This window comes from Epinephelus lanceolatus, chromosome 20, assembly GCF_041903045.1.
Source record: "Epinephelus lanceolatus isolate andai-2023 chromosome 20, ASM4190304v1, whole genome shotgun sequence".
In the NCBI taxonomy this organism is placed as follows: domain Eukaryota; kingdom Metazoa; phylum Chordata; class Actinopteri; order Perciformes; family Serranidae; genus Epinephelus; species Epinephelus lanceolatus.
The window spans coordinates 15,137,755-15,209,843 of record NC_135753.1 but is presented as its reverse complement, the minus strand read 5'-3'; the positions used below and the strand labels follow the sequence as shown (position 1 = coordinate 15,209,843).

The window sequence follows — 72,089 nt, the reverse complement described above, 5'->3', positions numbered from 1 at the left end:
ATTTCTTATATGCTCAAAATAGTTGTGTGCATAACATACTCCTCATCCAAGCACAGACAAGTAATATACAGAGTAATAATATGATTTTATTATTAAAATAATAATAAAAGTCTGAATGAAAAATGAATGAAAAAATCAAACACCTGCTTTTAGTAAAGGTCAGTGCTGCGAAGAAAAGAAGAACGCAATGAAACAATAAAACTAAACAGACATAAAAGCCAGGGCCTTTACACTATTACGTGCATTATCACGTTAAATAATTTCTTTCCTACACTGTAACAACAAAAATGTTTGTGTCTAATAAATCAGCATGCACATATTGTTAAGTAAGAAAGCCTAATTGATTGTGTATGTTACACAACAACCCACAATATACAACTAATTATCTTTCTGTGCAGAAATGCAAAACATTACACTTGCATTTCCTCTCATCCTCCCTCATTATATTTGTATTATTCAGACAAATATGCCTTAAATTCCAGTTTGTATACACGCAATAAACATGCATAATTACAGAGCTTAAAAACTGAGACTAAACAGCTACCAAAATGCATGGCAGTGTCCTGTGACTGGTATTTGTTCAAAGGTCAAACTGTAGCATCGAATGATAGCAGAGAAATGTTTGGGTTTTAATATCACCATATATTAAAATTCATTAGATCCATTTGATCTGATATCTGATCCCATGCAAATTGAATATTTGTTCATTCTCAAACTGACAAATAAATAGCAGTCAGAGAACATCTAATCTAAATCCGTGTTTTCTCCTGGTTACAAAGCTCTTAATACCCCTCTAATGCAATATGCATACTGTAGCAATGCACAGCTTAAAACCTGCTTCTCCGGGAGCTAAAACTCCAGCATCGAACAGTATGGAGCGCCTGGGCAGAATGCTGAATTACATTCACTTTTTCCTGGAGCTAAAACACAGAGAAGCAAAGCTGAACAAAAATCTTACAAGCCAGCCATCAACGTACTTTTAGTTTTTAGAAGAAAAACTCTCACTCTTTCTGCCCCTGTATGTTTGTCTGGGTGCCAAGAGGATTACTCAGCTAACACTGGAATCATCATTTCCTTTCTGGTGTATTAAAAGCAACAGTATGACTCAGGCTAAGAGGGTTAATACCTTGAGTGTTAGCAGGAACAGCTCTGTGTATGTAAACATTATTCAAATTCAGGTTCAACAGATTGCTGTGCAACGCTTACATGGTTTACTTGGAGGGTTTCAAATCTCTTAAAGGGGAACTACGCCAGTTTTTAAAATTCATGTTATTGCTATGGTTTAAGACAGTCCAAATATACTCTCTCCCCAAACCCCAATACTAGAGTGCTAAAACTCAAATTTGTGATGTCATCAAGTATGATGTGTTGAGGTGCTCCATAGACAATGAATTGGGGAAAATGTTACAGATGACACTGAAAGCACCGAGAGTACTTTTAGTGTTTCATAACACTACAATAGAATAAAGCTTATTTGGGTATAAAGGCCTTGACACACCAACAGTTGGCTGCCAGTCAATGTCGAGCTGTCAATGAACATCTGTCGTCCTAGTTTTTGAGGTGTGCTCTGCTCTGTTTGCACCAGTCAGACCTTGTCGGCTGTTATTTAGCTGATTCAGCATGTTGAATCAGCAGCTAAGCCAGTCTGTGAGTGAAATCATTTTGATTGGCAGTTCAGCTCAACGCACGAGAAAAGAATCAGAAATGAGGAAAGCAAACAAATGACTAAATTCATGAGGGCTTGAGAACAAAACAAACTTGTTATACGGTATTGGGTACAAATTTTCTAGCCATTGAGCTCTTTAGCAGAAACATTTTGTAACTGTTTGTGTTACATTTGCTAGGGTACAGAAAATATCCTTTGTTCTTTTAATATCGAGTAGTGTTGTTAACGCGCTTACTGGCTAACTAGCGTCTTGAGTCCGTCTTGTCAGTCCTCTAGTTTCCCAGGCACAGAATGTACGTGCTAGCTGGCCATTGGCTGTAGTCTTTGTGGTGTGTTCAAGTGCAACTTTTTGGCCGAGACACAGGCAACTTGAGGCGATGCAACAGTCAGTCTTTATCGCCACTAGTTCTTTGAGGTCAGTTTGGTGTGTCTTGACCTTAAAAAAGAAAATACACATTTTGTAGGTTTACAAAACTAGGCTATCATTGATTGTCTATGGAAGAGCTCGAGACTTTATACTTGATGATGTTGACGAAGTTTTAGACTTATTCTCTGGTTCATGAATATTGATTGAACTTTCCTAGGGCATGGAAATAATATATTGACATTGCTAATTTAGGTGGTGATCCCCTTTAATGTTACTTATGTTGTAAAATAAAATATATTAATGTATATTCTACCACTGTAAACAATTGTTGCCAAGACAATCTTACACTGTGTTTTAAATTTCACTTTACTGCCAATTTTGTTAGCAGACTGGTCAATAAGCCCTGACCCCTTAGTTATTGTTGCTATGTCTATTTTAGCATGATACAAACAAAGTTTATATTGCTAACAGTGGAAGATATACTACTCAAAATTATTATTTTTTTAAGCAATGGCTCGCAGTTACACCCAGAAGTAAACAAAAGCCTCTCAGCACAGGAACTGCCCATTGGTCCGACAGCCCATTGTTCTGACCATATTAAACCCATTGTTCCGAAGTCCGTTCCGAAATCATCATGATGCCCTGTGGTTAAGGTCTGGTTAGGTTTAGGCACAAAAACCACTTGGTTAGGGTCAGGAAAAGATCATGGTGTGGGTTAAAATGAAAAGGAAAGTGGCAAACACATAAGCTGTGAGCCTGCTCCGCCTCAAGCCTTTCCCAGCTGACCCAGAGCCGGTCGCGGCGCACCATCAAGGCAGAAATACGCCCACCGGGAGCCATTCAGCACAGCGGACCGTCGGACTAATGGGATGTCGGACCAATGGGCTGTTGGACCAATGACATGGACCCTCTCAGCACAAGCTAACGACCACCGATTTCAGTTGGCTAATATGATCACTGTGGCTACCAGACTTAATAAGCTGCAGCTAGCTAGCGTAAGCTAATGTAGGCAGTAAGTTGTTGGTCGAAAACTCTGTTTTAAGTTTCTTTTTAATGGTCCCATGCACTTGATTGCTGCAGTCATGATAATGTGCTAAAATTCTATAGCTGCATTTCTCACGAAAAAAGTTAGCAGCGTCCAGCTGATGATTCATGTGACATGGAAATGTTTTGCTCTTGTTTTGCCCCAAATATTTTAAAGAATTATTATAAATACAAATGTAACTAAAAAGTGATTTGTACAAACAAAACTATTAGATATGCTTGTAAAAGCAGCACACTGGTTTAAATGTATGCTTTTGCTCATATTGTTGATGCTTATTGCCTTTTACAGGAGAAAAGGATTTGAGAATGCAGGATAACTGATGAGTTTGGCAAAAGCAGCACTATCGAATGCAAGTTTGGCTGGAGTTGCTGTAATTTTATCTTCCTCAAACCAAATAAAGAGCGGCTATTTGCAGTCAACCTTAGCAAGAGCAACTACGCACACAGTTTAATTGATTCTTTACAAATTAGCAGTTTTGATTTTTGTTTTGTGGAAGCTAAAATAGACACCACCTGCACACCTGCGAGAGACTGACTACTGCTCTTTTACAGGCCCATGCACACTGCTTCAGCATCTAGAGACAGACCTTGTTAGACCTTACAAAGCGAATTGTCGGTAAATTGAATATTTGCATTCATTTACATGACTGGTATTTATACTGACAACTTTAAAATTCAATTCTGTGTCACTTTAAGATGTTTTGCAAAGCTAAATGGTTGGTAACGTCAAGCTTATTGCTGCCCTTTACCGGACATGCAGTCAGCACATCAACATTGCTTATTGCTTCAGTTAGTCTTCCATTGAAGGATGGTAGTCCTGTATTCAATAGGAACTGCCTGTATTTGTTATCGCCCTGTGTCATCTTTAGATTGCTGTGAGGAAGTGAGACATGGCATATGCTTCTGTCTCTTGTCATCATGAAATAACCAGAGGCAGTGCAACTATTGCAATTATTCAATTTATTCTGATGATACTGATGTGCCCTGCACTTTTATTCTTTGTAATCTATGATGCAATAGTTATACAAGGTGCATCAATAAAACATTACACAAACGTAAAAGCCAACAAGCTGTGTGACATATGAATATGCTGATGGGTTGATTTAAATTTTTTAAATGATTTGAAACTTAACTAAAGACACTCTCTTTCTGCAATCAGACACATCATCAGACTGACAGAATTAGGTGAAATAGATTTAAGGTGGCACTTGGCAACCCCAAAGAGACTGGCTCTAGTCTAAACTTGTGGAGAGAGACTGAGACATAGATAAGTTCAACTCAGCTTATTATGAAACGCAGACCAAAGAGGCCATGCACAGATCAAAAGGAAAGTTAGAAGAGGTAGAGATTTGCAAAGCCAATCCCCACCACCCTGTTAGCTTCAGATACACTGCTTGATAAGGTCTTTGGATCGATACCCTGATGGACATGGTGACAGAGGCAGTGTGGTTATGTGCTCCCAACCACCGGGATCTTTTCATGTATTGTGTTGCGACAGGATTGGCTCATCACATTAGACCTTGACTGACCCGTGAGCATCTCAGGGGAACAGTGTTTCCTGGAAGTAGTGCGCGCTTCTTAAAATCAAGATTTCAAAGTGGGGAAGATAAGTAGGTACATTAGCTGAGGTACAATTTTGAGGCATTTTCAAATTTCCATTTTGTGCCAACCTAACTGCCAGAATAAATGTTGGCATTGTATGTTTCTGCAAACCCCTGACATGTTACATTTGTACATTTCATATGAGGTGGTTATGCTGAAACTTTTTGTTTCTTTACATTTCAATTTTCAGTGTAATGTAGTGACAATAATGATAAATGAGTGGTTAGTTTTAGGCACAAAAACGTTCGGTCATGGTATGAAAAGATCATGTTTTGGCTTAAAGTACTAGCTTTTGTTGCCACAGTCTCGGCTGGAAATGTCCTGATATATCATTAAAAATTGCCCTCTTTCATTGCTACAAAAACCACTTGGCTATTATTAGGAAAAGATCATGTTTTGTCTTGAAGTAGAAGTACCTGCTTTTGCTACCAATCCTTGCTGGAAAAGAAAAACTGGGCCTGGGATAACATTTCCATCAAAATTGAGATGACTGTTAAATTGTCCAAATATGTAGAAATCTTTGCTAATTTCAGAGACTTCCATTATCTTGCTACAAGCTAGCTTGCACTTCTGCCAGTGTTCAACAAACCATCTGCCTGGCATCGCACATCCACTGTAGCAACAGCAGCTGCTTTTAAAAACACGGGGGCCCCTTCCAGTATACAATGATATTATCAAACAGTTTGGGAAGGCCTTTATTTCAACATGACAATAACCCCACGTAAATATGCAGATTAATAAAGAAATTGTTTTCCCAGTTTGGCGTAGAAGAACTTTACTGACCTGAACAGAGCCCTGTACTTTGGGATGAGCTGGAACGTATTGCAAGCCGGGCCTTATCACTCACATTAGTGGCCGACCTCACTAATGCTCTGAATGTTAGTAAATCCCTGCAGCCAGCCTCCAACATCTTGTGGAAAGCCTTCCTGGAGGAATGTAGGGTGTTAAGCCAGCGTATCACAAAAGGGTGTAAAGGGCAATGTCTGCATACTTTTGGCCATGCAGTGTTTGCAGTATTTATGAAAGAGGACATTCTGCAAAATTAGCTATTTAACTTTTGATACTTAAATAGATTTTACTGATAATCTGAATTAAAGTAAGATTTTGAATGCAGGACTTATGCATTGTCTTGTTTTTAGGCCATGATGTTTCTACTTTTACTTGAAAGAGTAGGCCAAAATATACTGACTTTTTGTCTGTAGTATGGGTGAAGCTTCAGAAAACCCTTTATCCTACTCATCCCATAATGCATCTTGACAGCATCCACACCCCTAGTTTGTCTCCTGATATAAATTTGAAGTCTCCAAGTCCAAGCTACAATAAGATACTGGGATGATTTGTAGATTTATTTCTTTACATTCAAAATTGTTGGAGTGCCCCTTTAATTTGCATACATTTTTCACCACAGAGATTTTAAAGTACATTACACTGATGAGTGGAGAGTTCTTTTATCCTAAGAACCCATCTACTGTTTTTTGTTAGCACCTTTTGAACTGCATACATAACATCATGCAGTCTTTACAAAATCACAGTAAATGAAAAAGGTTTCCTCTCTTCACCTTCCTCTAAAAACTGAAATCATACTGCTGCAGAAAATGTATTGAGCTGAACTGCAGGAGATTTGCTGTTGTTTTCCTCGGCAGTCTAATGGAGATTCTGCTGTTACTGACACCGTCAAGAAAAGAGAGTCCCCCTCCTTCTTCCCCCTCACGGACTCCCTCTGTTCTTATCAGCGGGAGGGAAATTGAAAGTTTCAATTGGGTTTATCGTATCAATTGTCCAGACTGACATTCAGGGGTTAGGACTGGCAGCGTTGTCATGGTCAAGGAAAAATTAACTCTAACTAAAGTTGTAGGGAGCTCTTTACGGAGATGCAATGTCAAAGTGTGAGACGTGATGAGACCATAACATGTCAGTCTATAACGCAATAATGTGAGGGAAGTTATTTATTATAATTTAATTATCTCATATTGCAGAATCTATCTTTGAAGAGTGTACTTATTACAAGTAGGTCTAATTAAGTGAGTAGGACCTTAACAAGTCAGCCCAGTTAGCCAATTCATCTGTCCGTCTTATTGCTAATCCTCTTCAGGGTTGCAGGGGGGCTGGTGTCTCTCCCAGCATGCATTGTGCAGGAGACAGGATACACCATGGACAGGGTGCCAGTCTATCAAAGGGAGAACACACAGACAACTCAGAGTTGAACAGAGGGCCTTCTTGCTGTGAGGCAAACACTGAGCCACTGTTTTATCCCTTAAGGCATTATATCCCTTTGTGTCTTTTACCTCTTCATTTTGTTGTTCCAGTGAAAACTGCATATTGTTTCATTTGTTTCCATGAAAATATGAACACATGCTGGTTTCAAAACTCTCAGATAAATGGCTGTGGCTTTACACATGTGCATATGGCAGGAGCTAGAGTCTATAGCTATGGTGGCAGCTCTGTGAGGCTGTACTAGAGTACAATGGTGCTTTGAACCAAATAATAATGTGAGCATGCCAACATGCACGTTAGTGTTAACATGCTGATGTTTAGCTGATTTACCGTGTTCACCATCTTAGTTTACAAGATTGCTGACATTTCCTAATAAGTACTAAAAACAAAGTACAGTTAAAGCTAATGGAAATGTCATTTGTTTTGGTATCTGGTCATGAATCAAAATGTTAACCCGATGATGGCGCTAGATTAAAGGAAAGGGGATCACCGAAGTTATTAAAATGAATCCAGAAGGGAGCATAAAAGCCTGTACCTAATGTTGGGCCAATCCATCTGTAAGGACAATGAATATCTGTACCAAATTTTCTGGCGAACCATCCAGTAGTTCTTGAGACATTTCATTAAAAGCCAAATAAGTCAACCTGTTGTGGGAACAACTTGAAAAATGAGGGGATCACCAAAGTCACTAGGATTCATCCTCCAGGGATCATGGATATGTGTTCCAAATTTTATGGCAATCCATCCAATAGTTGTTTAGATAATTTACTAAATTACAAATGTCAACTTTATTGTGGCACATCAGCAAAAGTCAGAGGATCACCAAAGTTATTCAAATTTATCCAATGAATGTCTTTGCCAATTTCATTAATGGTTGTCTAGATATTTTACTAAAAATCGCAAATGTCAACCATGGTGGCACATTACAAAAAGTCAGGGGATCACCACAGTGATGAGAATACATCATCTGGGGACAATAAATATCTTCCAAATCTTGTGCCAATCGCTCTTGTTGATGTTGATATATTTCACAGGATAAGTAAAGACTTTGACCTGCAGGTGGTTCAAGATAAAAAGCTGGATATCACCAGTGTTATTAAAATGAACCCTCAGGGGACCATGATTGTTTGTGTTAAATTTTATGGCAATCCATCCAATACTAAAAGCTGGATGGATTGGATCACTAAAAGCTGAACATTTCAACCTGCTTTTTGCACAAGATGAAAATGATGAACACCAAAGTCAGTGGGATTCATCCTCTGGGGATCATGAATATCTACAAATTTTTATGGCCATCAATTCCAATAATTATCAAGATAAGAAAAGTTAAATATATAAACCTGCTACTAGCACAAGATGACTGGGGATCTGTGGATCATGGATATCTGTACCAGATTTTATCGTAATCCATTCAATAGTTGTTGAGATATTTCATTTTGGACCAAAGTGGTGGACCGACCAACAGACTAAAGGCTCTAAAGATTATAGATCTTATTGCCTTTCAGAGACAAATCCTGGAGCTGCCTCCTTTAGCAATTAACTATAATTCACTGGAGACTGAGTCTGTGCTTAACATTTGTTTGAGCTATCACACCCAAATTAGCTTCTGCAATAACAGTGCTGATAGATCTGAACCACAAGGTTTAATCCGTCCGTTTTATCCCATGAGTCAAAAAGATCCCCTTTTGGAATTAGATAATTCTGTCATATCATTTTTTTATGTTTGTGGTAGGACATCCGTAGAGTCACAGAGGAAGGTGCAGACAGGTCCGCCATGAGGGGGTGTCAAAGGGTATAGATGTCTCCATGGTCCATGAAAAGGTCAATGGTTGACTCTTGAATGGATCAAGTACAGCAATTTACTTACTGACTTCAGTCACTGACAATACAAGTTATATGTATTTACATGATAAATAAATGTAATTTTGTAATTAAAACACATTCCAGCATGCCATCTGATGCTCCCACTCCCTGCAGGTACCGTGAAATAGTGCGGTCCATCTGACATCAGGTGCGTGAAGTAAAGAGCTCACAAGTGCCGCTATAAACATGTGAGGCTGACTGCTGCCTGATTAGCTGAGTCAGCGTGCCTCACCAAACATCAGGGATTCCTAAAGGAAAAGTCAGGGTACAGAGAGAACAAGAAAATGAAAGGAGCAGCGAGGCAATGGAAACATGCTTGGCAAAAAATTGGTAAGAAGCGCCAGGTATGACAGGCAGAGCTGAGGGTGAGAAGTAAGGGGTAATTTTTAGAGTCATTTTTAGCAAATAAAACCTGCTGCATTGGGTTCAGTTTTAAAGCTACAGTGAAGACACAGGAATCATATTAAACGAGAGGACCTACGGCATTCATTGGCGCTAACCATGTTGTGCTATCTTGTCGGACCGAATAATGCCAAATAATGCTCCAAAGTTACGCTACATTGCCATTTTTCATAATAGTGTATTTAAATATTTCTGCATACTGGGGTCCCTGAGCAGACTCGGAATTGCATGACTTGGGCATGACTGAAAAACTGAGAGTTGACAACCATGTATTCTTTACACTATTTCAGTTCTACACACAGTTTGACCAATATGTGATTAAAATAGCCTCCAGATTGAATAAATAAATAAAATATGATTGATTTGATCTTATAATTTAATACCTTGCAGTTAATTCCTTAATCAGTGTGTGTTTGTTTTTTTTCTCTGATCATTAATTGAAGGGCAGGACACACATGTGACTACCTCTGCTTTTAAAAACAAGAAAACAAGGTCTTGACAGTAGATAGAAGAACAAGTAGATACAAAATACACATGGAAATATGAACAATTGGCTTATTGGCTTTAATCCCCCACCCCCCTGTTGAGTGTAGACGAGGGGACCACTTTCTAAAATGCCGTCCCCCTGCCTGTAATTTCTAACGGCTGGCGTGGGTGCAGCTTACCAAGGTTGCACTTCAAAGCAGCCAATGATGAAAAAGCATGCTAAACATCAGCAATTTCTACAGTTCATGTTGGTTTTGTTGACTTTTGTAAGATGTCGATTGCTGCAGAATTCTTATGACTCTACCTTTAAGTTAAGTCCTCTGCTCTTGTAATTATACCTGGGCTCCAATTCACATTTATCCACAGTTCCAACTGCACATTGAAGTGAAATACAATAACATAACCTGCTCCCACCTCCCACCTCCCCCTCCACTACCTTGTGTCAAGATGTCTTTTGTCAGTGACTTCTCTTCCAACAGCGTTCATAGAGCTGCAGGTAATTGTACAGAAGTTTATTATTCTCATCAACTTGTGAGCTAAAGAACATCAGTGAGGTTATTGTAAGGACATAAAGATGACTTTCTATTATGTGTCGAAGACGATTATTCACATTCAGTCCACCACCTACTGTAGAGACATATTACTCTTGACAGAAACTGTGCTGCTTGTTTTTTTGTTTTTCAAGTAAAAGGCACATCTCCATGAAACACATGCGGTAATTGGTTTTAAAAATAGCTCCTAGTGTTAATTGAATTTGTAAAAGGTTTCCTGACAGTTTGATTAAGGTTTTGCTTATTTTTGATGCTTTCAAGATTCAAGATCCTTTTAAGGACTTTTCCCTCCTAAGCTCCCGTCATGGATGTTCATCCTCACCTGACAGGTGGAGGCTGTGCCGCTATCGGCCACTATCAGAGGCCACTTCCGCTTTGATGTAACATTATTTTTACAGCAACTTAAATTATTAGTATTTAATATTAATATTATTATTGATAATAATGATAATAATAATATAACCTATATATTAAGATATTAGTAATATGTCCCTACAGTAGGTGGTGGACTGAATTTGAATAATCTTCTTAAAATAATATATATATGTAAAATTGTTATAAGTACTACTTTCTATTTTTTTTTTTTTGTTTTGTTTTAGATTTCACCATTTTAAAAGCCAATCGATTTCACAATGTTTCCTCACAATTTATTTAGTAAACAATTTACAGCATTTGTCAAAATGGAAGCAACAGCTGATCTGTGGGTGTTTAGAGGTGTAAATATTTGACAACAGCGCTTCGATTCAATTTCCTGTTCCCCTCAGAAGAGATGCGGTGCATCATAAAATCTGACATGCAGCCCATGATTCAATTTGAAATGATTTATTCCGATGCTTACGAAGTACAACAGCTCTAAAAATGTAAAAAGCAACAAATGCCCGAGGGAAAAGAGGTCTGTGATGGAAAGATTAGTGGGGCTTCAAACAGAGAAACAAATACAAGTGTTTCACTAATGATAACATTTAAACGTGCAAATTAGCAGCTCACATAAAGTCACATCTCCTATGATTTACATTTATATATAACAAATGATTAGGCGTGTGGATTGATGTTGTGTTTTCTCTTTCGATCTCCTGCTTTAAGGTTCACTTTGAAGTATCTTCAAAATATTCAGTGCCAACGTAGGTTTTTTTTTTTCCTGCTGCACTATAGTCATGTGTCAGCCACTAAAACCAGGTGCTTTTTATATCTGCAAAATCAGGAGGAAATGATACTCTGGAGCAACCCTGCTGTTTGAACAGAAAAGAAGCATACCAAAAATAGATAGGACATGAGACAGCAAAATGCAGCCCTGTGACACCAGGCCACACAGTGGCTTTTATAAGACTTTCCTGCACCTCTATGAGTGTTCCCAGCACTCTGTCATCAGTCATTTGTAAATTAAAACGTGGGAAGTTTTACATAATCTCCTGTTAGTTTCAGAGCATAAAACACAGACAACAGTTCTGCAAGCTTCACCATTTTCCTTGAAAAACACAGGATGGAGTGACAGTGCAGCCTTCCAGCCAGAGAGAAACACACAAGTGTCCAATAAATCCCCCCAAACTATTATAAAATATTAGCTAATCTCTTTACAATTCAGAATGACATGGATGGGGATTTTTTAACAGGTGCATTACTGCTGAAGTGCCTTGGGGGCAGAGATTAGCTACTGCGCCAACGCATGACTGCAGGACTGAATGAATAATGCCACGAGCTGAGTATTACTGTGACTGGCTACTGTGAGGACTGTTTCTGCTGCAATCTGAATGTCAATATTTAAGCTCATACTGTATATCCCCACGACTGACATTTGTTCACCCTGCAGATATTTTTACAGCTTATAAAAATAATGCCACAGTCTGTAGTAATTTGTAAACTCATCTATTATTTATCATAGACCAGCCAGGGCGACAAACTTCCCTGGTGCACCAACATATCAACACATTAACTGCAAGCACATTTGGGGCTAATATTGTTTTTTTAATGCACAGTGTGTGATGAAATGCTGTCTTCTCATGGCAGGATTGGTTGGAGAAGCAACTCCAATATATCACCTACTCACCCTCCAAGATTAGGTGCAAAAATCAGGGTGGCAAAAGTTAACAAGACATGCTGTTCGCGCCACTTGTCAGCTTGTGTCAAGATGCCCCTTGGCAAGCACTTTAATATCCTCAGATGAGCTGCTTGTGGCTGTTTATAGTTTGCAGGCGTCCTTCCCTCTGTACCTGGCTTTGGCTCAGTAATGTTCTTTGCTTATGTAGTTAAATGAAAACAGTTTCTTAAAGTCAATCTGAAATTTTAATGTTTTTATGAAAACACAATAGCATCATTGGTGTTTGGCTTGATTGTAATTACCAAAGAGAAGAAATTTGAAGTTTTATTTATTTTTCTGCTGTGTTAGTGCCACCTGCATTAGTACTCTCCAGGCTGGTAATTAATAGGTGCAATATGTGGGTGCTAAAATAGTTTGTCACCTTAAAGTCCAATGGTCACATTATCAGTTAATCATCAGGAAGCTTATCTATGTTCCCCAGCTTAATATTTCATTAATATGACACATTTAGGAGACATTTCAAAGGGTGTTGTCATGTTCTTAACAGTATTTTTTATTTATTTTTTTATTTATATTTTATTTTTATTTATATTTCTTAACAGTATCTTGGTCATATGTTCAATGTATGTTTCCTTGTGTCAGGGGCCGCCAACCTTCACTATCAAAGGAGCCATTGTTGGCCAAAAAAGAAAAAAGAAAATCTGTCCGGTGCCGCAAAACATATTTGAGGCTCATAATAAAGGTAACAGCATTTGAAGTCGAATTCAGCCCATCAATATCACTAAAAGATCTAAATGAGCATTTATTAATATGTTTTAGCAAAAAGTGGCTATTCAGCACTGGGCTATTTTTGATTATTTGGTACTTCGCAGTGTTGCCAATGAAAGCAAACAAATTTGTCCACGTGCTATTAAATTCTCTGCCTAAATTTTGCCTCGTGTTACCCGCGCAAATATGGCTGCGGGAATATTTTGCAGCCTGCAAATATTCACCCTTAAAAGCTGTGCTTATGGTTGTGGTAACTAACTGTGGAAGTCAGCTTACAGTGGTGTTAGCACTAACTTGGTTTATAGTAAAGTAGGTACAACTGACAGCTAGAATCAAATGTAGGCTATTTTTTTGCAGAACACTGAGGATCCTTGGTCTGAACTAGAGGTCGACCAATTGTGGATTTTCTAAGGCTGATATAATAACAATAGTTTGAAACAGAAATGAGCTGATAGCCGATTACTTGGCTTAAAAACAGGAAGTGGCAGGATGCACTTAGTCATGGATTGACAGACTTGCTCTAGTGCTAATAGCACTACAGCGCTGGACCAGCTCTCTCAGTTGAGCCAAAAACTTCATGTAAATTCATGTTAAAATGAAGAACAGTGCCCTTGGCTGCTGTCATACAGCAGAGAGGACCTGCTTTCAAGATTCAAGATCCTTTTAAGGATCTGGAACTTTACCCACTTGCTCATTCTGACTCAACTTTTCCCTCCTAAGCTCCCGTCATGGATGTTCATCCTCACCTGACAGGTGGAGGCTGTGCCGCTATCGGCCACTATCAGAGGCCACTTCCGCCAATGACAGTTGTTTGTAAAATGTCCTGTTGCCGCCAATTTATCAGCCAGGCCATTAATTTGGTTGACCTCTAGTCTGAACCATTGTGAAAAATGAGGCAACACTACTCTTTTTCTCATGGCAGCGCATTACTGCTTTACTCCTCCCATTGTTTTACTTTCCACAATAAAAGCTCAACTTATACAACTCAACAAAATAGCTTACACAAGTAACACATCCTGTATGTATTTTTTGTGGTCCTATGGCTTTGCTCATATTTGTCCAAGCCCTCTCCTTGTTTATTTTGTCATTGCACAGCGCTAACACGTTGAGCTCTGGCTACCCACGGACAAAACTATGAGTGTTGTGATGTTCTGATTCTCGTTTAAGTCAGGAGACTCTCGAACCTGATAGGCGTTTGTGACACAGCCTCGAGTGAATTTTTTTGCTCAAGTTGAAACATTTCAACCTGAGTGGATTTCATGGCGCCCGGCACAAATTTGCGTCATTTGCTTCATCTTTGTATTGACTTTGTATACAATCGTACCACATGACAAATTAGCTTTGCCACGCTTTTACAATGTTAGTTTGTTTAGACCATGCGGACATGGGGATGACCCTAATGAAAGCATGGAGATTGACGGTGTTAGCGGAATTGATAGTTTCTGACTCCTTTCTTTGTTCAATATGATGAACACACAGCATTCAATGGGCGGGAGCTGCCCTGTAACTAAAGAGATGGTGGAAGATACTGAGAAATCACACCTTAATTTTGACTCCTTCAGTTCAATTAATATCATGACATTTATGATGGTAACATACTAATCTTCTTCTCTGCTATGCATGGAAGTTTTAGTCTACATTCATCATGTTGGGAAATTTGAAATCATGGCATACGCTTTATCTAATGTGTCCAAACCTGACAGCAAAAAATAACAGGCAGTGGGGGTCTGTGCTAAATTTTGGGCTAATAGTTTCTACTTTCCAAGTGAAATGTAAACTTCAGAGCCTAATGCATCCTCCCAAATGTCAAATGTCGGTGCTTTGAATGTGCACCTGGCAAAAAACAGGGTAAGAGTCTTGTACCAACTTTAGCAACCCGGTCTCATTGTGAAGTCATTGAAATCTGGCACTAGGGCAATAACTTGTGGCGTCAGACACAGATAAGAAAAGCCGTCGGCATGATACATGACCAGTTGCCGTTATACTTTAACGGCACCTGGCAGTTTCGGGGGGAAACGCAGTGGGACAAGAACCAAAGTTAAGCCAATAAATGTCCAAGTGGGGCAGCCAGTAGGGATGGTTGATGGGTCCAACAAACACCGACTTACAAACAGGAGAGTGGAGTTCGCGTCCCGTAAAATTATTTAAAAAAAAACGACGTAGTGTGTCTGTTTTGAAAGAGACAGTATGTAAACAGTAAATTTCCTGTGAAAACAGAAGTATATTTTGAAAGAAGACAATGCATGTAACAGGCTGAAGTTGACACGGTGTCCCAGACCATCAACAACCAACACACCCAGGGTACCTTGCACGTCGTATGTGGATGTGGAAAGTCCATAAACAAACGTCGATATGTGATGATGTTGGAGTAACAATGGGTTGACTTTAGCAGGTCTTAGTAGCGTCTCTTAGCAACGGCAGGTCTCAGATATCAGTCAGCTGCCATGGAAACACCCAAATGGAGGGTTAAAGACGCTGTTTCCACAAATATGTAAAAAATAATTTTATCCTCTATTGAAAATGGAAAACTAAATGGTTCATATTTCCTCAAACAAAGTGAGCACTAAAATTTCTGATTAACCATAAGGACCCATGTTGCACTTTTTGTCACTACAGTTGCTACTACTTGTTTAAAAATACACAATCTGTCCAAACCTCTAGCACAACATGATGCCCTTTTCCTGGTAATGGATCTGAGAAGCGACGCACTCTTGTAGAAAGACCTTAATGAACAGAGTCTTAACTGCTCCACCCAATCATTGCTGCAGTATGGAACAGCTGTCTACCAGCAATACCAGCACAAATCACTCATTAATCACCTGTTTGTCTTAAATACTGCAGCAGAGAGGTGGCCAAAAAGGTGCCAGCAATTTTATGCTTTCATTAGCAGCTCACAGCGATGATTACCTGGAGGGCAGTTGAAGGTGAAATTCAAGTTTTGTACAATTCAGAGATTATTAACTCCCTAACCTGTGCAGAAAAAGCTGTGCAGGAGTGGCAGCAGCTTCGTGATAGATGTATTTTTTTGGTAAGATAGAGATAAGGAGCCACTGCTGCGACAGAGATGAGATCACAAAGGAGCTGAGATGTTGACATCGTCCCTGTTGTCCTTATATAACGCGTTCCTGTCGCAGGTCTTAGACTTACCACTTTTGTTCGTGTCCCCAGAGGTGGCTGCTTTCCCACCAACTCAAGGTAGAGGACATTGTCGGGACACGGCAGCTTATACATGTTAATGTTCCCTTTTTCCTATTCCACTCCTGTTAGATTGATGGCTCAGCAGCGGTTCTCATTGATCAATCAGACACAATCTGCGTCTCAAATGAACCCAGGCCAGGGGGATTGTGCATTCTTCCAGGGGAACCACATCCCTAAGGGTATGACAGTGTGCTGCACTGGATCGATTGTTTTCAACTTATTTGTGTAAATACTTTGTAACCTTGCCGATTTATCATCTGCATTTCTTTGCCACTGTGGGAGAAAACTACAATAGATATCAAGCCGGCCTGCTGACACGGGCCTAGGCTTGTAATTTTCATCTCTGCGGTCAAGTCAAGAAAGGGATTATAGGAATGATGAGAATTAATTATGCATTTCATCAGCATGATGGATACCGCACGTTCAACTCAAAACTATATTTCCCCCGAGAACAGAGAGGAGTCTGCTCCTTCCTTGTGTAACTCCTTTGAGAGATGCTGTCAGTTCTCACTCTCAGAAGATGAAACTGCTGACATGAAATAAAAAAAAACAGTGATATGACTTTCTTACCACAGCAGCTAATGGAGGTGTTTTACTTCCTGTCAACTTATCAGTGTAGAGACAAATCTGAAGAAAACTGGATGATAATTGTTGGTGGAAGATACTGAGAAATCCCACCTCAGTTTTGACACCTTCAGTTCAAATAATATCCTGACATTTATGATGGTAACATGGGGGGAAACGCTGCCAAGCAACAATGTAAGTGTGCAAAAAGTCCAAGTAGGGCAGGCGGGAGGGGTGGTTGACGGGTCCAACAATCACTGATTTTCACCCGGGAGGCCTGTGTTTGCTTCCCGTATGAGTGTAAAGCCAAATCTCGTTATATTTTTCTGAACCTATTCATGTGCTTTTGTTGCCTAACCTCTCCACGTAGGTGTGTTGGCTAAATGTAACCATGTGGATTTATTGTTGAAGGAAAAAAACATTAATTCGCAGTGTTGGCTTCACTTTTGAGATGCTGTCATGTTGTCCATCTTCATTTACAGCCCATGGTCAGACACAGCCCTTTTCATCCCCAGGTCATCTAATAGAGAAACTTTCTCATGCCCCTCAGCGTCTGACATTGACTCCAAATGCAAACTCCAAATGAGTTTTTAAGAGACGCATCGCGCTCTCAGCTACCTTCAGTCTGGTTTGCAGTGCAGCTTTAACTGCATGCAGTGTATAGCATTAATGTTATTGCTCATTAAGTTGCAAAATGGGAGGAGCTTTCAGTTCTAAGAGTACTTTCTGCACATCAAATTTTGATTTCACTTTCATTTTCTTAAGTTTCTATTTTTAACAATATTCTCAATATTACACTACATTCATAATGAGAAGTCTCTTGAATAATTACACAGTCCTTTAGGTCAACACATTTTCACTCTCACCTCGTCACATATGGACGCTTAGTCATGGACTTCCCATATCTACATACAATGTGGAAGGTACCTTGGGTCCGTTTGTCGTTAAAGTTCTTGGACAGCTTGTTAGATGCTTTGGGTGATTTCAAAATACACTTCCATTTTCACAGGAAATGCACAGTTTTCAGACAGTCTCTTTCAAAATAAACGTATTACGTTGGTACAACAATGCAAATTGATTTTTTTTTCCCCTTCAACAATATAGCATGTGGTTACGTATAGCCAACACTCTCATGTGGTTGGGTTTAGGTAACACGCATGTGGTTAGGTTTAGGTAACACACGCATGCGATTAGGGTTAGAAAGAAATAACAGGGCTTGGCTTTACATTTATCCACAAAGCGAAACCTCTGGGGTGAAAGTTGGCAGTTGTTGGACCCACCCACCACCACTACCACCCACCCTACTCTGACTTTTCGCCCCCTGAACTTATGCTGTTGTCTGGCTGCATTTCCCCTTGATGCTGTGGGGCGCTGGCACACAATAATGGCGACCACTTACGAATCACGCCAACGTGAAAGGACAGCATTTTTCGTCTGTGCCTGATGCTGGAAGTCACTGCCCAAGCTCCAGTATTCAACAACTTTGGAATGAGACTGGGTTGTTTAGGTTTATATAGTGGCTGCCAGTTTTACTTATTGTAACTTACTTTCTGAGAAAATGTTTAGTTACTTAACTTTTTCCTGAAATAAAGTAAACTTAAGTCTGCCTGTCGGGTATGGCAGATGGCTCTATGAACTCAATACAAATGATCCTCGGCTGCCATTGTTATAGAAAGGACGCACAAATTACAGCAAATTCAATTGCATTGTTGTTGCAATTGGGAACAAACACTCCTCACTGTTTCTGAATCCTTTTTCTTTTTATCTAAAATGCACCTTGGTATTTGTAGTTCACCTCTCACCTCTTTCTCTTGACTTTCTATCAAGAAAGCAGATATTTTCTAATGCAAGTGTTGATCTTTTGTTCAAATAATTCATTCAGAAGAGTTTTTATGTCCGTCCAAACTGCAGGAATGCTCCAAAAATATTTCCAAAGCAGGGGAGGTGGAAATAGCTTTTCTCAGTTTTGCAACTTATCATTTGATTTCAAATGTTGCCTAATCTGTTGAGGTCATGTTTGCCAGGCAATCAGAAAGAAGTATTTTACATGGTCAAAATGGTTTTTTAATGTGATTTGCTTAAGTCATTTTAGCACTTCTAAAACCTGCTGGGTGTCTTAACTACAAACAATGCTTTATATTTGATCTTACTGCTGCATATAAAACATTTATCTGTAAAGTAACAACTGTGAGATAAATATAGTGTAGGCATAAAGTTGCATAAGTTAGATATAAATACCTCCTAACTGTTTTTTAAGTACTTGATCAAATGCACTTAGCTACATCCCACCTTAAGCTATATATTTTATAGACAGAACCACTTTATGTAAACAAAACGTTGCTGTCTGGTTCCAGGAGATTTCCCTCGCTGCCCAGGAGCGCAGAGTTAGTGCTCATTTGTGGCAGATTCCTGGAGGATTTAGGAGACCTGAGATGTCTCACAAGTAGTCGGCCAGCAGCTGGTCGAGAGTTGGCTGCTGGCCATTAGTCGGCTGTCTGAGCTGTTGGTTTAAACATTACAACAAACTACTGCAAAATATATATATAAACAGGGATGTGTGCAGCTTGCTTTAGTGACCAGGATTTATATATTGTTTAGCAGGTCTAAGAGTTTGTCTTTTTCTCATAGAAATGTTTTAGCAGTATATCCAACTTTTCTATTGTGACCCAATTTCTTTCCCCCTCCGTCGGCCTAGACGGTTGACAAATGCACAGTCTCGTGTGAAGGAGGCAGACACTGGGAGGAGACGCTGATGTTTCCTGTCGAATAGAGAGATCCACCTCAGGCAGCGTCAGCTCCGTCCTTATTTGTCATAAGTGTCCGCTGTTTCCCATGGCTAAAGACAAAGGCCAAAGAACGTATGAGGAACATGCATTTTTAATGTGACATTCTCATCAAATTCACCACAGTGGACTGAGCAGAATGCCAATGACGCTTTATTCTTCTTCCAATTACAGCGAGACGATGCAACAATATGAATGTAAGCCGTGAAGGGCACAACATGACAAAGCCTGAACAGTTCAGTACTTCATCTCTTGTGAGCCTGAACTTGTGAACTTTATGTTGATGTCGGTGTAGTGTTAGATTAGGCAATAACTTGTTTTTCAAAGAGATATTCAAAAAACATTAATCAGAGGAGCACAATAGTGGGGGAAAAAATGTGAAAAACAATAATGTACGCCTGTGTAAAATCATCAGTTTAATGTCAGAGCCACATTATCTTCTCTTTGTGCCTCCTGTGAGGAAAATGATGTCTTCACTGATAGTGAATAATACAGGATATAAGCACGTAGTATATCACCATTACAGCTTACATTATTTATACAACATGACATCCCTGTGAATGCTGATTTGACCAGACTCACCTTCATCTTGTTGCAAATATGCTGACCATTACTCTGTGCCCATGATTTGACAGCCCTGAAATGTCACCGTAGAGACTGAGAGATAGTCGGATTCACTGCTGAGAAGAAGACAGCGGGAATGTAAATAATCCTTGCTGGCACCAAACCATAGCTTTCATCTCTGATGTTCTTTTGCAGTGGTCGGTCCACACTCCATCATTATAATGAGGGAGGTTCAATTAGACAAGGTCTACAATGGGGGTTTTAAATGTCACAGTGCAGGTCCTGACATTTCTCTGTTTGATATGGAATCAGAATGGGAGCGGAGGAGTTCACAGGGAGAACTAATCTCAACTTCCGAAATAACAAATTCCATCCTGTCACAGAGCGCTGAGGGAAGGGTGGTGCGGCCACTTTGGAGACATTTACACCCCAACAATGCTAGCTTGCCCCTGTCAGAGCCTTCTAATGATTGAATCTATTTGCATTGTTTAGGTATGTAATTAGCCCTCCGAGGTTAGCATGTGTACGAAAGGCATGTAATGAAGGCACTTTGGGTATTCTATCCAAAAGGTTATTTGGTCGTCAAATAAAAAATGACTAAGAAAAATGACAAACTTTTAACTCGTGGTAATTGGAGTGACCACAATTAACCAGCAGGGCTGTCGTAGCGGGTAAATGCATGTAAACGCTGTTCTAGCGTTGTAGAGTAGAAACATTGTACCCTCATGTCAACAGAGGATGGATATTATCTGAAACCTGCTGCATCAATTAATATTTGTCATACGAAGGATCAGGAAGTAAGTAGCTAGCTGTTACTACAATACCAGAGTGACAACACTTCCACTGACTCCTGTGGTATGCTGAAGTTAAGCATCACGCGCCCTCTAGTGGGGCATGTGGGCATTACCTTTCCGACCAGAAAACCCATTCACTTACAGTATGTCTGATGCGCACTTGCTTGTAAGTTGATGAAAATGGCCTTGTTTTTACTTTTAGGTGTCTTGGTCATATTAAGTCATGCTTTTATTGTGTTTGTTTATTTCAAAGTGTAGAGAGTAACATTATGGTAGACAACTTTTTTTTTTTTTTAACCTGTAAATGGGTCACCGATGCTCCTATCATGGTAGATTATGGTTTTAGGTTTGATTGACTTTGGAAACGCACAAGAATTCCTGGTGGGCAGCAGTGCAGCACTACTGAAGTTCAGTCAGTTCTTGGTCAGATATGCAGCACGCTATCCCACCACTAGAGGGCACGTGACCAACTTTCCGCTTGACCAATGTGTGTTGCTACTCTGGTATTGTAGGGTCCTAGCTGTTACTATAGCTTAAAATCACAGTGAAAGGGAAGTTAGAGCGTTAGTAATGCCACAAACACCGATCAACCAGTGTAGTGAATAACAATGAACATCTTCTTACAATGCATTCTTCTGCTAGGAAACCTTGAGTTCTAGCATTAATGTGTTGCCATTTGACATGCACCACCCATCCAAATACTGTTGCAGACCAAGGCCCAATCCCAGTACACCCCTTGCCCCTACCACACAGCCTTTATCCCTCCATTTTCCACGTTAATGTCTAGGGATAGGGTGTCCCAATTCTTGTTGAGATAGAAGGGTAATGGGAAGTGTTAGGGCTATGTGGCCCTCCAAACAGAGGTTTTTCAGAGGCATACTTCAAACCTTTTTGAGAAATTGTCTATAAGATGGCTGTATGAGCAACAAAAGAAACCCACAGCTGTCTTTTTGTCAATAAAGATTTATAAATTACAATAACTATCATATTATCTTAGTTCAGTATCATTGCCAAGTATTATGGTACTTGTCTTTATAACAAGTACAACAAAAGAAATTGTAAATGCCTTTGTTTTGGTAGCTACATTGCTAGCTAGCTAATGTTACATTGTTTTTTCTGATTCGTGCAAGACAGTGCCATATTTTGTCTTGGAAGTTGAGTGTAGTTGCTGCACTTCTTACCACTCCTCCAATGTCAGTGCAGACTGGCGAGGTAGGAGCACAGGGTCCTAACGTTAGCCTACAAAGCACCACTAGTGGCCTGGTAATGATGCTTCTTTTTTATTTGATGACTTGTCTGATCAATTGATGGCCTGAAACCTGAGTTGTGAACGAATCAAGGACATCCTGAAAACAGCAAAAAGCTGACTGTAGCCCACGTCTGAGAAATCACCACTGCAGAAGACGGCATGTTCAAACATGTGGCAACACTCATCCTGTCTGTTACAGAAACACCAGAATTTCAATGATCAATCAGTGTCTTGAAGGGTTGTCCAAATTTCATAAAAGTTTTTCAACCATTACCCCTTGTAACTCTGTTTCGAGGAGCAAGGTGGCACTCGAAAACTAGGGGTAGGGGTAAAACTATGGAATGGGATTGGGCCTCAAGTACCTTACCTAATAGCAACAGCACTCCCCAAAGGCAGTGGCCCCCCTAGCACAAAAACTGCTCAGGAGTGGGCCAAGGAACGTGACATAGTGCTCAAGGCGTTGACCTTTTCTCCAAATTCCCCACATCCCAATCTTGTCAAGCATCTGTGGGATGTGCCATTACCCCAGAGCCAAATCCAATCCATGAAGGCCGCTTCACAACCCACAGTACTCACAGGATCCGCTGCCATCACCCTGGTGCCAGACACCCCAGAATACTCCCAAGGTCCTGTATCCATGCCTCATCAGGTTAGAGGCCTTACCTTGGATCAAACTTGGCTCTGACCTGTCGAGGCATGGACACAGGACTTCTGGGGTACCAGCACATCCCACGAATGCTCGATCAGTTTGGGATCTGGGGAATATGGGGGCCAGGTTGATGCCTTGAGCTCTTTGTATTGTTTCTCAAGCCATTCCTGAGCAGTGTTTGTAGTGTGGCATGTTGCAATTTCCTGCTGGGGGCATGGCACCATTGGGGGCTGCTGTTGCCATGAAGCGGCATATTTGGTCTGCTACAGTGTTTGGGTGGGTGATGCATGTCAAGTGGCATCTACATGAATGCCAGGCCCAAGCTTTCGCAGCAGAACATTGCATTGTAACAAGATGATCAATGTTATTCACTTTATGAAGTGAGTGGTTTTGATGTTGTGGCTGATCTGCATGTATCTAAGTGAATACGTGGATGGCGTTTAGTTACAAGAGGTAGTTAGAGAATTTTTTTTAATTTGATTGGATCACAAGTGTAGCTGTTTACCCACCTCCCTAAGATCAGAAGAAAGATGATAAAAGTGGAATCAGTAAATTAAAGACACAACAGACAGCATTTTTGCCTATATATATCTCATTATGAAAATAATATGGGTTGCAAGGGTAGTATACACAGTAAAATCAGACTATCAGCGTTTCCATAGGTTACTTAGTGGCTTTGCAATCTTTGTAATAAGCTTCTGCCACCGCGGAATTTTCGCGGAAAAAAATCTGCTTTACGGCAGGAAATGCGTCATGTATTGCCAAACTGGTCGGTCAGCCAATCAGGGACTGGTGCTGGTCCTTATGAGGAACTGTCCGGGGCATGAGATAATTGAGTCAGGAGCACAATGGCAGACGGACAAAGTTTGGAGACAAGTGAAAAACGGCCTCCCAAAAGAAAATGAGGTAATCTGTCTGAGGAGGCGAGGATGCACAAGAAGGAGTGTGACAAAAGAAGAGGAAAAACAAGAGTAAACCTTAGTCAGGCGTTCAAGAGATGGAGGGAGCTCCATGATCAAAGAGGCTTCAACACCAATGTCCAGCTAGCTTTCTTTCTAATGGATCAGTAAGTAACATGGCTAAATGTTAGCTAGCCAAGAGAGGACTGTACTGTACTGGCTGCTAGTTCATTCCTAGCTGGCCAGCATCACAAATCGCCGTAACCAGGGACCGGGTAGCGAGTGTTGGTCAGCTGACATCCTCGTTGACGCCCCCCCCCCCCCGCCGCAGCTACTGGGCCTCTCCGACCGGGAGAAGTGGAGTAAAATCCTCTCCTCCACTCCCATTTGTCTGGTAAACGCCTCTCCTCTGTCAATACACTCTGCCAGCAGTTTAATAATATTGATGCCAGTTGTAACATTTGAATGTTTTAGTAGTAAGCCACGTTCTAAGCGGGATAATGTATAGTGAGCCGGTGACTGTTGAAAAATAACTCCGCTGTGCCTCAGGGTTCCATTCCCCTGTCAGGAGTTATTTTTCAACAGTCACCAGCTCACTATACATTATCCCTTATGTGTCCACTGTTGTTTGTACTGATACTGTGCATATTGGTATCATTTACTGTGAGTTGTTTGTACTGGTACTGTGTATTCTGGTATAATTATTTGCATTACTATTTGTTTTTTCTTCAGATAAATCTGATAATTGTTGCTTAGTCTCTTTACTTATTAATTCAGTATAGTGTCCACACACCTTCTCATTCTGCATATACATAGAGGTATACTGGTGGCTTTACAGCCTACATTTTATTGATTATCTCAGATCCCCACGGTCAATTTGGTCTTTGCGACAGTGGGAGCAACACTGCTGACGCTAGGTAGCGCCAAGCTAAAAAAAACCCAAATTCTATCTGTTGCCTCTTTAACTCATAATTATTCTTTTCCAGAAATGTGAAACAACCAACAACCCTGCAAGCCAACAGGAAAGTGTGGTTTTATGTGATTGACAGGGTTTGGTTCGCTCACACCGGATCACACTTAATTGGGTAAATTTGTGTGTATGCCTCCACAGTAAAGATGAGTGATCAAGAACAATCTAATATACAGACAGACAGATACTAATGTAAAAAAAAATTCAATAGGTATACATCAATGACAGTAACAGGAAACTGTACAATTAACACAGTTGACACAATTAACACAAGAACCTGAAAATCTGTTTTTCATTTCACTGCCTGAAGTCACTTACATTAGTGCTGTTTTATCCTCCAAGTTTATCTAACTTGTTGCTGCTTTACATCGTAGTTAAAATTGGCATAACTGTAAATCCATAGCTTGTTAACTCCAATGACATTACATTAGTCCACTATTGTAGTAATTAACACTTGTCACATGATGGCATTTTATAATTAGGGTTAAAGAGAGGAGACAGATGTAGGATTGAAATGCAGGGCATAGAGGAGACAGAGAAACTTGGAGAAAGTAAAGAAAGTGTAGCTGTGTCAAGAGTCAAGCAAAATACAAAGAAAACTGTTGATAGTTTTCATTTTTACAGTGTAACATAAATTCAACATAATGAAAAACACAAGCAACATTTAAAGGAATACCTCACCCCCAAAATCATCATTTGTATATCAATTACTCACCCTGTATTGTGTAAAATATATACAAGAAAACTTTTTTCTTCCATGCTTTGATGTTGACCGAAGAATCCAAAAACAATGAACATTCTTGATGAATTGGAGTACATGGGGGCCGCATCAAAACATCTGTTTACAAACTCTCACACAGCTCACGCAGTATAACCCAAGTCTCATTTATCCAGTCGTATGCTCAGTGCTTCCCAAACACATTTTTTGTCAAAACAGTAATATATAAAACACTTCCACATCCAAGTCGTACATCTGGGCAAGTGCCTGCATTTCAACTCTGCTCATGCATTATTGAATTGCCCAGGCACGGTACTTGTTCGTTTATGTTTGCTGTTTTTGCAAAAGTGTTTTAAATAGTAAGGTTTTAGCCTAAATGGATATGTTTGGAAAGTACTGAGCTTATGAGACGTGGATTATACTGCACGAGTTGTGTGAGAGTTTGTAAACAGATGTTTTGCGACAGTTTTGCTGTTGTTAAACTTGGATCCCTATGACTTAAATTTATCAAGAGTGTTTGCCCTTTCTGGAGTCTGCATTCACTATGGAGGCATGTGAGAAAAACAACCTTTTCTCCTTGTATTCAACATAAATTAAGGTGAGTTACTGAATATAAAAATGATCATTTGGGGGGTGATTTGCTCCTTAAATTATTGTTTTGTTATGCTGTCAGAGCTTTGTCTATGCCAGTAATGCAAAGACAGCTGTATAAGTGTCTGTTCTATCAGCAACACTCTCATCATAGATTTAACCATTTATTGCAACAAATGGAAATACAGTTATGTTTGGCGCCAAGGGCTCCCCTCTTGACGTGATGCCTGGATTAGACAAGCAGCATGCTATGCCAAAACAGGGAGCGCAATGCAGAAAACCCCCTGGGTATACATGAGTGGGCTCAAGCAAAACATTAAATACCATTTAACCTTAGAGCCATGCTAGGACTCTGAATTAGGATGGTAGAGGCTAGGGTGGTGGAGGTAAAGCTTTGCCAGCAGCAGCGGTGTGTGGCAGCATTGTTGTAACAGAGATCAGTGAGTAGGAAGCCATATTTAAATGGATCACCTTATGTGGGAATGGGCTGTGATTGGTGTGTGACTGAAAAGAAACAATGATCCAATCAACTGGCTGTCAGCTGATTACAGCTGGGGTGTATGACTTCCGTGTCCTGCATGAACTAACACAAAGCTTCATGTAGTTTCAGTCATGATCAGTTGAGAAACACAAAACTCAGATTTTTCACCAATAAGTTAAACTGTTTAGCTTAATATCAGACAGACTTATCAACTCTGTTTCCATCTTCAATCTGACACTGAGTCCACTTAATGCGATGTCCTTGGGAGACCGGGATTTGATTTTCCCTAGCCAATCAGAAACCATCGTACTGTATCTGCCTAAATCTAACGTCATTCAAGTCCACACTGATATATAGCCATGCCAACATACCTGATTCGACGGGGTTCTAAGAGTAGAACAGAAGGAAGAAATACAAACGACAATGTCAGGCGATATTGAGAAGATATGTTGATTTAAAACAGCCTCTGTAGCAGTGTCTATCTTGTCCATAGCACCCAATGTTAGTGTTACAAGCCCACTCCTCATTGGTTCTGGTGAACCGCTTGACAACACTTGACAGTGGCATTAGTCCCGCCCTTTGTGCTGATTGACTAATCGAGTCCCTCCATGAAACTCACTGGTCGTTGCTTTTTTATTGCAGCTGAGAAACCGCTGTTCAATGTCACGATGCCAGACATATCAGTCAACTTGAATTCAGTGGAATGGGCATATTCAAAGACCTGGACTCAAGCAACAAGCCGTTCATTTGACATATGATTTGGCTTCAACAGATCCACATCCATCAGTTGTGTTATTCTGTTATAGTCCAAACATTGATTTATAATAAAGGCCTCATGGATTTTTTTTATGAGACATTAAGACGGATCTTTCCAACCACAGCAGCTGAGGTGAGGTAGAGTTGACCCATCTTTTATTTACAACTATGGCCCTGATTACAAGTACATGTAAACAACCGAGAGCCTGTGGAGGACAAACAACATCTCGAGTGATTTTGCATACTCTGTGTCACGACAGGTCAATTTTTAAATGTGACCGTATCAGGACAAGGCATGCAGGAACAGCGTGCTCCCCTCGGCCTGAATGTCAAAAAACAGACTGTTGCCTTCCTATCACTAGCAGGAATAGTGGTCATACAGTGGATGAATTACCATCCCCTCCGTGCTCCAGCTCCACTTTAATAAGCGCTGGATTGTTCACAAAAATGGGGAGGAAAAAACAGAGAGGGTGAAAAGATAGAAATCCATTTGTAAGTCTGGTGCTGTGACTATTTGCATGGCGATGAAGGCCCTGAGTGTTCTGCAGTGTCTCAGACAATAGCGCCTGTGTTTGTTCTTCCCCGGGAAGTTTGAGAAGGGCAGAAACGGGGAGAGAAGCAGAAGAAAAGGGGAGGTCGTCAGAGCAGGGATTACGCATTGTGAGAACCACGCGCGCTCGCTTCTGCTATTGTGGTGACTGAATTGCTTTCCAGTACCAGGGCATTTAGTTAAGCAGATTGTGTTTCTTTACACCCCTGCGATGATCTCTCTTGACGGCGGTTGGTGACAAGTGGCTTGGGGACGGCAGCATCACACAAACAGGTGGGTGTGGTGGTGGACGCTTTACATCCTGTAAGAGATCATGTTTTGTCAGAAGATAGTCAGGTGCACATTTTTTACATTATCCAGGAAAGTATGTATAGAGGAATTTAAGGGGTAAAGAGGCTTTCAACATAAAAGCAGCAGCAGGGAAGCTGAAATCTATGATAACTGAAGAAGTCCAGGCGGTTCTTTGTGTTTGTCCCAGTGAGAAATCAGTAAATTCCTTGCATCTTTTTTGAGATGGCTGCACCTTCTGAAATAACTGACAATAATGTTCAAAATTGTTTAAGAAATTACTTTAAAGAGGATTTAATTAAGTGTACCAACGTGATTTTTTTGGAGTTGACAATGTGAGGCCTCTGTACTGCTAATCTAACTATCTAATCTTTTCATCCCACATTGAGTAAACGACCTCTGTGTTCTGGCTTATAGTATGTAGCAACAAAACACGAGGCTTCACTGCATTCCACCTTTGGAAATCGAGTGAAAACATTTAATTCAGAGATTATTCAACTTGAGGTTAAATTAAATAATTATTAAACAGTTTCCATGACCTTTCTTTAAAGTGGGAATTTCAAACGTGTATCCTGTGAAATAACTTGTCAGTATTTTTGCTACATTTTTTCAAGGACAGTAAACGCAGATGCACAAATACTATGTTTGTAACTGCAAAACATCCCGTTTGAAGGGAGAACCTTGGGAACTTAACATGATGTGAAATTGCAGCATGTTTCCAGCCATAGGCCCTTAAGGCCAGTTCAGACCAAAGATTCCAGATGCAACAAAACTGTTTTAGGACATTGCAGAGAAAAGTTGCAGTGGTCTGAATGACTCAGTTGCATATCGGCTCAGGTCGGCTCCTGCAGTTGCAAGGGATTCAACCTGTTCAATCGCAGGCAATGCGTCGCAGATCGTCTCCAACCTTGTAACCAATCAGCAGCAAGCTCATGCTTTTTTTTTGTACAGCTGGGTGCCCACGTATGCGTGAGCTGTTGCACACACACAGTAATAGTAGTAGTAGTAGTAATAGCTGTCACAGTCAGACATTTCAAAGACAATGCTATACAATGCAAATAAAAGGTAACGTTAGGGTATCTAACCACAGACAGTCACGTACAAGAAGAGTTGAGTGCTCTGCTGATGCATCCATGTGCTTTCTGGGGTTTGTTGTGCTGTTCAGCTTTATGTTACACTGTAACGTACCCTTTGCTGTAGAAATGACAGTGGTTTACGGTGCAAATGGGTGCACGTAGTTGCAAGTCATTGCAAGGGGAATCTTTGGTCTGAAAGCTACTTTACACTGAATACAGTACTCTTGATAATGAAGTGTAGCATTTATTATATTATATATAATATTTAAATATATTAGCAGAAATGGAATATAATATAATAAGTATGTTTTCTTTAGTATATAGACCCTTTTAGGGCTGACGTCACAATGACGTCATTTTATTAGCTGAAGGCAAAACAGGACTCATCACCACAGGACTGTAGGCTACACAGGAGTCTTTATATGTTGTCTTGTTGTGTTATTGGGTGCCAGAATAGAAGGAGTCAAAACTTAAATTTTATCACATACTAGCTGCCACTGCTTGTCAACAAAAACAAAGACAACTATGGTTAAATATGATAAGATCAAAGGACTGGATGGAGGCAATCATCAAAAATGCTCACATGTGCAGCACACACTTCATATCAGGTTAAGGAAAAGTATTTACTGTTGTAGGGATGAATAATGTATATGTATTATGTGGGTTATCATGTCCACCTCATCAGAAACTGGGGAGATATTAAGATGAATATTGGATTTCCTTGTAGCGATGAATTAACAAATGGTTAAGTTAATCACACATTCACTCCTTTCCGCGCTCTGCTGCCCCATCTCCACAGACAGAGGGTGCTCTGCCACTCCGAGGGGGCGGTGCTCTGGATGACAGTGCTCCAAATTTATGAACAGTTTAGTTTGTGCCAGAGTGTGCTCCGGCACTAGGAATGAGTATTTCTGAACACACCACTCAAATCATCTTCCCCCATTGTCTAAAATAAGTCCACAGAACTTGATAGCTAGCGCTAGCTAATGTCTGTGGAGAATAGTTTTGCATCCAGTTAAGCCTGGCCCACCAAAAAACATCATAATGTTAACTAACAGTGAAAGGGTCTGTAATCACCTGAAAATGAGAATCATTATGTATTTGTTACGTTAGAATGAGCCGTTTTTATCTACACTTGGAGCGGGTCCTCGTCTACAGAGATCACCATGTTACACCACCATGCTTGTACAGTAGCCCAGAATAAACAAACTTAACACTGGCTCTGGACAGTGTTAAGTAATGACTGTCATTAAAACTAATGAAATATGAAATTAAGGGCTAGCGGCCTGTCTGTGACGTGCCAACCAGTGGTGGAGAAATACGGATTTGCAACATGAAACTGCTTAAGTCAGCTTCTTCACCGGTTTAAATCATCTGAGGGGAGTTGTTCAGAATGGATCAGAATGTTCCGAATTTGGAAATCCCATGTTTTGTTACCAAGAATCAGTTAATCAATCTCACTGTTGTGCTGGTTTTTTTGAGCCAACATTGGATTGGATCACCCTGATCTGATCACCTGAAATAATTCTTGTTTGATATTGGGGGATTATTTTATGGGAACAGCACCCCCTTTTTTTTACATTAGTGTAATGCAAGGTTTAATAGGTAGCTTAATGCCTACTTTATCTATTTCATCACAGCAACTGTTTAACAAATCAAGTACAAAATGTTAAAAAAATATTTAAGTATAAAGGTTTTGAACAACACATACTGAGGGTTTGAGCCAGATCACAGCTAGAACTGGATAACACAATCTAATCTGATTTCAGAATTGTTCTTTTTATTCTGAACAACCCATTTTCAAGATCCAATCCGATAGCTGAAATCCCTGTGGATAATTCAGCTCCTGTTAAAAACCTCCTGAACAATCAGCACTGAAGGAACACTAACCAAAAGAGGTTTTAGCTGCAATCCTCACCACTACATGCACTTAAATCCACCTAAATCCACACTGTTCCTTTAAAATGAGTGAAGATGTTTATCTGCTGTCTGAATGTTGCCCATGTCTCATATTCCTTGAAACTTGATGTACTTTGTCACAAACTTCTTTTTTTATCACCATAATTAAGTCTACAAGATAACTGCCTGTAGTTTAAATTCACCGCCCTCTTTTTTCTTAGCATCAGTTAATTGTTTTTGATGAAAAAGAAAGAAATAATAGGGTGAAGTCCTATCACTGATAAATATCAGAGGAAATTCGTGACACTTTGCTAAGCAGTAATGATTTTCACTTGTGCACGTAATAAAATCAAACAAATTACTTACTAGCGAGTACATGATGGCTTGACATTCCCTGTTGCTGCAGCTCGGTCTCTGGACTCATTTGAGGCCCTGATTTAGGAAACATAAACTCATGTCAGTGTTATTGTTTTACGGAGCTGAACAGTAAACAACAGGTCCCATGATAGGCTCCCAAATGACCAATTAGGGACATATTGTCTTGGAAGGGTGATCTTAAAGAGGCAAGGCTTAACAGATGGATTTGTCTCCAAGATTGTAAATGGAGTCTATATTTAAATCTGCTGTCACGTTTTTGGCTTAAACATTTTCATATTTTTCCATAATGCATGAAAAACTACATGCTCATATGAAGCTAGCATTACTTAGTTAGCGTCTGTGGTGCATATTGATATTGATGTGTCATCCACAATGTCAAGTAGGAGCTTCTTTTTCTTTATTGCTGCGTTTAAACATCTTTAACGGCATCCAGGAACCATTTCTACAACAGAGCAACATTTTATTAGCGAGAACACATCACCATATAGGAAAATAATGTGATGGTCTCAGCGCATCTGGTGCTTAACATTGTGAGACTGCAGCTCATTGTCATTCTGTCATGTGGTAGAGTAGTGTACTGTACATACAGGCTACAGGAGGTCTGCTGGAAATGGGAGGAAGGCCTATTAGAGGTAATGAATGGCTGTCAACCACAGGGCACTCTGCATGTACTGCATGTCATGTAGAAATGAGAATTTCTTTTGAAAGGAGAAAATTGACCTGAGAGTTCAATGGTGTTTTTAGATATTTTTAGTTTCTCTTGACTTTTCCCAGAACATATGCACCTGTGAATGATAGCTGAGAGATTTGTATTATTAAAAGCAAAATGTGGATTTATTTGATATTTTCAAAATCAGTGGCAAGGTCACAATTATTATCAAGCACTATCAAGATAGCTGTCACACATGGACATGTGTTTTACTTGCTCCCTAATACCTTTGCTATTTACAGACCTGGAGCTGGGAGGGGTTTTTTTTTGGCATACCCATTATTTTCCCAGAATTTCATCACTTATTTCTAGAAAAGCCCATCTTGTTAAATTGGCACCTAAACATCTGTTGACCTGTGCACTATTCCAGCCACATCAGTAAAGCCTGATACCCTCGGGAAGGATTTTTAAGCAGACTCCTTGGCATGTTGGCAGTTGCTCTGAGTAACATCATTGAGGGGCTGTTGTCTAGTTTTTTGGCTCAAGGCGTTCAGTTTGGGCGCGTGCTTGGCAGCCCTATGAAAGGCCATAACAGCTCACGATTCACTGGCTACTAATTGGACTGTCACTCCACAATGCTCGGAGATATGAATACGTGCCCGTAAAGGCATACATAAGCACAAACACACACTCTCATTCGCATTCTGTATCGAAATTGAATTTCAGATATGAAAGCCTGCATCAGTAATTGATTTTACCAGCTCATTACAAATGGATCTTGACAGCTAATTTACTTTTACAAGATTAAACATGAACATTATGAGCTGTTAAAGCATTAATACCGCAACTACTCTAACTGCTGAAACAACGTCCTGCCGTATACTCTATATTCTAAATTTCCACCGGGGCCACCCATGCTAAAAATGCATGCACTTGTGTTCCTGTGCAGCACTTTGGATTAAAGTGTCCACATAGTGGGACTCTATACGTTATGTGCTGATATTACAGTGTCAAAAAACTCTATTAAAATGGTTTAGAATTATGGCTGTTGTGGCTTCTAGCCCTTAATAACATCTGATCCCACTGAGTGCTGATGTATGGTTTGCTGCTTGACTGGAGAGCAGTAAAGTTGGGTTCAGGGGTTCATGTCTAGACAATAATTTGTGTTGCTTCTCAAAGCAAACAACTACAAGACAAAAGTCTAATATGATAGGAAGGAAAGTGAAAGAACATCCATAGTTTCATGGTAAACACACCTACGCTGCAGACACACACACACACACACACACACACACACACACACAAAATTCACAGGGAGAACTGCTAATTTACTAAGAAGAGAAGGCATTGACAGCAAAGGTCAGCCTCTGTAACATAAGACGACAAAGATGAGGTATTTTTATCCCTTTGACAACGACATGTTGACAGTGGGTGGTTATTGTTACTAATGGAGAGAAAATGAAAAAAAATACACCACAGTTAATCCGTGTATATGAAGGGAACTGATGAAATCGTCAAAGTTAAACTCTTATAACTTTGGCAGGGTTGTCAGAGCAAGATATTGTATTTGTGTGGCCCTGACTAATTTGCTGTCTTGTTTGACTTTCATTGTCCTTACACTCTTGACCCTGATGCACATTATAATTGGCGCATCGATTCGACTCATAGTTTGTCAGAGGCATGTGTGTCTCTGTTTTCTATGTCTGGGGAGACATTGATCTAATTAGAAGTCTTCATTAGTCAGCTGCAGAGTGCAGTGTCATGCTTAAGGAATGATGTTCAGGCCCTGCTCCCCCCGTGAAACACAATACAGGGCCTTGTCTGCATTCAAAACAGAGGGCTGTTTTCAGACGCCTGTGCAGGATGCAAGACAAAAAGGAGAAAAAAAAGAGGAGGGCTTGGACAAAGGGTTTGTCTTTCTCTTGTAAAATGCAATTATGGCTCTGGCTTTCTTGCTTGAATTTGTTATAAATCTGAGTTGTTGCTGTGCATTAGATTTGACATAACTCATAGAGCTCATATACAACAGTGGTTCCCATCAATCCCCCACAGCTCTGCCAGATGACCTCAAGTAGCCTACCCCTCTATCGACCCCACCAATAATGTTGAATTGATTTTAAGCTGGGTTTTATTTAACACTATTAATTATATAATAGAGGATGTTGTTTGCTTACAATAATACTTTTTAACGATTCAACGCTGAATATTTAGGAGGCTTGGCAAAGTTTGTATTTCTATTAACGCCACTAGCAGTGGCTGAAGCTGCAACCATTTATGTATTACATTTAGCTAATATTAACTCTTTCAACCATTAAGTTTAGCTAGCATTAACTGTTTCAACCACTTATTAATTAGTTTATCCAGCTAACATTAAAGCATTTACCCAAGCTAATATTGAGTACTTCAAACATTTATCCATTTGTTTATCCAGCTATCATTAAACCTTTTTGCCATTAAGTTTAGCTAACGTTAACTATTTCAAACATTTGTTCATTAGTTTATATAGCTAATGTCAAACCATTTATCCATTAAATTTAATTCTACAAAAAAATCTTTCAACCATTAATCCATTAAGTTATCTAGCTAACGTTAAACCATTTACCCAAGCTAATATCAAGTACTTCAAACATTTATCCATTTAATTTAACTTTACAAAAACTCTTTCAACCATTTATCTATTAGGTTATCTAGCAAATGTTAAACCATTTACCCATTACATTAAGCTAATTTTAAGTATGTCAACCATTTATTCATTAGTTTATCTAGCTAACACTCAGCCATTTATCCACTCAATTCAGCTAACATTAACCATTTCAATCATTTATCCATTAAATTTTAGCTTACATAAACTCTTTCAACCATGTATCCATTAGATTTAGCTAACATAGACTATTTGACACTTTATCCATTACATTTAGCTGATATAAACTATTTCAACCACTTATCCATTTATTTATCTTGCTAACGTTAAACCATTTACGCATTACATTACGATAATATTAAATATTTCAATAATTTATCCATTAGGATAAAGGCAATGTAGCCTACAATTAATGTTCTTTAATGGTCTCATAATGTCAACTTTATGTATCAAACTACATAGTATCAACTTAAAGATGTAAGACTAGGGCCCTGTCACCACATGTCACACAACAACATGGTGGATCTGTTACAATTAAGTTCTAAAAACATCACATTTGTATGTAGCCAACACATTTTCGGAATTCACCATACAGATTTTATTTAAATTCCACAGTTGATTTTTGAGTATTTTCATCACCTTTTTACAACCATTAAGCACTTAACATTAAGTAAGGATGAGAACTGTGATACAGTGGTACATTGTATTTTTGTCATTCTATAACTTTACTGCAGTGTTGAAGAAAAGTTTCTGTGAGGACTGGTTATTTTGCATCCATTACGTTGTCAAAACTTCATCTGTTGGTAATATTGCGACTTTCCTACTAAAGTGCAACGTGGGCATTTTGTAATGTGATGGGGTTAACTATTTCAACCATTGATCCAATTAACCCACTACTTTAGCTATTAATTTATTATTTTTAGCTACCTTCAACCATTTTTCTAATAGGCTACTTTATCAACACCTGATCCCTTAGCCGACTTAGCTAACAATTGTAATTATTTATCCCAAACTCATTTACTTCACACTTGCTGACCAGTTTACACACTCTGAATTACAGCACACAGTGTTTGCCATTACAGCTAACTCTGTTTTTTGTTATTATCAAATCATGATGTCTATTTTTATTCCAATGCGTTAAAGTGCTTTATAATCTTTATACCTACCAGTTAAGCAACTGCAGAAATGGTCCCTGAGGGCACCTGGTTGGGGATCACTTATATAAAAGACCGTCATCTTTTATATTTACAGCAAAATACATTTAAGTTAGATTTGCTTTTCAAACATAAAGAGTCCACTTCTAAGATAGATATACAGAGCCTTTAAATACTGAACACTTGATCATGGATTTTACACAACACTGCTATAGATTTCAGTCCCCGTGCACTGCTGGAAATTTATTTTCACCGCAGCCATTAATTAAATTGTGAATTTTTATTTCAGAGACATGAACATGCATACAAACCACATCATAACGAGATGGGATACAGCATTACCGGGATCATGAGCTGTGCTGCTGAATGAAGAATTGGTAACACTGGGCCAGTGAAACCTCCATCCTCCATCCACTAACCATGAGAAGTGCAGAGGAAATGCACGGATGGACAGTAAAAATGAGCATGCTGAGTGTTTTGGCCATGGTTACGGTCTTTTCTATGTTTCCTGGCGGGGTGCTGAGCGATATGAGAGGTACTCAGGGTCTGGAAGCCCAACAGTTGGCCCAAGGGTCCACTCATCTGCACCGTCGCCTGAAGAGAGGCTGGATCTGGAAACAGCTGTTTGTCCCGGAGGAAGATCCCACTCCTCGCGTTATTGGCCAGGTACCACTTCAGATTGAATGTCCTCCATGTCCTTGATACACTACTTCCCTTTGAAAATACATGTTTTTTGGTTACCTCGAAAAGAACTGTTTAAAAAACATCAAGCCTTTATATACCCCCTCCTCTTTTTTTTTTTTGTTTTTTTTAGCTCAAATCCGACTATGACCGAGGCGAGTTTTCCATCAAGTACATATTATCAGGAGAAGGAGCTGGAGATTTGTTTGAGATAGATGAGTATTCAGGTGAGATCCGGACACTGAAGAAGCTTGATCGAGAGGAAAAGGCCTTCTACGTCCTTCAAGCTCAGGCTATCAACAGGAGAACCAATGAACCAGAGGAACCCCAGTCCGAGTTCATCATCAAGGTGCAGGACATCAATGACAATGTCCCGCAGTTCCAGAACGAACCATATGTGTCCAGCATCCCTGAGATGTGTCCAATCGGTATGTATGAAAGACAGGGAGGAAATTATAACGAAAGAGTTTAAAGTGCCAGCAGGCAGGATGAAATTTAAAGGGTCCTTTCACCAGAATTCCAAAATACAGTACAGTATTTAGCCATGCAGGTAGTTTGGTTCTATGTGCACAGGTTGTGAGATACAGTATGTCTCTGAGATTAACTCAGTACAGCGACTGTAAAAGGAATGTCATTTCTGATGCTCAAAATCCAGAAACCTAAAATTTAAAAATTTATCAGCATCATCTGTCTCCAAAATCTGTGCCCCTGTTACTCAGTCCTCACTCACTGTAAACAGTTTTTGGAAGTACACTGTACCAAATAAATAGTCCTTGTATAAACAGTTCAGGTCTGTGGATTACTCAGAAAATGTTGCTGATGATTTTTTAAGAGAGCAACTTATGCTCAGACTGAAATACCATTTTCTTGATAAGTTAGATTTAGTTAAAATCTTTTTCTTAGATTTATGAGCGAACCCTCCAAAATTTTCGAGATTTAAATACAGGAAGCATCTTGGAGGTGGCATTGTAAACAAAGGCTTTCCCAAATATTACAAAAATTTAAGTTAGTGTGTTCAATCCTTTTTTCCCTGCGCCATTCCACTTTATTGCAGTCAATTTTTATGGAGTCAAATGTTAGTTTCTTAATCAATGTAATTTTATTGACATCTGGTCTAAATTTTGTGCGAATATCTGCTTTGGAAATACATATAATGACAAAAATTCGACGTTTAGAATACTTATTTCCTATTCCATTTGCATGTGTTTCTACATATGTTTTATACAGTGTCCCAACTTTATAGGAATCGGGATTGTCAAAATGTGTAGCTTATACATTGACTAAAAAAATGTTTTAACACTTTTCAAACTGTGTGCGTTGTACTTCTTGACCTAGTGTCTTTTCCCTTAAATTTTGCCAAACCTCAACAGAAGTTGATAGTCGTGAGTCTCTCTAGTTAGGCTTCCTATTGATTTCAAATCCAAAAAAGGAAGGAGGGCATCTAGGAGGGCATTAGAAAATTCAATAGAGCATGGACCTATTTGTTTGTTTTCACCACCCACACTGCAAAGCTGAAACACCAAATAATCATAAATAGCTCACTGCAGAGTAGCCACCTTTTGCTAGAACAGATTAATGAATGCTTATTTTGTAATGCTGGTAGGCTCATTTAGACTTAATGGGCTGTGTGTGTGTACCTTCATTATGAGGCTCAATATGTTATGTGGCTTCAGACAATTTTTGGGAGGGATCAAAACTCTTGCTGTTTACCTTGTAAACATTTTTGTTGGATGGATCTTTCAACATTTCGGGAGATACACTTGTTACTTTTCTTGCCAAGAGTTAGACAAGAAGATACCACTCTCATGTCTTCATGGTAAATATATGGCTGAAACCAGTAGACCATTTAATGCCTGGTTTTGGTAAGTTTTGCTCATGGAATTATTCAAGATTCAAATGTGTCGCTATATTATTCGAACAAACAAGTGATTGCTTAGTAATAAACTTATCATTTTCTTTTGAGCTAATAAAAAGTTGGAAATGGCTTTATTATTTCTAAGGATATACTTTTAAAATGAATTCTCTTGAGTTAAATCTTGACTGAAGACAATGAACAAAAGGTTATATGAATGTCTGTCATCTGTCCCCATTCAGGAAGTTAAAAGTATTGGATTCCAAATCGTAGCTTGGATGCCTTTATGGATAAATGTCTTAAATAATGTTATTATAACCACTGCCCTTTTATACCACAAACATTACCATTTCAATTTATATGTAATCTGCTTTTGCAGCGTAATATCTCACTCGTAATAAATCATAATGCATTTGACTCGGAAAGAGAGGGCGAGAGAGGGGAAAGTTGGAGTGCGGGTGACTGAAAATAAGAAATGCTGCCTGTAGGGAAAAAACCGAGGGCTTTCTGGGGGGAAAAAGAATGAGACACACAAGAGGAATGAGGGAGAGGATATGGTCACTGGAGAAAAGGGTAGTAAGTGTGAAAGATAGAGAGCTGAAACTGAATCAGAGTGCGTTGGAGAGAAAACAAGCAGCAGGTGGATGGTGAGAGAGATGTCGCTATAGGGCTGGAGAGGTTGTCACACACACCTGCACAGCCTTACTGAGTTGTGAAAGGCCAACGCTGCTCCCCCACTGCCTCCTCCCCAACCCTCGTCCCTTTGTCAACATCCCTCCTCTAACCCTACCTCAACCTCCCCCCCCCCTTCTTCCATTTCCACTGCTCCCCCCCTGAGCCAGACAGACAGACCCTGCGGGACTGTGGCATAATCACTTTATTTCCCTGTCGACTGGAACTGCTGCCTGAGCTAACTCTGACTGTGTGATCTGCTTCCCCCCCACAGGGACCACTGTGGCCCAGGTGACAGCCACAGATGCTGACGATCCCATGTTCGGAAACAACGCCAAGCTCATCTACTCCATCCTGCAGGGGGAGCCCTACTTCTCTGTGGAGCCAAAGACGGGTACAGATACAGAGGCTTTGAAGTCAGAACTCTACCATCATAATCAGTGGAGGCTGCACAAATCTCTCAACATCCACAGTTTGGGCTATTAGGGAGGCGCACTAGAGATTTGGCTTTGCAGAAATAATGTTTAACTTTTATAACAAGTGGGTTTAAAAAAATACAGAAGGGCAGAGATGTTTCCAATCTCACTGCTGAGACTGAAAACTGTTTTGTCTTTGGCTCGCTCCCTCTGGTCCAAGTCACTTTTGACAAGTCATACACTACTTATCACTTTGAAAATTGTATAAATTCCCCTGGCAACTTTCTATCTAAAAACAACTGTTAACAGATATAGTGACTTTTTAAGACCATTGGGAAAAATGTGAGTGTTTACACCCCTGACAAGAAATTGGTTCAACCGATGCCAATGCATGTACTTTTACACTTTTTATTGGTGTGATACAGAGGTCAGCTGTAGCGCTTCCCACACACATTGTTGACCTGAACTGTAAAGAGTTGGGGGAGGGCAATATTGACGTAAGAAAAATGTGTTTAAATGCAAATGAATGCAGTGTTTAAAAGGGCAAATCTGACTCTTTTTTGGGAACCAATTGTTAGTTTTATTGAGGAGTGGGCAGCAGTTGATAAAAGTTGAAGCTTTGCTTATGGCTTCAGTTAACCTGTAAGGATAAGCCAAGATAATTTACATTTTCCTTATTGTCAACAAATCCCATGAAAAGACCAAAAGCAGCAGCAAATGATCTCACACACAAGTATTGTCTCTGTTGCCAGAGTCTGAAATATCTTATTCCACTGTGTCATAGAGCCCCATTGTGTCCAAAACCTATTTAGAAATCATCAATGAGCCACACTGTTGCACTGCAGTCACATGTTCCTTCATTGCAAAGAACATGGGCACTTAACAGTCCTGATAAACACACACATTAAACCAAATATAATATAAATAATCCACCACTGAAAATAGTCCCCAATAAATGGTTGATACTACTCCTGTTTGTGTAACATTTGTTAAAAACTAGATGTTCAAAGAAATTATTTAGATAGATAGATAGATAGATAGATAGCATACAAAAACACAGATACACATAGGGATAAAGAATATAAGTGTGAGAATAAAATAATAAGAATAGAAACACAAAGCAATGAAATGATAGTCTAGTCCTAGGACTTCTACATAGAGCTGTTACTACAGACACGCTTATTATGGTCTTGCAAACTGACAGTGCAGGTACTGAAATGTATGGTGATTAAATTTAAGTGTAAGAGCAGCGCAGGAGTAATGAATACTTTGCTATGGATGATAAATATAAAGTTGAAGATAAATATATGTACAGATACTAATGCAAATACAGATTTTTTAGAAGGTGCTTCTAAGTAAAAACTGTATTACATAAGGAATGCTGGAAATATGAAATGTAAAATGCACAGAAGATTAAACATGAAATGCTAACATAAGGTGATTATCTAAATAAATAAATTAAAATGCAAATAGGATGTAAATATCTGAAGAAATGCAAATTGCCCAAGGCTAACATAACCACTAACTGACAGACAGTCCAGCAGCCTAAAGAAAGAAGATACAGTTGGTACTTAGGGGAGCACCTACAAAACGTCACAGTCCTTTTACATCAAGGGTGGAAACAAAGCATTCGCTACCAGTGGCGTAATTAGGCCTGGGCATCTGGGGCCTCAGCCCTGAATGTTTTATGAATAGCCTTAGAAGTATAGAGGCTGTATGTATGTATTTCAAAAATAAGAATAGGCTTTATAATTAAAAAAGCTCTGGATATAATAATGTTTCATTCCATTCATGCTTTCAAGTCCTCAAAGATAATAGGATATTGTTGACCAAAAATGCGAATTTTGGGTTTTCTCTTTCATTTTTTTCATTTTGTATAATCGCCTGTACTGCAAGAGAGAGAGAGCGCACTGGTAATCACTTGAATGTTGCTGCCGGTATAGGTGGAGCCTATGTACTGCTAGCTAGTTTAATATATCACAATACATCACCATTTTTCAGTGGATTATATTTTGTATTATTATTAAGTTTTCAAAGTAACTAGCATAAAATGGAAACTCTGAAGCACAAGCACCTTGAAATTGTCTAAATTTTAATGATAGCAGTTGCAAAGAATTATTTTTCAACTCAGTACTAATAACTAACAACTACCAATATTTTAACAACAACCAAAAAAACACACACACTATATTAGATGCCCGAGAGCATTCACAAAGCATCACAATAGGGGTTGTTCATCAAAAAATGTTCAGATGTAGCTCTCAACATTTACTACCATGCTGAAGGGTTGCTGTGTGGCCTTCTGCATGTCAAATAAACTTAAAAATCCTAAGTTAAAGGGTAATTTTCCAAACTGGACTCTATATTCCCATGTTTTAATGTCTAAGGGTCTAATGGGAACAACATTTTTTGAAACTGGTCCAGTTTTAAGTTAGAGCAACTGCTGCAGTGTAAACACACAGGGCAAGTTTGCACTGTCAGTGCACATCCACTCAAAGTGTTTGTTTTTAGACTTAGATTTACTTTATTCGTCCCAGAGGGAAATTCATTTCCACTAACTGTACATTTACAGAGATCGATCACAAATATCACAGACATCACAAAACATCACAAAACATCACATTTACACATTTACACACACATTTACAGAGGTGGACACTTTGAGTCAACGGGATCTCTTGTTCAGCGCAGCTATGGCTGCTGGGATCAGGCTCTTCCCGAGTCAAGCTTTCCTAAATTTAAGTGTTCGGTACCTGCGCCCTGAGAGTAATGGGATGAGGTATTGGTTGAGTGTGTGTGTGTGGTGTCCCGTTCTATTGATTTTGCAAAGCGTGTAATGGACCTGTTATTTAACTCTGTGAGGTTGGGTGTGGGAAGACCAATGATTTTGGAAGCGGTGTGTGTGATGCATGTGAGTTTGGCCCGATTGGTGACAGAAAGCATGGTGAAGAAACATGTGGAACAGTACAGAAGGATTGGTTGAATGATGCTTTGGTACAGAAGCAGCAGTAGATGGGGGCCAACATAGAGTCCTTTGAGTTTTCGGATAGCTGATAGTCTTTGTTGGCTCCTTTTTTGTATGTCTCTGGTGTGCTGATCGAAATTGAGTTTATTGTCCAGAGTTATGCCCAAGTATTTAAAACTGTCCACTGTTTCAACTGTTTGATTGTCAATGGGGTGCTGAGGTGAGGTGGGGATGATCATTATTTCTTTGGTTTTATTGACGTTGATGTGAAGATAGTAGTCCATACACCACTGAGTGAAATGTGTGACTGTGTTGTGATAATCCAGAGCAGAGAGATTGTCAGAGAGAAGTGCAAGAATGGCCATGTCGTCTGAATATTTCAGATAGGTTGTGGTAGGTGATGGGCTTATGCAGTCATTGTTGTAGAGAGTATACAGGAAAGAGCTCAGCACACATCCCTGTGGAGCTCCGTTGTTGATTGTGAGTACAGGGGATGTTACCGAGCCCAACCTCACTGCTTGCAGTCTGTCAGTGAGGAAGTTGTGGATGAGATGGATCAGACAGGGGGAATGTTGAGATGGTGCAGTTTCCGGATCAACAGGTGTTTCTGGATCGTATTGAAGGTGGAACTGAAGTCCACTGACAGGCTGAGATTGTTCTTCTAAGTGTCTGACAACATTATGGAAAGGTTTCCTACAGAGACAGACCTTTTTTTAAAGTTGGAAATAACCAGAAACGGCCTCAAAATCGCTATCATTAAACCACCAGACTCCTTTTAAATGAACAGCACTTTTTTCATTGTAAAACAAACTTCATTCAAAATGGACAGAAACAAAATAAAACTCACAAAAACCATGTTGGTTCAACTTTCCACTGTTCCAACAATTACCAGCTCTGGTTTGGTTGAAATAAAGCATTAATTCAACAAGTTAGATCTGAAAATATGCTGGCTCTATACATGCTAAAATTACTGTTTATTCAAATATATTCTGGTGGGTTTGGCGATGGAGACTAAAAGGATCTAACGCTTTATCCAAACAGTGTTGGTTAGCCACTGGTAAAAAGGTTGTGAGTATCCGATGACCTGTAATTTTCGAGGCTGCAAATCCCCATGTGGTGACATTAAGCATTGATGGATTATAAAGCGGGCCACTGGCCACAGACCCAAGGGCCCAAAGTGTCAAATTAACATGTACCAACCATGAAGAGACATAAAAAGACCAAAATGAAATGCAAAGGAACTGCAAAGAGACACAAAATAACTACAAACAGGGGCTAAATAGCAACAAAAAGACACAAAACAACCACGAAAGAGGAGGCAAACCCCCACAAAGTCTGTCCGTCTTGCTCCTTTGTAGGAGAGGTGTTGGGGCCTTTTGGATATCTGTGCTCAGGGGCCCAGTGTCTCATAATCCGCCCATGATGATATAGCACATGGTCAAAACATAGGCTAATGGCTAATGGTGTTGAGTAACGTCAGTGCTGCTTAACTGTCTCATAACATGCTGGTTGATTACATCATAGTGTAATGGCTGTAGGGTACTGATATTATGGTAAGGTTAATTAATCATATCTATAGTTAATGTAATAGTGTCTATTATGTGAGTTTAAAAGCTGGGCTCTGCCATCATTTACAGGCTGGAGGAAATGACTGTGTTTCCCTTCTTTGACCCATCCCCTCTTAAAACTATGACAACTGTATCTATATATTTGCAGTGTTGGAGGAAGAAGTAAAAGTTCTAATAAAACAAGTAAAACTCCTGCATTGAAAATGTTACATATATACAGTACAGGCCAAAAGTTTGGACACACCTTCTCATTCAATGCGTTTTCTTTATTTTCATGACTATTTACATTGTAGATTCTCACTGAAGGCATCAAAACTATGAATGAACACATGTGGAGTTATGTACTTAACAAAAAAAGGTGAAATAACTGAAAACATGTTTTATATTCTAGTTTCTTCAAAATAGCCACCCTTTGCTCTGATTACTGCTTTGCACACTCTTGGCATTCTCTCCATGAGCTTCAAGAGGTAGTCACCTGAAATGGTTTCCACTTCACAGGTGTGCCTTATCAGGGTTAATTAGTGGAATTTCTTGCTTTATCAATGGGGTTGGGACCATCAGTTGTGTTGTGCAGAAGTCAGGTTAATACACAGCCGACAGCCCTATTGGACAACTGTTAAAATTCATATTATGGCAAGAACCAATCAGCTAACTAAAGAAAAACCAGTGGCCATCATTACTTTAAGAAATGAAGGTCAGTCAGTCCAGAAAATTGCAAAAACTTTAAATGTGTCCCCAAGTGGAGTCGCAAAAACCATCAAGCGCTACAACAAAACTGGCACACATGAGGACCGACCCAGGAAAGGAAGACCAAGAGTCACCTCTGCTTCTGAGGATAAGTTCATCCGAGTCACCAGCCTCAGAAATCGCAAGTTAACAGCAGCTCAGATCAGAGACCAGATGAATGCCACACAGAGTTCTAGCAGCAGACCCATCTCTAGAACAACTGTTAAGAGGAGACTGCGCCAATCAGGCCTTCATGGTCAAATAGCTGCTAGGAAACCACTGCTAAGGAGAGGCAACAAGCAGAAGAGATTTGTTTGGGCCAAGAAACACAAGGAATGGACATTAGACCAGTGGAAATCTGTGCTTTGGTCTGATGAGTCCAAATTTGAGATCTTTGGTTCCAACCGCCGTGTCTTTGTGAGACGCAGAAAAGGTGAACGGATGGATTCCACATGCCTGGTTCCCACTGTGAAGCATGGAGGAGGAGGTGTGATGGTGTGGGGGTGTTTTGCTGGTGACACTGTTGGGGATTTATTCAAAATTGAAGGCACACTGAACCAGCATGGCTACCACAGCATCCTGCAGCGACATGCCATCCCATCCGGTTTGCATTTAGTTGGACGATCATTTATTTTTCAACAGGACAATGACCCCAAACACACCTCCAGGCTGTGTAAGGGCTATTTGACCAAGAAGGAGAGTGATGGAGTGCTGCGGCAGATGACCTGGCCTCCACAGTCACCGGACCTGAACCCAATCGAGATGGTTTGGGGTGAGCTGGACCGCAGAGTGAAGGCAAAGGTGCCAACAAGTGCTAAACACCTCTGGGAACTCCTTCAAGACTGTTGGAAAACCATTTCAGGTGACTACCTCTTGAAGCTCATGGAGAGAATGCCAAGAGTGTGCAAAGCAGTAATCAGAGCAAAGGGTGGCTATTTTGAAGAAACTAGAATATAAAATATGTTTTCAGTTATTTCACCTTTTTTTGTTAAGTACATAACTCCACATGTGTTCATTCATAGTTTTGATGCCTTCAGTGAGAATCTACAATGTAAATAGTCATGAAAATAAAGAAAACGCATTGAATGAGAAGGTGTGTCCAAACTTTTGGCCTGTACTGTATATATATAGATATATATATATATATATATATACATATAGATATATATATATTTAAATGAGAATAATCAGGAAAATGTACTAAAATTATTAAAAGTAAAAGTACCCAAAGTAGAGAATTTCATCAAAAAAGCTGCCAAAATGTTCTGTCATCAAATAGATTATTAATCAACCAATCATTTTAGCTGTACTTGTATAAACTGTTGGATAGTAAAACATCATTTTTTATAAACTCAACTCATTTTTTTATGCAAAAGGGTCTTAATTTATAAAGTAACTAGCGGTTAAAGTTGTCAGATAAATGTAGTGAATTAAAAAGTCTAATATTTCCCTCACTCTGTAAGAGTATAAAAGAAAAGATTCAAATAAAGTACAAGTACCTCAAATTTGTACTTAAGTACAGTACTTGAGTAAATGTTCTTAGATTCATTCCGCCAGTGTATACCCTTGGCCTCTTTATGGACTGGAGACTGACAGACTGACAAATTGTTAATTTTGGTCTTTACGAGGGAAAGAATAAAGAAAAACATCTGCTGCATCCTTGAAAAATAAAAAAGCTTTTTTTTTTTTTGACACTGCTACCTGGCCAGGTGGCTAAGTCAGATGCGTTCACAATACAACAGTTGACTGACTCGATATTGCAGATGTTGAATGGCTGCTGAAAAGCTAATGTCAAGTAAACACAAGATTAGATTAATGGTTGAAAAGATGACTTCTGATTTGAAAATAGCATTTAAATATGCCAGGTCAATCTAGTCCTCTTGATTGAAATTGTTTTTCTGTTTAGCGTCGCCCACAGCCTTCACTTTGGCCAGACAGAGGAAGCATTAGTCATCTTAAAGCCCTCGTGATATTTCTGTGTATTGATAAAATATGCAGACTTCACATTAATTGTGGTGCCGTTTGACTGCAAGCGCTCTGGTAGACTACTTGAAGTGCTTGTAAACAAACAGAAGCCACCCACAGATGCACTTGATGCCGTCTTATTGAGCCTCTTGTATACCTCCTCTCTGTCTTTCTCCCCCACCTGCAGGGATCATTGTAACATCTTGGCCAAACATGGACCGAGAGGCCAGAGAGCAGTACCTGGTGGTGGTGCAGGTGAAGGATATGCTGGGCCTCAGCGGTGGTTACTCCTCCTCCACCACCGTCACCGTCAGCCTGACTGATGTGAACGACAATGGGCCCACATTCCAACACCGTGAGTCACTTATATGAGTCACAGTGATGCAAACACCAGGCCATACACACTGTGGGAATCAATGAAAGAAGCACAAAGCGGGGCAGACTTCGAGGACATGTTTAATATTATACCTAAGAGGCATTTATTTGATCACACTTCTCCTGTTCGGGTGGGTGGTTCGTGCTGCCGCTGGCGCTGCATTCGGCTATGCGCATCCTGTTATTCAGCCGGCAGCCAAAATTAAAAGGAGACAGTCGAAGAATGAGATGGAGAGAGTGAATGAGACAGGGAAGGAGATGGGGATGTTCATCTGCGTGTGCACGTGTACATGCGTCGCCCACTGGACGGATTTAATCATTCACACATGAAAGGACATTTGTCATGACCTTTAGAAACAAACCTAGCCCTTCTCAGCGATAAACCTCGCTAAATGAATGCCCTGGGAAGAAATCAATTCTGTAGAAATGAGAGAGCAAGGATGATACCTTTAACTATTAATGTCACATTCACATTCATTGCCAGAGCTACTGTATCCTACGGATTCCATGTTGAGTCAGAAGGCCTTATAAATATTGTATGACCACACTTCACTTTGAACTGTGCCCTCTGTTTTGTAACATAATTGGTAATTATTATCAGCAGGGATTTTTTTTCCAGGAGCAGCTGGTTGCTGTTGAGTTCCTCCCAGTTGTGGCAGCCATCCAAATGGAGTCACTCAAAGACACAATCACATTTTCTCATCTTCTTATTAGAGTTAGGCTGGGATTATGTGCAGTTGCCACAACTTATCTGTGACTCACACAAATTGACCCTCCACCACAATGTTCTCCCTCCTTATCACTTTAGCAGACTCTCTTGACTAGCTATTAACAACACTCCTGTGGGCTGTATTTTAGCGGAGAAACTTTTTTATTTGTTGTTTTTCTCCAAACGTGAGTTATCATAACACGCAGCAAAAGTACCAATCATCCAGATTTTGTATTCCTTTTGATATCCTATTCCAACATTCTGCAGCTAATGGTGTCAACAAGAAGGATTTTTTTCCTTTTGTTTCCTCAGACCTGTACACCTTTGCCGTGCCTGAAAATGCAGCTGTAGGCACCACAGTGGGCAGAATTATGGCACAGGATGGAGACATTGGTGTCAATGCCAGGATGAGCTACAATTTGGAGGATGACCTGGAGGAAAGCACCACGTTTCTCATCAAAACAGACCCAGTGACGCAGGAGGGAGTGGTTGTGCTCGCCAAGGTGAATACATGTACCAGACATATCTCTTTGTGTAGAATATACTGAACAAAAATTTAAATGTAGCACTTTGGTTTTTGCTTTCATTTTTCACAGGTTTAAGAGCTAAGACTTTTTTATGCACTCCAAAGATATATTTCTCTTCTCACTTCTCATATTTTGGCTGCAAATTTGTTAAAATTAGTGTCTGTCAGCACTTCTCCTTTCCCAAGAAAATCCATCCACCTGACAGGTATGGCATATCATTGCTACATAGATGTGCCTTGGGATGGTCACAGTAAAAGGCCACTCTAAAATGTGCAGTTTGATCACATAGCACAATGCCACCGATGCCACAAGTTTTAAAGGAGGTGAGCCATCAGTATGCTGACTGCAGGAATGTCCAACAGATCTTTATTTCACTATCATAAGATGTCTCCAATGTCATTTCCCTGAATTTGGCAGTACATCCAACCGGCCTCACAACCTCACAGGTCAGTTACAATAACAAATTGCTGTCAGGTCAAGACATCAGCTGTTCAGGTGGCTGATCTCAGACGATTTTGCAGGCAAAGACACTGGATGTGGAGGTTCTGAGCTGGTGTGGTTACAGTGGTCTGCAGTTCTGAGGATGGTTGGATGTACTGCCAAAGTCACATAACAACAGCTTGTGGTTGCTCATGGGCAACAACAACAGCTCTGGTTGACATTCCAGCAAAAGACACATTTTAGTGGCCTTTTATTGTGACTTGTGAGGCTGGTTGGATGTACTGCCAAATTCAGGGAAATGACAATTGCACGCTCCCTCAAAACTCGCGACATCTGTGGCATTGTGCTGTGTGATCAAACTGCACATTTTAGAATGGCCTTTTACTGTGACCATCCCAAGGCACATCTGTGTAGTAATTATGCTGTTTATTGGCATCTTGATATGCCACACCTGTCAGGTTGATGGATTTTCTTGGGAAAGAAAAGTGCTCACTAACACTGATTTTAACAAATTTGCAACCAAAATTTAAGGGAAATATGTCTATTGAGTGCCTTAAAAAATTTAAGATCTTTATGTTATACCTGAGAAAAATGGGGGCAAAAACAAAACTGTTGCATTTAATTTTTTGTTCAGTATATGTTCATTTTGGTCTGATGTTTAAAAAGCAGAAGTGTAACCAGAAATCATAGTGTGGGTGGGCACAGAGGTCATTAGGCTCTGAAACATTATTTTTACAAAAACTCCTTTTTTAATCTCCGGCATTGAGGATTTAATTAACATTACAGACACCAACGCAATCAAAATTTAAAAGATCATTACACCTGATAAAGGGGAAGGCAACATATCCTGGCACTGTGCGCAGACACAGACAGCTGGCAGAGACAACAGCAGCAGCAGGAGCATCAAAGCCGACCAGACGCAACAGTGTAACAGCCTGGCACAGGGACCCAACAATCACACAGTCTCACACCTGGCAGCAGCAGCACGAGTCCTTTACAGGTCATGAACATATAGCAACAGTCTGGACCCATATGCACAATAAACTATCAGCCACAACATAGAAACAGAGAATGTAAACATGTTACTTTGATGATTGCACATCAGCGCATCCAGTTGGCACATTGGAGGAGTTATCAGTGTACAGTTTGTTGGGTTTGGGGACGAGGGTTGCAGCTGGGAAACTGGAAAACAGAAGGAAACAATTCTATGTGACGAAAAAAAATCCACATACCAGCACCTCTAAAGCTCACTCATTAACACACTCATGGTAGCCATTAGGAATTATGAAGGCTGGGGCAGAACTTTCCAAAGTGAGCCCCTCATCCACACCCACTCTAATACTACCACCACCCACCGATCCTTAACTTTAATACCAACATGGGCAGTTTCAAATAAGCTCTTGGCCTCTAAAAATATCACTAAAATCCAGTGTTATGTAAGTTGGTTATTACAAAACACAGAAAAAATGTGGTTCAAAAAAGTCTGTGGCAGTTATATTCCTCTTTTTACCTCTAAACAAGACAAAAGGAGAAAACAATGCCCTCCGGTTAATAATCAAAGAAAATTAAAATCAAACTTAATAAACTGAAGAAATCACTACAAAGCATCGAATCATAAGATCAAATCATGCGTGAACAAATACACCTAAATCTATCTATCACTGCTTCCAAATCCACAGTTTAAAATGTGTTAATTTATGCTTTTCAAAGACTACTTAGGGACCCCAGTATGCAGAAATATTCAAATACACGCTAACACCCTGCTTAAAAAAAAAAAAAAAAGACAGAAAAAGAAAGTGACAAATGACAAGTTGTGATTTTATGGGCCGTTATGTTCCCTACTGATTCTTACTGTGGGCGGTTACTTTCTAAGGTTTCTGCAAGTTGCCTGGAAAGACAGGACTACAGAAGATGGTGGAAGAGGTATTACCTTGTATATTGTAACACTTAAATAAAAAGCCTAGTCCCAGTTAAACACCCAGTCCCTTTTAGTAGCCTGGTGTAGCTACACATTTTGACATATAAAGGCCTGTCTCAATTAAACACCCAGTCCCTTTTAGTAGCCTGGTGTGGCTACACATTTTGACATATAAAGGCCTGTCTCAATGAGACGCCTAGTCTGGTTGCCAAGCAGTTCTTTTTTCTTTTCTTTTTTGTTATTGAAGTTCTTCCGTTACTATTTCTTCAGTCTTCAGGTCCTCAGATCAAAATAATCAAAAGGGTTTTTCATAAACATTAATCCAAGTTGTGAATATTGTTTTAACAGGATAAAGTGGTGTTGTATCAGTATGCCAGGTGCTATAATCCCCGAGTGTCATAACTCTCTCTATCTCTGATGCGCTGTCTGTCAGAGCCAGATCAAATGAATAATTCATAATTGATATATTATCTGAAGCCTTTTTATACAAGTAATATTCATACTGTTTTAAACAAACAATTTGATTGTATTTCCTGATCTTTGCTGAGCAACAGTTTTATGTGAAAGGAATTAAAGGCCTGTCCCATATAGACGCCTGTCCCAAATGTAGGCCTGGTTGATTTCAGTGATTTAAGCAAAAATAGCCTGGGCTACTAACTGAAGTTTTACAGTAAATACCTGTAGTATTGTTACCTTTGAGTAAAAGAAGCAATACTACAGTGTGGAAATACGCATAAGCAAGTAAAAGTACAAAAGTATCAACATCAAAATATACCTACAGTGCCAAAAGTCAATCATTATGCTGAATGGGCCATTTCAGACTTTTACATATTTTGTGATGTAGTGGTAGTATGGTGTAGTGGTTAGAGTACTCGTCTTCCATGTGGACGGTCTGGGGTTAGAAACCAACCAACTGGTCCAGCACAGACAGGTCCAGATTTCTCCTTAGTCATTAGTTCGAGGTCCACACAGTATATTACATTTAGCGTCATACTTGTGTTTGGCCATGTCATCGAGCTAGTTTGCTGTCTCTGTCAAATAGCTGTCCATTAGTAACTTACCCAACAGCAGGAAACGGCACTTTAAAAATGTACTGCACTTAAAAATAAAGTGTGTTTTTACAAACTTGATGCATTTGCAAGTTGCTTTTAGTCCATTCAGAATGGACACGTGACCCACTTTGGGAGCGCGACTCACCAGTTGGGAACCACTGCCATATGGGTTATTACAAAAATCACATACATATTCAACAAGCTCAACTGCTCTAGCTCTAATTTAATAAGTAATCAACCTTCTACTGCTCCTGAAAGCAGCGGCTCTCTCTGTCAACTTTACCCTTCTCGCTTAGTTAGTTTGCTTGTCACCATCTGTTTATGGAAATACACATGTTCTGCCTGTGTAGTTCCTACTTGATGCATGTCCACAAACTGTATGATAGTCCTACCATTCTGAGGTGAATGGTAAAAGAGCAAAGTGATCTTGCCCGAATAACCAATATTGTGTAGCAGGCCACAACAAGTATATTTTAGGAGACAAGCGACGGGCCGTTTAAAATCTGTCCGTGGGCCACAGTTGGCCCCTGAGCGGGGCAATTTGGACATGTCTGCCTTACCACTACCTTCACAGTAGCTTAAAAAATGAGTGCCACAGCCTCTTAAAGACAGTAAAGCCGGCATCCAATTATTTTCGCAAGAGGAGGCCAACATTTTATCAGGGTGGCCATGGCCTCCCCTGGCCACCCATTGGGGGCGCCACTGCTGGAAAGTCCTCAATATATTAGGTCATCAAATATAGATTGATGCTGGATGATAGATTACTGTTGTTTTCCTCTTGAACTTGTGCTTCATACTGTATGTATTCCCACACACAGTATGCCTCTGTAGCACAGGAGATTTCAATTTAGATGCCGTGATAATGAAATAAAAAACACATTATTGATTTTGTCTCTGAATCATTTTGGGAATGCAGTAATGGTTTGCATGCTGTTTTCTTATTACTGGCATCATAATGTTTCTCAAAAACGCAGCATTATTTAAGTGCGTGCTCACAGCTGGTAGCTTATTGACATTGACTAAACAATTTTAACATCTAGTCTGAGTTGTGTCCTGCTCCCACGGGAATAATCATCTGTCTTAAGTACAAGTTGGCAAAGCAGATTTGAAAAGTTGTTACTCTTTGATGTTTTAGTGATGAACAAGGTGTTATCTGTATTGATATGAATTGTTAAGAGGTATTTCTTTCCTTCACAGCCTTTGGACTTTGAAACTAAAAGACGTTTTGTCATGGCCGCAGAGGCAGTCAACGATCAGGTGGACCTTCGTTTTCTGACTCTGGATGAGTTCAGGGACAGGACGACACTCAAGATTGTTGTGAAGGACGTAGATGAGCCGCCTGTCTTCCTCTCAGCGGTCTACGAGTGGAAAGTTCCTGAAAATGCAGCTGTGGGAACTGTGGTTGGCAGCGTTAGTGCCAGAGACACTGACACAGTCAACAATCCCATCAGGTACAGTAATGTGAACAGTCTAAACTAGGAAGAATGGCATCTGCCACCCAACTGCAAGTATGATAATGACAAGGTAGATACCCAAGCTGGTGGGGGCGGAACGTCCCTAGACAGCTTCCTCCACAGGGTGAAAAATCATTCCATTTCAAATAGTGTTACTGGCTCAGCGCATCCATTTTTACCCTTGATCTCTGGATACCCTGTACATGGTCATATTTATCTCATATTACTTTAGTAGGAAATGAGCCCTGCTGAATAAATCATGACGATTTTTTTATACCTCACAGGCTTTTCTATCTATTGCCGTGGTATTATCACAAAGCAACGTGGCTAGGACGTGGGAATGTAATAAAGCACCATACGAGGTGGCATATGGAATTGAGATTTGCAGTCATTTGCAAGTGGGGCACGTTGCAGAGGAGACAGCAGCAGTACTGGTGCCTGTAGTCCATCTCAGCAGAGCTTAAGAGTGGCAGGTGCTGCATATCATCCTCAGCCTAGCGTCTATTACTGTCCCTTTAGAGACAGTGCCTCATTGATTAATAAATTCAGGCAGGCATTTTAGGGGTTTCCACAGTTCTACTAAACATGATTAAGTTTGCTTTGGTCAAATTGGCTTATTTTCCATGTTATTATCAGCAAAGTGGCTCACAGAAATGAGTCATTACTCAGTGTGTTCTCTCTCCCTGTTACCCTAATTCACTATGGTGTTATAATCACTTATATTAATTAGTGTTAAAGGTTTAGTAGTGTGAAAGACCTGTGTAGTAACAACAATATCTCCTTAATAAACACTTCTGCTTGCTTTGTCTGTGGATGATAAATTTATGTTTTTTATAGTTTATTTGTACATTAAAAAATTGCAGGCCTTAACTTGTCACCCACTATCAGAAAACAAGACACAAGGATGTGTATTTTGTCACCGCAGCTGCACCACCTTTAACTTTGTGTAGACAGACTATAATTCAATTCCAAAAAGACTGAACAAAGTTTCTCTATGTTTACAAGATTCCCTGTCTTGCTGTTTTTAAATGATATTTCCTCACTGAAGACAAATAAAAAAAGGTCCGCGGTCAGGTTTGAAATAATATTCAATTAAAATAACAGGAAAATACACAAAATTGTTTTTATGCTGTCTGTGCGAGATGCTTTGTTTTCAGTGTTGCTGTCTCTATGTCACACCAGCTTGTTGGATATCTGTCAACAGATTTAAAAAAAAAATGAGCAGTTTGCCTAATTAATCTCCCTGTGGTATCACAATGTTTTGTTTGCCCAGGAAACAACCTTGCCTGCTAAATGTGTGTCTCCGTGATTTTTCTTCCAGATATTCAATTGACAAAAGGAGTGATAACTCAAAAGCTTTCAAAATAGACCCAAACAATGGAACTATGACTGTCGCTAGAGCTTTGGATCGAGAGACTGCAAACTGGCACAATGTGACTGTTGAAGCCAGGGAAACAAGTAAGGATGAAACCAACCATAACGCATTTAAACTTATCTCAAACTAGAATATATTCACAGCAATGTGTTGATTACAAATATTTGTCTAGAGCAGTGATTCCCAACCAGACATATCACAGGGGTGATTTGAGTTAGCTGTACCTGAACAACACCTGTTGCAATTGAGAGTTTATGGAAACTAGTAACAAGTTGGTTAAAACAAAGGTAAATGATTGAAATAGCTTAAAGTAATGGATAAATGGTAATAATACTTACAAATATGCTTACAGCCTTACGGCCAGAACACACAGGTGGTGAATGCTGTGTGTCAAAAAAATACCCCCCCTATGATTTTCAGTGTTCAACCCTACACCAGTGGCTGCTAGACCCACGTCAGCACTCCTGGAAGCAACGCCCCAGGGCACTTCACGCCACTGCCCATTTCCAGCCTCACCGCTCCCAGAATTTAATGCATTTTCCCCGACTTTCTCTCTGCTTGTACATAGCAGCTCCTGTAGCAGCTCTTTTTCTCTGCTCCTATGGCAGCTCGACTCCTCTCCTTACAATTGATGCATAAAGAGAACTCTGTAGCTGTTGCTGTGTCTCGTGTGTGACAAAGAATGAACGAGGAGAGACTCGTTGTTGAGGTTGAGAAATATCCCAAGCTTAACCACCCACATCCCGTCATTATAAAAACAATGGCCAAAAAGATACTGCCTGGCAAGTCAGATGAGAAATCAAGTTTAATTAGGGGCTGATTCAGATATGATTTTAAACTAGTGCATAGGTGGAAGAAGTACAGATGTTTTAGTAAAAGTAGTAATATATAGTAGTATATGCATGGTCATGTGTTGACGAGTTGCAGCTCAACGCATCCAGTGTGTGCTAGGGGCCACACTTCACACACATCACGTAACTTGCCGCACCAACGCAGTGCCATTGTGCAAATGCAAACTTGAAAAATCTGCTTAACAATGACAGTTCGATTGTATGATATCATCATTGTGAGACAACCACATTGTGTAAGTAAAAGTGCTCCATAATATCCATTTAAAAATAATGCAACATGGCAAGTGATGTGGATGAAGAGGTACTTCAAACGGTTGGGAACCGCTGGCCTAGGGTTATGCAAAAAGCTACAGTTTTCATTTAAGGTTTAGTTTTTCAATGCTTTTTACTGTTTAGTGTTTCTTGGTTTGGAGAAAGCAGTGAAATGTCGATGCCCATGTTTTTTTTTTGCTCCACAGTCGTGTTTCAAGAAGAAGAAACATTTATCAGTCTTAAGTATTATTTTGACAGAGCTTTTACAAAGCATTTATGATACATGCACCCAGTGGACTCCAGAAAATGTCTATCTTCACTACTGCAGCACAGACCCATTTATCCTCCTCTGTGGTGGTGTTCATCAAAGTGCTGGACATAAACGACAATGTGCCAAGGCTTGCAAGAGATTACCAGCCATATATCTGTGAGGGAACACAGGCGGGAGAAGTATGTATATTATGATGCACTGATGTTCATGATTTATCAGCAGTGTGGCAATGAAAAGTGGACAGTAAAAGTTCTGTTATTGCAGCATATTGTATTACATCAGTGTACTATTTTTAATCATTAAATGACTCACAAGGACCCATTAGAATATTGTGCAGTACACTATACCATATTACATCCATTACATTGTCAGCTGCTGAATTAGATTCTGACTTTCTGTCTTTCTGAAAAAGGAAATACAAAAGCTACGTAAATATTTAGAGTTCCAAGGAAATCTGTTGAGTGAATGTGATGCTTGTGTTGCTTATATTTTCTCAGAAATGTGTCCTTTGTGTCTCTCAGCTCATTCAGCTGCTCAGTGCTGTTGATCCAGACGACCCCGTGGAGGGACACCACTTCTACTTCTCTATGGTCTCCGAGAAGCACATCAATCCAAACTTCACTATCAGAGACAATCAAGGTTATATTTAAAACAACAATGGTGGAATAAGCATTCAGAACATATAATAGAGCAAAAGCTGCAATAACCACAGTGTAGAGATACTGAAGAAATACTGCAAAATACTACTATTTATTTTTCTTACGTAAATATACAGAAGTATTAGCATCAAATTATACTTAAATTACTAAAAGTAAACATACTCATTATGCAAAATGGCCCATTGCAAAGTCAGAACAAGGTTAAATACCATATAGGTCTTCACTTACCAATAACTTGTCATGATTTTTGGTGCATACAATAAACATACAATGAGCATTTTAAGAGGAAATGAAATAAACCATCAAGAATATACATAAAGAATATAAAAAAATCAATAATGATATGAAAAAGATACTATAAAAAGTATGACAACATAACAAATATGTACAATATAGCTGTTTTAGAGTGAGAAGCTTTACAGTTCAGAGTATATTCAGAGTTTTATTGGATTGCAATTGTTGATGCATTCTTTTGTAAGCATCATTATGTGGCAGCTAGTCAACTTATCCTTGTACAATGGTTCGTATGAAATCTCTAATTAGCACCCCAAGAATGGCGTCGTCACGTTATGTACTTAACGTAAAGTTACGTAAGTTAGGTTGGGTTTAGACAAACAATCTTTGGGTATCATCATGTTACGTACTTAATGTAAAGTTACAAATATTAGGTACGGCAGGTAAAGTTATGTAGATTGGGTTAAGACAAACAATCATTGGACGTCATCGCGTTATGTACTTAACATAAAGTTACATAGGTTAGGTTTAGGCAGGTAAAGTCATGTAGGTTGGGTTGGATTTAGACAAACAATCATTGGGCATCATCATGTTACGTACTTAATGTAAAGTTACGAATTTTAGGTGTAGGCAAGTAAAGTTATCTAGGTTGAGTTAAGACAAGCAATCGTTGGGCGTCATCATGTTATGTACTAAACGTAAAGTTACGTAGGTTGGGTTTATACAAACAATCATTGGGCATCATCATGTTACGTACTTTATGTAAAGTTATGAATTTAAGGTGTAGGCAAGTCAAGTTATGTAGGTTGGGTTTAGACAAACAATCATTAGGCGTCATCGTGTTACGTAGTAAAGTAAGTAAAGTTGCATAGATTAGGTTTAGGCAAGTTAAGTTACATAGGTTCAGTTGGGCTTAGACAAACAATCGTTGAGCCCAAATGAAAGGAGGCTGGAGCACTTGATAAAATTGCAGAGCTTTTAATAAGGTGCAAACAGACTGATGTTTCGACGCTACTGCGTCTTCTTCAGAGTCAAAAACCTGAAGAAGACGTAGTAGCGTCAAAACGTCAGTCTGTCAATTTTATCGAGTGCTCCAGCCTCCTTTCATTTGGGTTCAGTCATTTTTTGAAGTGGCCCACTTGATGTAGTGTCTATAAAGTTACGTAGGTTGGGTCTAGACAATCGTGCATCATCATGTCACATACTTAATGTAAAGTTCCAAATATTAGGTTTAGGCAAATTAAGTTACATATAGTGTTTCGAAGGTTACTTTTTAAATGTTATAGATTACAGATTACTAGTTACCCTTTTGAAATTGTAATAAGTACTTTAATTGATTCATCAAAATACTGCAACTTATTCAATTTGATTACTTTTTTACTTTTCTGACAAATGTTTGAAACTGGGCAATGAAGCCTTAAAGTCCAGAAAACATAGGTGCATAAATGTTGCACACATATTTTTCCCAACAGCTCTGCTGACGCACATTGTCTGGAAACATGCCAAAAGAAGGCATTCCTTCACAACAAAAAGATGCAGTGCAAGAGAATTAATGTTTTATTCTACACTACTGAAAAAATATTTGGATGTAACCCCTTTGTAATCACCATTATTTTGTTGCGTAACTACATATTTTTTTCTCAGTAACTGTAACTGATTACAATTATATTTATTTTTTAATTTAATCACGTAACTCTGTTACATGTGACTAGTTACTCCCCAACACACACATGTAAGGTTTAGGCAAGTAAAATTATGTAGGTTAGGTTCAGAAAAACATTCACGATTGGGTGTCGTCGCCTTACGTACTTAACCTAAAAGTTATGTATGTTAGGTTTAGCAAAAGAAACATGGTTGGGCATCACAAAGTGACAACATACCTTAAGATAACTCAAAGTTCACTTGGTTTGGAACACCAGTCTCCTGGGGGAAAGTCCTGTGTTTGTCTGACCCATCAATCACCCCATTGTACCGCCTTATGTGGACCTCTCACTTAAAAACAGTGCATTAGAGGAGCCTGAGCTGATAAGATGGGGCTATGCTTTTTCCCACTGTTCAGTCTAGTCTTTGTGTTAAGTTAAGCTGCAAACTTCATATTTAGCATACAGTCATGAGAGTGATATTAATCTTCTCATCTAGCTCTCGGCAAGACAGCATGTAGTGTATTTCCCAAAATGTTGAATTATTGCTTTAAGATTGTTTTATAACACCATTACACTTGTCAAACTATTTCTTCAAAGGGACAATGCATCTTGAAATAAAATTCATGCCTTCTTTATATGATATTGTAGAACTCACTCCGAGTTGGTTATGGCGGTAACAAATCTTGCAGATGCCTCATTGACAGTAAATGATAAAACAACTGCCAGAAAGCAGCAATATTGATACAAGAACAGACTCACAGATTTGTTAGTGGACAAGCTCTAAAAGGTAGCAGCTGCTTTATTGTCTAAATTCAATGAAATAGCAGAAATTAAATTTTACTTTTGTAGACTTTCCCTTTAAGTGCAGTGAACCAGTTGCTGAATGACTTGGTAACATTGCTGTGAGACCCTCAGCATGAACTAAATTTGTATTATAACACTTTTTGCACCAGGAAATTTCATCCTGCAAATTACTGACATTTTCTGTTTGGTGGCTTTTAAGCTGTGGGGCAAAAGTGAATACATGAAACGAGATGAGGCCGTACTTAAAGTCCCATTTGGTGGCTGGAATAATGATGGTGAGCTGTGGCTAAACCACAACCTGTATGAGCAGTGGTCTAACTGCGTGACAAACGCAGGAAGAAGGCATATTTTTATGATTACAAGAATTTGAATTTAAATGAACACTATGTACCCCTAAGTGTTTTTGCCACATTTTGGAATGAAATTCTTCAGTAGGTTGTTATTTTTGTGGCTGACAGCCTCTCAAGTAAGTAAATTGAAAGAGTGTTTGCCTTGTAGTCAGTGGGCGGTCAACCTTTTCTCAAAGTTTGTAATGAAAATGAGCAGCCCAACTCAAACAAACAGCTTTGTTAAAGTACGCAGCACAGGGATGTGTGAGTGTGTCGATTAAGTTAGGATGAAATGTATGCAGGTGTAGTGTATGGGTGGTTAGCCACGCAGGCACAGCCATCCAGTCAGCAACCAGGAAATGAATAATGAATTACCCATTTAATAAAACACATTTCCAAATGCCACAAGGCATATTTGACTCCCCAAAAAGTTATTGTTAGGTGCCTCGATGAAGCCTCGCAGGTGAATCTGAAACAGATTTTCCAAATTTGCTTTTGTACACACTGTAAATTAGATTTGACAGGGTGCTCGGGCCTTTCAGAGAACTTGGATTGTATTTTAAATCACATTACATGTGTCAGTTGAATTACCCCAAAAATATCAGCACTCACAGTGGAAGCAGTAGTCATGTTTTTGTAAAGAATATTGAAAAGTGCACCTCTCCTTGCTTCATTTTTTAGACAATACAGCCGGCATAGTGGCACGTAGGAGTACGTTTACCCGCAAGGATCGAACCCAGTACTTCCTGCCTGTTGTGGTGACAGACAGCGGCTCTCCAGCTCTCTCCAGCACCAGCACTCTGACCATCAGTGTGTGCAGCTGCAAGCCTGCCGGACATTGTCCCACAGGAGGGGTGGAGGCCCTCGTCCTGTCTATAGGGGTCAGCCTGCAAACCTTGTTAGGGTTTCTGGTCTGCCTTGTAACGCTCACAGGTAAGAAAGCAAAGTCCTACCTTGTATTCAAACCTCGTCTCAGTCCAGAATATTCAACTATGATGGATATAAAGACATACTTTTTTGGAGTTTGGACTGACTTCCTTTGGTTGGGTGGCTTAGCCATCTGGCATTAAAATCATCTCTGTCTGTTTTCAACATAAGAAAATAACAAAAAAATGAAGGCTGAAAGATTAGTTCTTTTAAATGAAAACTGTCTAAATATAAAGTAAAAATATAACTGAATACATCAGTAAAGAGTGCTGTAATGTTGTAGTGTTGTTAAATATGTAAAAACACGGTGTAAAAGAAATAAAAAGCTTTCCAGTTTTCCCTTAAATCACCCCAAAATCAAAAACACATTTATCCGTTTACCTGCACTGCTGTTTATCAGACTACACTGCTTTGTTGTGAGCTGCCAAATGTTGGAGATATCTGCTGTAGAGATGTCTGCCTTCTTTCGAATAAAATGGAACTAAATCGCACACAGCATGAGATGTAAACATGCAAGACTATCCTCCTTCAAAACATGACCACAAGGGGTGTTTTTACATGCAGAAATTGTGACCCATTATTAGGTTTCTTGGTTAGGCTGTGACCCCTGTTGGCTGTTGTAAAGAGAAAGTCGTCCTCTAAGGGTCGGAGGGAGGGAAGGTGGATGGGTCAAACAAGCACCAGACTTTCATCCAGGAGATCTGTGTTTGTGTCTCATGTGGAACCAAAATTCAGTGTTAGTTATTTTAACGACAAACTATGGTATGATGATGTATGTTTATGTGACATGTGTCAAAAGAGATATTTTATGCAACCGTAGTCACAAATGTACCTATTTTAAGCCAAAACATTATATTTTTTTGCAAACCTAACCACATAGCTTTGGTGCAACTGCAACAGTTTCATAACATTAACCCACGTGTTTAAAACTGCGACTGTTAATGGTCATGATATGCTCCTGTGGGTTGTATTCAGAGGTATGAACATATGACTTAAGTGTTCGTATTGTTTGGAGGACCTCTTGAAACATAATGGCATCCCCCTCGGCTGAGCTTTAACGTTAGCTAGCTCAGTGGTGCTAGGTGAGCTAGCAGTAGCTGCACAATTCCTTCTGCGCAATAATACCGTTGGCAGATGTAGTTTGGTAGAAAGAAAATAGTTCCTACATGAAACTGCTCACAACAAGGTCTGTGGATTATCTTGAGTAACTAAGTCATCATTTCTGGAAAGAGACATTGCTGTTGAGTTTTTCAAATGTATTTTTTTGGCGCTTTTAGCAGCACAAGCTGAGTGCCATCTGGTTCCATTATATTGGAGAGAAAGCAGACATCTCTACAGCTGATATCTCCAACACCAAAACAGTGTAGATTGATAAATAGCAGTGCAGGTAAGAGGAAAAATCTTTTTCTTTTTTTTTCTTTTTTTTTTTCAGGGTGAACTGTTCCTTTGACTTCCAATCAGTTGATTTTTCTTCTTCTTCTTCTTCAAACCTGAACCTGACAGGTTTGTTAAAATACAGAATGTTGAAATAGGCTCAAAATGTATAAGTACTAATGTGCTTTCAAAAGAGACGATCCTTCTGTGTGTAATTTTGCATAGCTAGTGCTCCATCCTCCAGACACTTGAGACCTCTGTGATGTCAGGAGCAATTCATAAAAGAAACACAGCAGGCTGATGAGATACAAGCCAGTAAAATTACACTGGGGAGAAAGAATTACAAAGTATCAACAGGAAATCATCCAGAGGTGCTGTTTTGGAGTTTGGCATCTTCACACATATTTCAAACAGCCAATAAAAAGGCTATTGCAGGATTGCAAAAGATCTTGTTCTGCCAATTTTTTTGGCAAGAGATTCTCTAGACCTCAGCGAGATTGACAAGACAGATGTCAAACGAGATTTACTCTTTGAGTGGCATTGTGCAAATGTAGTGTGTTTTGTTTACACAGGAAGAGTGGAGTGTAGTAGAGAGCTGATTATTTTTGCACTGTTGCCTGACAAAAGGTTTCTGTAACGATGTTGACTGACAGAAAACATTGCCAATTTATATAATGACATCTATGATTATTTAATTCAGTCATTAGATATTAAAGTGACCAAGGTTTGAACTCCCAAAAAGTCAGTATAGTCCTTAATTACTCATCATGTGAAACAACGACAATCCCCCTGATATTTTGCTGTTAAAAGTTGTTTTTTTTCCAGCGGATCTGTTGAGCTAGAGCAGCTCCAACTCACATCATTTTGGCAAGTATATAAACGTGTGTTAAACAGCAGGATTTTTCATTAACAAATTTGCACTTTCATTTGAATCCCTTTTTTAAAACTCACCAGCGTGCCTTTAACACACACTTTCAAAATGCTGAAAGCTTGCAGAGCAATGATGTCAGGTAATGAGCATATTGGTTGCAATACATCAGTAGCAATGCCACCCTGGGACATTGATGGGTTTGCATAGTGAAGAGCTTTATTATGACCTCGGCTGCTTTGTGTTCTCCCTGTGCCCATCACATGAAAGATTAATGACAATACCTGCTATGCTAACATTCTGTCGGATGAGCACAATACCCACTGAAAACATGACAGAATAAAATAAACACTCTTTTGGCATTCTGTGCCACATGGAGCAAATAAAAAAACGTCTTCCTTTATGTGTGAGCTGAAATTAAAAAAGATAAGTTATCACCTAATTTGCCCCCGTTTTAATTTTTTGCATCCACAGTAAGTTACAGAAAAACAAATCTGACTGCTATTATTTTTGGTGCACAAGTACAGTGTATGCTCCATCAGGCACCCTAGATGCTTTTTTTCCCACTAAGCTCATGCTCTGGTGTTTAACGGTAATGATCTCCTGTTGTGTTGTGTCTGCAGTGCTGTCAGTTCTAATGCTGATGCTGAGGAGGCACAGGCGGAAGCAGCAGGAGGGACTGGAGGTGGAGGTAAAAGAGCTGGAGCTGCCTGAGACGGTGTCGCAGAAGGTGCTGTATTACGGAGAATCTGGGGGTGGGAGAGCAGACCTAGACTTCTGCCAGCCTGCCGTCCCACTGCGCCACCACCCCAGGAGGAGGGAGAGGAAGCTGCGGAGGGAGGACGTCAGGGCCAGTATAAGGATGTCCCTCAGAGAGTCCCACCTCATCGGGCCGGATGATGAGGTCTTTAGGCAGTTTATTCTGGACAGGCTGGCAGAGGCAGATGATGATCCTTACGTTCCCCCATTTGACTGCCTAAGAACCTATGCATATGAGGGGTCGGGGTCTCCTACAGGGTCCCTGAGCTCACTGGAATCAATCACTATGGAGCAACCTGTTTGTAATCCCAGACCTTACGTGGTTAGACTCACCCCTTGGTATGGGGGAGGAGAGGAAGACACCACCTTCTGAGGGGCTCTTCTTCTTCTTCTCCTTTTTAAATGGCTGTTTTTCCAATGTTTGCATGATGAACCAGTTCAGTGCATTTCCAGTGAATACTTTTCACACAAGACATCAAGATGGAAAACAAATGTTTATTGGAAAGGTTCAACATTTAGAAAATACACTTAATCCCCCTTCTGCCCAGAGTTAGATGAGATGATTGATAGCACTCTCATGCTTGTACAGTAAACATAAAGGTACAGCAGCCTGTTAGCTTAGTTGAGCTTGACATAAAGACTGGGAACAGGGTACAACAGCAAGCCTGACTCTTTTTTTAGACACTTTAGAGGTGCCAGTAGGCTGATTTTCTTATTTCCTTCTTTCTAGCTGTTTCCCCTTTTTTCCGGTGTTTATGCACAGCTAACTAGATCGCGCGGTTCATATTTAGCATACAGACATGAGAGTGGTGTGAGTTTTCTCATGTTACTCTCCGTGAGAAAGCAAAAATCATTTCACAACATGTCAAACTAAAATCAACCCTTTTATAATTTCACATCTTGGGTATATCTGGGCTCATTTGTGTTTGCTGTATTTTCTTTTTTTCTCTGTGTATGTGACCCAATCGCCAGAAAAAATGTTGGCATGGTATGTTTCTGCAAACCATGGATACGTCACATTTTGACACAACAATGTAGCGGATACATTGCAATTTTATGTTTCAATAAAAAGAAAATACCCAATTCAGGGGCACAGTACCGCCTGCAAATGCAGTGATGTCTCTGTAAAAAACATCTGCTCTGTGTGGCACTATCCAAGTTGAAATGCAACAATGGGTCACCTAAAAAAGAACTTGTTTTGTTGTTTGATGGTCCCAAAACAGTGATCTGCAGCTGGGCAGGTGTCTTGCTTAGATGACATGCCATCCACAGTTCCCTCTAACCTCTGATGACAAAGTCAGCTCATAAACTACATTACTTGAGAAATCTTGATATTATTGGTGTGAAATATAGAAATATAATGCACCCTTGGCTTCCAGAAACATACAATGCCAACATTTTCCTCTGGCGACTGGGCTGGTGTATAACTCTTCAAACATGGATCACTTTCATGTTATAGCTACAAAGACATTGAGAGCAGTTACGACTCTGTGTGTGTCTAACACAAATGGAAATGTTAGACCTTGTCTCAGTGGTTTAAACTCAAAGGGCAGAGGGTTTCTCTTAGATATTTATAAGGCTGTTCTGACCAGAAAAATCTAAACCATTGGCCATTTGTATGAATGCTAAAAAACAAACTTCTGTTTTTCCTGACAAGCAGCCTCTTGTGGTTGTGCAAATAACGATGCTCCTTTTTGAGAAGCAAAGGTGAGATTAACATTTAAACATGTTGCGTGTACAAAGAATGTGACTCAAACTCCAGAAACTGCAGTTTGAATCCTTTCTTCTACTTAAAGTCAAAGTTTGTTTGGCTCAACTTCACCCGTGGCCCCTCCCTAACCTTGAAGCTGCATTCATTTATTGGAGCAAGCTGAAGACACACTGTTATCTGAAAAATAAAGTCGTTATGGCAAACGCATTGGTGAACATTTTTACACATCCAGTGGACATAAGAATTGAATGTAGTCATAATCCAATATTTGCTCATCTTCTATCTCCATTCTTGTCTCCACCAACCCCTGAAAAAAGTTATATGGCTTCGTAGCTGGTAGCTGTGGCACTATATTTAGCTATAGGCTTTGTCTGTTGTGTTGTGCTGGGCAGGTAGCACACAGTGGGTTTACTCAGTAGGTAATTTGTTCATTTTTAAGAGGGGAGGACTGACCTGGTTTGTTTTGTTCATTTGATTGGCTGGGTAGCATCACATGAGATGATTTAATATGCCCTTAGAATGGGAACACTCCAATGTCAATTATTCTCAGTAATTTATCGGTTATTTGGGTCCGTACCTGGAGTATGGAGAAAGATGGCAGTTTAATAAGGGGGAATCATTTTGGTCATTTCGCTAACAAAGGGATAGCGTCCCCCTCGTTCTACTGGGTTTTTTTTGTTGTTGCTGAAAACAGCTGCCTGCTGCAGCTGGAAAATAAGCTGTTGTCTTTGCTGGCTGGAAAACCAAAACAAATGCTTTAAGATGAGGGGAAATGCAAATTTGATGACAAGTCTTTGTTGGTTCATCACTACAAGCAACCCCTCAACATTGCACATCAACCTGTTTCTTTTCCCAGATTGTCAAATACAAATGCTTTGTCACACCCTTGGGCGTCTCATTGCGAGGCACAGGACACCCTTTAGCTTATCTATGTGATGCAGAGCTGAAACACATTGTAACGTGATTAATGTTGTGAAACGGTCACGGCTAGTGTTATACAATGGAACTACTTGGTTAGGTTCGGTGAAAAGATCATGTTTTGGGTTAAAATAAGTACATTTGTTAAATAATAGATACAAATAAATTGTGTGACTGACCTCAGTGCTTCACGACCCTAAGTAAATTACATGATGTTACATTTGAACAGCAGTGACTTTTGGTTTCATGAGGGACACAAACTGCTGTCTCCTGGATGAAAGTCTGGCTTTATTTGACTCTTCCATGTAACCCTCCTACCGCCCTATGTGGATTTTCTTGCTCCTAATACTATTCTAGTTGCTCTCAGCGTCAAGTATTGTAGCAAATGGGTTTACACTGGGGTCAGTTGACAGCCCGGTGTGTCTCATTAAGACGCTAAAGGCTGCCTTTAGCATCAATATCACACATCAAGGGGTGTGACAAAGGGTTGTGGGTCACTGCTGGGTCTGAACCCCAAGGGATGGAGAGAGATGGCAATTTGACAAGGCGGGTGCATTTTGGTCATTTTGCTAATAAGAGGGAGTGTTGGCCTTCCTCGTTCCCTCTCAAATTGCCTGCTGGGTCCAGTAGAATTTTTGCTGAAAACAGCTTCCTGCTGCAGCTGGAAAATAGGCTGTTGAGGGCAGTCTGTTGGCTGGAAAACCAAAACAATGACTTTAAAGATGAGGGGAAATGGAAATCTGGTGACAGCTCTGTTGGTTCATCAGTACAAGCGACCCAATCCAACATTGCACATGGTCATTTGATCCATTGTTACTGTTAAATGGCTCATTTTAACCAAACTTTAACTCAAAAAGGTGGCCGATCAGAAATTATACGATTAATTTATGAATCTGTCACATGGGTGGATTTTTATGGGCATTGACAAACAACCTGTTTTGTTGTTAAGGTACTGCGCAACAATGTAAAGCGTGGCCTATAATGTGATCCAGCCATAAGACAGGTTACTGTATGCAAACCTTGACTGTCTCTTGACTGTATGATCTCTTGCTTTCTTTTATTTATAGCAGTGCACTTTGGCAGATGTTTGTAACTCACAATCTTAAGCAGAAAAGCATCTTGGGAGAGGGGGGAATGGGTACATCAGAAAGGTAAAGCACATCATTAAAAGATAAATGCACTGATGTAATGAGCAGGGTGAGAGTATGCAAGGGGAGTCTCTTAAAGAGGGCACCAATGTGATTCATGCTTTTTTTTATTACAGCGTGACATTATTACCCTCATTCTTTAATACCCACAGTATTACTGACCTGTTAAATTTACATTTCTGATACTACCGTATTTGTAATATTATTGACTTCTTATCATGTTTTATGTAACAGTTTTTACTGTACAGTATTTGTATTTTACATTATGAAATCATATAAATTAATGTATACTTCCCTTGGGTTTATGTATGGCAACATTATTTTCTAAATAGAGATTTTGTTTCCTGGTTAGCCTGTTTCTCACAGAAGTGAATTTCACTTACAGAAGAGTATCCATTAAATATGAACTGTTTAACATGTATTATGCTGTATGATATGACTCTCTGCTTTTTGTTGAGTCACGAGAGAGCAGATCACACTACTCGTGTAAGCCAACCGGCAGCGGAGAGCAGAGCGGCATGGGTGACTGGCAGCAAAACTCCAGCAAAGTAAGATTGAGAGACGAGAAAAGAGGCTTGATTTGAAATGTATAAAGAGAGTGAAACTCTTGAGAAACATAACAGCTGGAGTGCAGTGAAAAAGTACATAATATACAGAGTCTCTCCTTTCTTCATGGTCATTTACAGTATCATTGGCAAACACTACGTGATGGTGTTAGTTGTGTGGGTGGCTGCTGGCGGGGTGACTCGAGGTAATTACATGGGACTCAGGTCCAGCCCCCTTCACCTCCTCATACACTAATTGGGCTGTTTGCTGTCTGCGAAGGTCAGCGTTTGGACCAAAGAGAGTATAGTTCTCACTGAAGGAAAAACTGAAGAATTTCATAAACAAACCTATTTGAAAAGTAGTTGAAAAAGCCTCGAGGTAAGAGAGAGTATGTGGGAAACAACTAATTGCTTGAATCTTTTCAGCTTTTCCTTTCCTGCCGTGGTTACTTGTACTGTATGAGTAGGTGCACCACTCAGCGGGAAAATCACTGCAACTCAAAGTGAGCTTCAAATAGCTCCCACTGTTGGAAACAAGCTATCCAGCCAGAGCTTTTTAGACTATATCATTGTCTCACAATGGTTCTAAAGACACAGGTGCTCATAAAAAAAAGGTCTTTTTAAAGTCCTTTCAAACCAATCTCCACAGTCCAACATGTAGGCTATTGGATTTGTCCGATAAAGGCTCTGTTATAATTCCCTTTTCAAAAAGTAATATAATGTCAAAAGTCATTCAGCTCCTGGTGTCGTTTAACCTTCTGAATTTCTGTCATTACCCATGGTGAATATCACGGGTAATTTAACCTAACAGCCCTTTTCTTTGTGTAATTATACCCATTACAGCAATGTGAAGGATTTCGCTCCGTCAACTGTCTCTGTCCTCTGTACAGGTTATAGATTCAGCTCTTCTTTTCAAACCCAGTGCCAAACTCATCACAAAGCACCACAATGCTCACTGGAGGGTCTTTGAGAGAGGGCTCTCATTTGGCAGAGAGTGAGTTGATTGAAAAGATGCCTGAAAGGATTTTGAGATCCATTTGAAAAAAAAAATCATTAGCAACATGTATGCCTCAAGGTTTGGCTGATCAAATCATTCATGTGCAATCTGGTAATGTGAACGTAATTATAGACCATGAAGATTAAGATTTGGACGTGATTCTGAGCGTCACAATAGTGTTAGTGTATGTTCCTAATTGTTTTTATCCAACAAAACCCACTGATAGACAGGGGAATGAATGCTGTGCATGTGGACAGTGGAGTGGTGCAGGGACAATATATATTTGTAGGCCAACCTTGAAGTTAACATCGCTCTGAGTCCCTCGACAAGAATGGCATTTTTCCATTGGATTTTGTATTATTACAGAAAATCAGCAATTCCAGAATTATGATATTTGAAGCTTAAATTGAATCACCAGAAGTGAAAAGCAAATGCTAGGCTATAAACAAACTCAGGCTGTTCTCTCCCATTGTTCGTTTGTATGCCTATGATAAGTAATGCAATATAATTTGTTCATAACCCACATAATCATGAGCCAGTAATCTGTATATAACCCACATTATCTGGAAGGCTGCAATCATGTGACAAGTGTGCTCACAAGAGTAAGGAAATAGTGTAAAGATAGAGTCTCAGCGTCAGGAGGAAGGTTTGGGTGATGGATGGAAACACAGGTCTTTCCCCCTGGAGACTGGTGTTTGTGCCCTGTGGGAAATTAAATGAACTTCAAGGTACGTCATCACAATGTTTCTTTTCCTGAACTTAACCTATGTAACTTTACTCACCTAAACCTAATCTACTTAACTTTACTTTCCTAAACCTAAAAAACTTTACTTTTCCTTAACCTAACCTACGTAACTTAACTTTTCTAAACCTACCCAACTCTGACTTTACTTTCCTAACCTAATCTACTTATCTTTACTTTCCTAAACCTACTCTGCTAAACTTTACTTTCCTAAACCTAATCTACTTTATTTTACTTTCCTAAACCTAACCTAGGTATATTTACCTTCCTTAATCTAACCTACGTGTCATTACTTTCCTAAACCTACTCTGCTAAACTTTACTTTCCTAAACCTAATCTACTTTATTTTACTTCCCTGAACCTAATCTACTTTATTTTATTTTCCTAAACCTAACCTAGGTATATTTACCTTCCTTAATCTAACCTACGTATCTTTACTTTCCTAAACCTAACCTACGTATATTTACCTTCCTTAATCTAACCTACATGTCTTTACTTTCCTAAACCTAACCTACGTATATTTACCTTCCTTAATCTAACCTACATGTCTTTACTTTCCTAAACCTAACCTACGTAATGTGGTGGAAATTTTGTCTTCTTCATGCATATGTTTATATTGTTTGAAGTGTGTGAACTTTGCATTCCCCTTTGTAGACATCTGTCGTTACTTGACATCATCAAGAGATTTACATTCACTATAATCTCTCCTTCAAAGACAGTCCATTGACTGTCTAACAGATACAGACGATGACCTAACATGTTATATACTAGATTGCAACAGGTATGCTCCTCTGATGTAATCAAGAGAACATTATTAAATCAGGAAAGCCCAAGAAAGCTACAATAGATTTCTCACTCTCTTGTCACCTGAGTGTAGGTATAAAGATACCCTGTATTCACTGTTCTGGGCACAAACTCTGAGCTCTGAGGTTGCACCGTCTCTATAGAGAATAAACTGTTGTTGTTTGCTGACTCCCAAGCAGTTCGGCTAAAAATTGCCACGACAAGTAACTTTACTTTCCTAAAACTAATCTACTTAACTTTACTCACCTAAATTTAACCTACGTAACTTTACTCACCTAAACCTAATCTACTTATCTTTACTTTTCTAAATCTAACCTATGTAACTTTACTTTCTAAAAGCTAACCAAACTAACTTTACTATCCTAAACCTAACCTAAGTAACTAGACTTGCCTAAACCTACTGTAACTTACAGTACCTAACTTTATGTTAAGTACACAATTTAACATTAAGTATGTAGCATGACGAGACCATTTGTGGGGTGTTTATTCATCATATAAGCTGTCGTGTATCTGCATTTTCATAAAATATGATAGAAGCCGTTGTATTAGGATATGTTGTCAAACTACACCATGGTCAGATAACTTCAACGTAGCCACCACAACAAGGCTGTTAAGCCGTGTTCGGCGTGATGACATTCTGTAGTCACATTTAGCCACTTGTTAGCAACCACCTTTTTAAAGACACAAAAAACCCTTCACAATTCTCAAGTGGGGTGTTGACTGATGTATTTAATGTTGTAGAACAAAACAGGAAGATATCTTAAAGGGAAACTTAATTTTTTTTCAACCTGGGCCCTATTTTCCATTCTACTTTTGTCTAAATGAGTGATAGGATGTTCAATATTTGACATTTCTCCAGTACAAAGCTAGGGCTGACCTGCCTGCAGCCCATGAGTGCGCGCTATATTAAATAATAGGGCACTCAGACAGCGTCAAACAATGTCAAAATACATCCACTAAAAGTGCATTTTTTTCACACAGATAGGCTCGGATTGTTAGTATAATTATCCGACAACATAACGGAAAGGAGAAATGAACGTCTGTGTTTACCTTTAGCTGGATTTGAACATGTTCCTCTGCCTGTTGCTGCTCCCTCTCTCCTTGTCCGCTCTTCAATTTCAATGAGCTCTGCATCCGTGTACGTCTGTGTACTCCGTGTTCAGATAAATACGGGCGGTCATCAAATTCAGATGGCTCATCCAGATACAGTTGTTCAAAATCGGGTGAAAATTTGGACATGTTTGTTGTGGCAAGTCAAAACACTCACTCAGAGAGTGAAAGTCTGGCTCTGAAATATCACATCTCGCGAGATTCTTCTTCTTTGGTGTTTTATGGCAGTTGGTCTTACGAGATTTGAGTTGTTGCAGGAAGTTCCCGCTGGAGTGAACTTACAAACGCGAGGTGTTAGTCTGTTTGGAGTAGTCATGGCTGAATTTTTACCCGATTTTGACCAACTGGATCTGGATGCACTTTTAGTGGACATATTTTGACGTTGTTTGATGCTGTCCCAGTGCCCTATTATTTAATATAGCGCGCACTCAAGCCTGCAGGCAGGTCAGCCCTAGCTTCGTACTGGAGAAATGTCAAATATTGAACATCCTATCACTCATTTAGACAAAAGTAGATCGAAAAATAGGGCCCAGGTTGAAAAAAACATTAGTTCCCCTTTAAGCTTGCATTAACCATAGCATCTAAGCAAAAACCCATT

The 72,089-nt window shown here is 39.6% G+C and overlaps 1 protein-coding gene across 1 annotated transcript; it reads left to right on the top strand.

Moving 5' to 3' along the window:
* Window positions 1–27,844: 27,844 nt before the first annotated feature.
* On the top strand, window positions 27,845–67,712 carry cdh19 (cadherin 19, type 2). The gene is given in 13 exon segments (XM_033639408.2): window positions 27,845–28,037; window positions 36,139–36,435; window positions 36,437–36,515; window positions 36,664–36,958; window positions 39,329–39,448; window positions 46,882–47,049; window positions 48,091–48,281; window positions 52,914–53,167; window positions 54,492–54,628; window positions 55,977–56,098; window positions 56,441–56,558; window positions 60,270–60,521; window positions 63,381–67,712. Coding segments are annotated over 12 exon segments (2,385 nt in total). The 5' UTR covers window positions 27,845–28,037; window positions 36,139–36,295; the 3' UTR covers window positions 63,890–67,712.
* The last annotated feature ends 4,377 nt before the right edge of the window (window positions 67,713–72,089 follow it).